Source organism: Leiobunum rupestre, chromosome 8 (genome assembly GCF_980474605.1).
Source record: "Leiobunum rupestre chromosome 8, qqLeiRupe1.1.hap1, whole genome shotgun sequence".
Classification (NCBI taxonomy): domain Eukaryota; kingdom Metazoa; phylum Arthropoda; class Arachnida; order Opiliones; family Sclerosomatidae; genus Leiobunum; species Leiobunum rupestre.
Genome location: NC_143391.1, coordinates 9,687,601 through 9,759,689, shown reverse-complemented (window position 1 = coordinate 9,759,689; position 72,089 = coordinate 9,687,601). Strand labels below are relative to the sequence as shown.

The window sequence follows — 72,089 nt, the reverse complement described above, 5'->3', positions numbered from 1 at the left end:
CACCCTCTCGCATACATCGTGTTTTACTCTCTCGCATACATCGTCTTTCACCCTCTCGCATACATCGTGTTTTACTCTCTCGCATACATCGTCTTTCACCCTCTCGCATACATCGTCTTTCACCCTCTCGCATACATCGTATTTCCCCCTCTCGCATACATCGTATTTCCCCCTCTCGCATACATCGTATTTACTCTCTCGCATACATCGTGTTTAATCTCTCTCATACATCGTGTTTTACTCTTTCGCATACATCTTGTTGTACTCTCTCTCATACATCGTCTTTCACCCTCTCGCATACATCGTGTTTCCGTCGCTCGAGTATCATTTTCTCTATCTCTCAACAATAGATTTAACAAGTCGGCCAAGGCCGTAATATTAGTTCCACATGGATGAATTAATTAATTATTCTCTAAGCCTTGGCGCGTGTTAAAAGGCTTAAGCATAACGTTAGACGTAAGCTTCTTTATCTGTATTGTAAGTTTGAGCTCCGTATCTCAAATCCAATAGGAACTACGAAGGAAATTCGCATACGGTCACTAACCCTTGGCGCGGGTTAAAAGAATTAAACATAGGGTCAAACCTCAGCCTCTTAACTGTATTAAAAGTTTGAGCCCCGTATCTCAAATCCAGTCCAAACTACGAAGAAAATTGGTGTAGGATCCATAAGCCTTGGCGCGCGTTAATATGGTTAAGCATAGTGCCAAACGTAACCACCTTTACCTATATTCAAAGTTTAAGCCCCATATTTCAAATCCAATAGGAACTACGAAGATTATTAATTTTTCTCTAAGCCTTGGCATAAGGGTTAAGCATAGCGTCAGACGTAAGCTTCGTTATCTGTATTCTAAGTTTGGGTTTAGTATCTCAAATCCAATAGGAACTAATCTATTAATAACGCTTTATCCGGGAGATTTTTGGGAACTTTCGTACTCTGAGTAAATCAACGCTCAAAATAGGAAAAGGGGGGCTGTTGCGCCCCCTGTTTACCTGACAGAGCTGAAACGTGCACACAGTGCAGAGGTATAGCAGTAATATAGATTAAAAATGAAACGGAATTTATAAGTCAATCGTATCCAAAATGATAAGACTGCGTAAAAATGCTTAATTTAAAATTAAGTCTGGTAAAATATCCGCAATACCATCCCAATAACTACATCCAGTTTCGAAGTTATATCTCAAATCGCACGCGAATAGCGTTAAAATTGGGCCACAACAATTTAAGCCTTGGTTAAATTAAAATTAAGTCTGATAAAATATCCGCAATACCCAACCTAATAACTACATCCAGTTTCAAAGTTATATCTCAAATTGCACTCGAATAGCGTTAAAATTAGGCCAAAACAAGCTTAGCCTTGGTTAAATTAAAATTAAGTCTGGTGAAATATCCTCAATACCAACCCAGATAACTATATCCAGTTTCAAAGTTATACCTCAAATCGCACGCGAATAGCGTTAAAGTTAGGCCACAACAAGCTAAGCCTTGGTTAAATTACAATTAAGTCTGGTAAAATATCCGTAATGCCCATCCTAATAACTAAATCCAGTTTCAAAGTTATACCTCAAACCGCACGCGAATAACGTAAAAAATAGGCCAAAACAAGCTAAGCCTTGGTTAAATTACAATTAAGTCTGGTAAAATATCCGTAATGCCCCTCCTAATAACTAAATCCAGTTTCAAAGTTATACCTCAAATCGCACGCGAATAGCGTTAAAGTTAGGCCACAACAAGCTAAGCCTTGGTTAAATTACAATTAAGTCTGGTAAAATATCCGTAATGCCCATCCTAATAACTAAATCCAGTTTCAAAGTTATACCTCAAATCGCACGCGAATAACGTAAAGAATAGGCCAAAACAAGCTAAGCCTTGGTTAAATTAAAATTAAGTCTGGTAAAGTATCCGCAATGCCCATCCTAATAACTAAATCCAGTTTCAAAGTTATACCTCAAATCGCACGCGAATAGCGTTAAAGTTAGGCCACAACAAGCTAAGCCTTGGTTAAATTACAATTAAGTCAGGTAAAATATCCGTAATGCCCATCCTAATAACTAAATCCAGTTTCAAAGTTATACCTCAAATCGCACGCGAATAACGTAAAGAATAGGCCAAAACAAGCTAAGCCTTGGTTAAATTAAAATTAAGTCTGGTAAAGTATCCGCAATGCCCATCCTAATAACTAAATCCAGTTTCAAAGTTATACCTCAAACCGCACGCGAATAACGTAAAAAATAGGCCAAAACAAGCTAAGCCTTGGTTAAATTACAATTAAGTCTGGTAAAATATCCGTAATTCCCATCCTTATAACTAAATCCAGTTTCAAAGTTATACCTCAAATCGCACGCGAATAGCGTTAAAGTTAGGCCACAACAAGCTAAGCCTTGGTTAAATTACAATTAAGTCTGGTAAAATATCCGTAATGCCCATCCTAATAACTTCATCAAGTTTCAAAGTTATACCTCAAATCACACGCGAATAGCGTTGGCCATACACGGCTCCGTTAAGGAAGTGCCACACTTATTTGTTACTTCTGGCCATACACGGCTTCGATAAGTAAGTGTCACACTTATTTGTTACTTCTGCCCACGCACGGCTCCGTTAAGCGAGTATCACACTTATTTATTTCTTCTGGCCATACGCGGCTTCTATACGTAAATCACGCACTCTAAGTGTCACACTTATTTATTTCTTCTGGCCATACGCGGCTTCTATACGTAAATCACGCACTCTAAGTGTCACACTTATTTATTTCTTCTGGCCATACGCGGCTTCGATACGTAAATCACGCACTCTGCGTAAGGCAAAAACGCACGTCATCGGTAATGTGGTTTATGCGGTGCCCAAGGGCCCCTAATTTTTCTAGGGCACCGAAACCTGGCAAGCCATTAGAGCTAAAGTAAATACGTAATTTAAAAAAGAAATTAAATTTTTAAGTCACTCAGTTGGGTAATAATCAGCGTGCGTAAATCAACGGCCACAATCGGAAAAAGGGGGGCTTTTGCGCCCCCTGGTTCCACGACAGAGCTGAAACGTGCGCACATTGTAGAGGTATAGCAGTAATATAGATTAAAACTTAAACGGAATTTAAAAGTCAATCGTATCCAAAATTATAAGACTGCGTATTTTTAAAATAAGACTGCGTATTTTTTTTAAATGTGCCTAAGGGGGGTCGGATAGAAGGGGCTGGCAAAGCGCCGCTAACTAAATTTAAACAGTGAAACTTGGTTGTGCAGATAGTGGCAACCATATTAAGCATTCTTAGAAAAAACGGCGGGGTTATGTCAACCCGTTCAAAAGATATGGAAGGTGTTTAAAAGTTGGACGCCGACGCCGACGCCGACGCCGACGACGACGACGACGACGACGACGACGACGACGACGACGACGACGACGACGACGACGACGACGACGACGACGCCGACCCTACATTCTAACGAAAACAATAGTCCCACTCTATATATACATATAGATGTGGAACTAAAAAATTGAAAGTATACTTTGTATCGAAAAACATTTTTATTTTCAACTTTTAAATAATAAATTTTCAAGTTTTAAGTGTTAGATTTTTAACTTTGAAGGTTAGACCTTTTAAACATGTAACAATTAAAAGTTGGAAAATTTAGTACTTTAAAGGAGTAAAGGACCACCGTCATTTAAACTCGATTTATTGGGTATGTTATAAGAAAAGATAGAGGAGTTCTTTCACTAAAAAATTATTTATAATTTGTAATAATTGGATAAGTATTCGACCCACAGCTAATGAAAATGTAAACCACTCTCGCGAACCCCGCCAAAAAAATTACTTCCCCTTTTTCTTTCACTTCGAAGTCTGACAAGTGAGCTAATTTCTACCTTCGATAATTTGTGTTCTAACGCCAATTTTGTAGGCTGACTATGTATAAAGTGCGAAGTCTATGTCAAACGCCCTTGACCAAATAATTAATTTATGAAAATCGAGTATTTTATTATGGGCTTGAAAACAAAGCGGTGGTTTCGAAATGCCTCGGCTCTTTCAGCCGCGATAGTTTGGCCTCAGCGTTGCCAGACTTTAAAAACGGAATTATTGTATTCTTGCTTAAAAATTATTGATTCTTGGGATAAATTATTGCAATTCTCACACGGCCAATTTTAGCGTTAGCCGCGCGAAATTCAAAAATAAAATAGTGTAAATATTGAAATTTGAACTATCTACGTTGTACTTATTATAAAGTATTGCAAAATTTATTGCACATATTTAAAAAATAACAAATTTAAATTTTTAAAATAGGAATGCGAGTCTTAGAATAAAATATCTCTACAGAATCAGATTCTTCAGACAATAATTAAACTGTAAATATTAATTTGTTTTAAGAAAGAGTTTCAATACCAATTCCAAAATGAAAACTTACCGTTATTAGAAGTCGCCATCCTTTTTAAAAATAATAATTGGTATAATGTTACCCATGTTACCCTAAACTGCTTTCAACGTGATTCTCAACCATTAACCTAAGATTACTAGACTTGTCCAAACATGGAGGAATTAACTACTATCCTGGAGAAGAAAAGCAGGCACGAACAGCGGCCCAATACACCTTTATGCCTAGTAGAGTGTCGCCACCTTTTAATGAATGAAACAACTATAACTTTATAAAAATTCCGTAATGACTGTCTTAAAATATGAGTCGCTAAAAGCCTACGAACCAGGCTGAACGCCTGCCGCCTCTAGCGGATTTTCGTGCCGCACTGCGAACAATCGGCCCGTGCTAGAGGTATCGTAGTTTCTTTCTCCATTGTCCAAAGAACTCCAAACCCAATGATAAGTGATAAGCAGATAACGATAGGATTTACCGCGGTACATAGAATATCCAAGGGAACTGAGACCAGGGTGGGAAATAAGGATTCTTTTGAAAGTGAACGTGTTACCATAGTCTATGGGCAAGGCCCGGGCTTACGGCGTCGGCCGAAGCCCAAGGTTCTCCGAACTGCCATAACCAAATAAAAAACTGACGAGACTGGAAAAAACCATCTTAAACTAAAATTATTGAAATTATGGTACACAACTTTAAAATTATTGTAAATAAGCGTACAATATTGTACAAGCCTAAAATTATGGTACGACCAAAATTTTGGGCTAAAAGTATTGTTTTGTACAATAATTATGGTACGTCTGGCAACGCTGTTTGGCCTTAGACCATTCCAGTGGTCGTTGTATCCGGGGGGGGGGGGGGGGAGTTCATCGGGAAATTTGACTCAACGAACAGAGTTGCCAGAATAATATTTTAGATCTCGCACAAACCAACTTTAAAACTAGCCCAAATTCCCGCACAAACCAAAATCTGATTAACCCCAAAAGAGCCCAAATTCCCGCCCAAGAAAAATTACCAATTTCTGCTATAGAACGGGAATTGGCGCGTTATTTGAAAATAATTTTGTAAAATTATTGAAAACATCACAGTTTGCAAAGCTTATATTTTCTAGGAACGTTGATTCCCGTTATGAAGGATGGGGTTGGAAGGGGGAAAACCGGTACCCCGTTACTTCGCCTCGAATTTTTGGCACCAGCCCAAAAAACCGCCTCCCGCCCAGAGGTTTATTTCCCCGCAACAGCCTCCGCAAAGCAGCCAATTTGGCCGGAAAACTGCCCATCTGGCAACTCTGTCAACGAATCGCGCTCGCGATTTAACGGGGCATTACACTCTTTTTCGCGCCTTTATTTTACCCCTCTTACTTGCCTCCCGCTCATCGGCCATTGCCTCGGCCCTCAGCGGGGCGTCTAGCATCAACTCTTTGGGTATCCGTAATGGAGGATGGGGCTGAAAGGGGGAAAACCAAACATTGACGCGCCATGGACTAATTAATTAGTAACAATAAAAAGGTACACAGTCCTTGAGGTTAGGGTAACATTGTAATTCTTTCATACAATTCCTCTTTGGTTTCAGAACTATATTTCTTTATAATTTTTTTCGACCGAATAGATGAGAGAGTACAGTTGTTGAGGCGGACAAATTAGACGACCTCAGGTTTTTAGTTTAACTAGGAACGCTTAGGGAAAAATACTTGGCAACTCCATCTTTAATGGTTAGCGAGGATTTGTCACATTGTTTAAATTTTCCTAGTTTTGAGGCAACGTAACCAGCATGGTAAAACAGTAAGACGTCCTTGGCGGAGGCATGATGGTAGTTATGGTCTAACATGTATGATGTCTGCCATTGTTTTATCTCTTCGTAGCTGGTTGTCATTAGAAGTTGATATATTTCTTGTTCGATAGCTGGTTTGGGATTTGCTTCTCTTTTGTTCTTAGATTCCGAGGACTTGTTACAGTTTTGTTTTCCACTCCCACCTAAATAAAAAAGCAATAAATTTACGAAATATTTTTTGATCCAATGTTGCTTATGTTTCCAAGGGCATGTTGGCGAGGGGGTAACCACTTCGTGTAGTAGGTGTACACTTCTATTTGTATTACGAATAAATACTACAAATTACTTTGTAATACAGCGTAGTATTGTAATATGGTGAATTATTGTGTAATACGAGGAATTACCTTGTAGTACCGTGTAATACTGTGTAATATCGCGTAATATCAAGTAATATTGCGCGTAGTAAGTGTAGTACGTTGTCTATTAAGATGTAGCATTATATAGTACAGTGCATTATTGCATAATATTTTAATCTCATGTATTACCAAATGATTTTGTGTAATATTGTAAATATAGGGGAAAATACTTTTCAAATTCGATTTAGGAAAGACAGAGAGAGGGAACATAGGAGGGAACGAGTGGAACTTTGAGGCAAGGGCGAAGGTAGAATTCAGGCGAAAGTGAAGAGGGAATGGTGCGGGATGGGGGGGGGGGGGGGGGGACGTCGACGTTTACTCTCATAGCCCGAGCGGGAAAATCACCGATGGTCGAGCCGATGGTATGACGTTGTTTATGCCTCGGTTTACGCGTACAAAACGTTCCGACAACAACTGAGACAACAACCCATCATCCCCCATTTTATGGAAAAATTAGAAATGGGAATGGATTAGTTCCCGACGGTAGTTCACTCCGAAGGTTCGCTCGCGTTAATTCCTCGGTTATCGCTTCTTCCGAGGCTTTTTCTTGTTGTTTTTCGTCAAAGAAACTGAGGGCGTAAGTCGAGCGAAGGTATCGTCGTATCGTCCGATCGCAGCAATGTGTGCTGTAAACTGAGTAAGTTATCATTAATGTTATTTCCTCGGGTTAATCCGAGGCTCGGGGTCCTTTCGAGGGTTCCGTCACTTCGAGGAATCGTGTACGAGATTCCGAATCAATGAATCTGGAATCAAGAGATTCCATGATTCGTATACAGGGCCGGACTGGCTAGTAGTTGGCCCCACCGGCTATGCAATCGTGTTAGCCCCATTTCCCATTAATGCAAAATTTTTCCTCTTTGGCCCCCAATTTGAGTTGGCTTCGATCGCCGGTTAGCCGCCCGGGCCTATTCGTATGTGATTCATCGATTCGAGTAGGATTCCTATATTTCGAAGATTCGTATATATTGTTAGATTCTCGAGATTCTCAAGATTCCAGATTAGATTCTTGAGATTCGGAATCACGGAATCAAGGCCCGTACGAGATTCCTCGAAGTGACGGGTCCTTTTCAGGCGTCATTTGATAGGTATTAGTTAATAGTTATCTCTATCTATCTATGCAAGTGCTGAGCCGCGGATTTTAATCAAAGGGGTATTTCTCTCCCCGATTGGGAATTTCGGCGTATAGGTTGCTATCATTGATATTTCAATATTCGATTAAATGCTATTTTAAATAACGCTAGATGTAAAATTAGGTCTTAAGAGGAGGAGGCTACAATTTTGGCTGTGCCAGCTTGTTTTACAACAACATTATTTATTTCTGGTCTTACCAAAAATGTAATTATTTATATTATGAAGAATGATTATGAACGCCTTACTTCCGTCGCGTGGGGGGGGGGGCTAAACAAACGTCACCAGCGTATTAGAGAGCTGCAACTGAGCGGAAATTATTCCGTTTCCGCGGCGCTGGAACGGAATCGGAGTTAATTTATAAGAAAGTAGAGGAACGGAACGGAATCGGAGCAAATTTCCGAAAAATCGTTGTAACGGAACGGGATCGGAGCAAATTTCCGAAAAATCTTTGTAACGGAACGGGATCGGAGCAAATTTCCGAAAAATCTTTGTAACGGAACGGGATCGGAGCAAATTTCCGAAAAATCTTTGTAACCAGTGGCGTCGCTAGGGTGTTTTAGGCGGCGCTTGAGCCACCTGAAAAATTTCTGAAGCGCCACCTAAAATTTCTGAAAAGCGCCTCCTAAAATTAAGACTTTTTCCAATTCACTTTGCGAAATGTTTCTTTAAACTTAAAAATGGTCATCAAAATTTCATTTTTCCTAGTCGGTATAAATGTCTCAAACCTTTTTCGGAGCCCCCCCCCCCTCCCCCATATCACTCAATGGGACGCCCTGACCAGTGCTTATGGCTTAAGCGTCACCAGTTTTGAAATCCTGGTGACGCCACTGTTTGTAACGGAACGGGATCGGAGCAAATTTCCGAAAAATCTTTGTAACGGAACGGGATCGGAGCAAATTTCCGAAAAATCATTTTAACGGAACGGGATCGGAGTAAAATTTTCCAAAACCTTTGTAATAGAACGGGATCGGAGCAAAATTCCGAAAAAAACGTCATATATTGAAGCATGGACACTGTTTTCATTTCTCTCTTGGCTGCTGATTGGGTCTCCCACTTTTCCAGACAGTCAGATCATAATCCCCCTTCTTCACCGGCTCGTGGGAAACAACTGCAACCAGAGAGAATACAGAAGCATTTTTCTCTACGGCTACGTTGCGTACATCAATGCGCAGAATTGCAAAAGGTACAAAGGCCGTTTAGCGAAAAGGGGGAATAAATTGGCGGGGTGACCCGGCTTGCGGTAAACTTTTAGTTTTACATTCAATTCAATATAAATAATAATTGTTTCTGTATTCAGGAAAATAAAATAATTTTTCCTCATTTTTCAAGACTATAGACTCTTAAACGCGCCTTCCCAATCGACCGCCATTACCTTACAGTCTACGGGGAGGGTGATGAGAAAACCGGTTTTGGGGGATGAAATTTCTGCGGTAGAGGGCTGGCTCGTTGGTTGTCTGTACGATAATGGCGGCGCCCAGTAAACGTTTCTAAAAAGAGTGTATACTGAGGGAAAGCAAAATATTAAACGGGAGCGGCAACTGAGCATTAAGTAATAAGCCCCATTTTCATGCTCGCTGGTAGTGGATAAAAATCGTCAAAATTCGCTTCCGCCACTCGCAAGCGTGAAAATAAAGCTAAAATATCTGTTTGAAACAGATCGACGCGGAAAGTGATAAAGTGTATAGCTGAAGCGGATTTTGTCGATTTTTACCCGCTGCCAGCGAGCATGAAAATGGGGCTTTATAGACGATTAATGAAACGGAGCGGAACACGAACGGAAATAATATCGGAGAAACAAACGGAGCGGAAACGGACGGAAAATATTGACGATAAATGAAACGGAGCGGAAACGGACCGAAATGATAGGCGACAAACAAAACGGAGCGGAAACGGACGGAAATAATGGGCTAGAAATAAACCGGAGCGGAAACGGACGGAAATATTGGGCTAGAAATAAACCGGAGCGGAAACGGACGGAAATATTGGGCTAGAAATAAACCGGAGCGGAAACGGACGGAAATAACGGACGATAAAGAAAGCGGACCGGAAACGGACGGAAATAATAGGCGAGAAACTAAATGGACCGGAAACAGACGGAAACAACGGACGAGAAACAAAGCGGACCGGAAACGGATATATGTACCATAACGGGAAACAAAACGGAGCGGAAACGGTGTGGTATTTTCGCTGCTCTGCAGCTCTCTACAGCGTTTTATTCCATCGCGTCCAACTTTGATCTCTCGCCCTACAGCGGCCAACCCATTCGTCGAAATTCCGTGAGCAAAACATTTCCCCCTATAACCTGTACTATAACCTGTAGGAGTTCAGCGCCACACTTGGCTTCAATGCAAAAACTATTCTAAAAATAATATTCCGCTAGAGGCGCTCAAACCATACACATATATTTTGCTCATAGGTTAACATAGAAACTTCAACGAATTGGTTGGCCGCTGTAGCGCGAACAGCGCGTGATCACATTTGGCCGTGTCGAGTGACGTAAATATTACCCAAGGTTGGTAAAATACTGCGTATAATGAATATTACCCACCAATGAAATACCAGGACTTTTGGATTTTAAGCGGCGGAGCGTACTGGGGGGACCAACGGGTGGATTGAGAGAAACGCTAAAAAACGTCTCGACATAGATATTATCCCTAGGTATAAATAAATACATTCTTGGTGTTCCTATGTAATACCATTAAAAACTTGTAGTACTCCGTAATACCGTTAAATTCCTTTCAGAAATTGTAGTATAGTGTAATACTGTGCAGTAGCTGTAATACTGTGTAGTAGTAATACGGCGTAGTACCGTGTAATTCCGCGAAGTACCGTGTAATACAATGTGTAATATATGGCAGTATAGTGTAATAATTGGTAATACAATCAATATTCAGTAATACGTGTAGTACAAGTAATATTTCTGTAGTACCAAGTAATCTATAGTCTGGTGTACACTAAAAAACCTAGTGGTTACCCCCTCGGTAGAGGTTATGTTGTCAAAGGCTTTTATAGGGCCAGAAAATTCTAGAACCATTGCAATGAATGTTAGGGCAGAACGAGAAAATTTATACTATTTGTGTGGCCTCAGCCTAGCCCTTTCTTTGGTTCACGGGGGACCAGGACCGCAATGTCTAAGTCCAGTAATTTTTCAGTGCCTTTATAAAAATCCTATATTGGTAGATGTATCCGCTGCGGACGTTGGTGAGGATGATTTCAAAAGGAGAATCGAAGCGGTAGAGAATAGTGAAACACTAGATTTACTTCTAGAAAATGAGGAGAAGGTATTCGATTTGCGAGTATTGTCGGGTACATACAGTCCAATACTTAAACTCTCGGACAAATACAAAATATCTTCCGAGTTATCCCACTATTTAGTAGTAGCTCGATGCTTTCAAAATATACAGCAGTTTAAAAAGGGTTTGGAGACTTTAGGGGTTTTAAACGCTATCGCTGCTTACCCAGAGAAATTCCGAGAAGTAATGACTTATACCAAATGTCATAAACTGACCCGAGAGGATATCCTTAAGATTTTTGCTGACATAAGATATTCCGAAAAAGGATCGAACCGTTTTCGAGTCGAAACTATTATTGTTAGTTATTGGTATAATTATTTGGTTGCAATAGAAAGAGGCGAAACTTTGGTATCGTTTGAGGAATTGCTTGTATTTGCCACAGCTGCAGATAAGGAACCGCCATGCCAATGGGCTTCGATCCCCTTCCGAAACTAAAGTTTCTACATGAAAATCCTACTAGTAAATATCCAGTTGCAAACACTTGCTGGCCAGCTTTAATCTTGCCAATAATTCACGAAAATTACGAAGATTTTTGTAAATATATGGACGAAGCAATTAAGGATAGTTTCGGTTTTGGGATAGGGTAGGTGTAATCGAATTTCGTCGTCCGAAATTTTTTTAAAATACTTATTTCTAGATATTTTATGAAAGTGTGTTATTTGAGAAGAAAATGTAACATTTAAAATTTTAGAATTGTAACATTTAAAATTTTAGAATTGTAACATTTAAAATTTTAGAATTGTAACATTTAAAATTTTAGAATTGTAACATTTAAAATTTTAGAATTGTAACATTTAAAATTTTAGAATTGTAACATTTAAAATTTTAGAATTGTAACATTTAAAATTTTAGAATTGTAACATTTAAAATTTTAGAATTGTAACATTTAAAATTTTAGAATTGTAACATTTAAAATTTTAGAATTGTAACATTTAAAATTTTAGAATTGTAACATTTAAAATTTTAGAATTGTAACATTTAAAATTTTAGAATTGTAACATTTAAAATTTTAGAATTGTAACATTTAAAATTTTAGAATTGTAACATTTAAAATTTTAGAATTGTAACATTTAAAATTTTAGAATTGTAACATTTAAAATTTTAGAATTGTAACATTTAAAATTTTAGAATTGTAACATTTAAAATTTTAGAATTGTAACATTTAAAATTTTAGAATTGTAACATTTAAAATTTTAGAATTGTAACATTTAAAATTTTAGAATTGTAACATTTAAAATTTAAGAAATGTAACCATTCAAAGTTAAGAATTGTAACCATTAAAAAAATTAAAAAGTAACGGTTAAAAATTTAACTAAGTTTTAAAATGTGACAATTTAAAGTAATTTTTTTAATTTTAAAGTGTTACATTTTTAACACGTTAAAGTTAAAACTTATTTTAAAGTTAAAAGTATAACTTTCAAAAATTCAAATCGAAATAGTTGAAACTGTACTATCTAGTCATAATAAAAATGTTTTTCGATACAAAGTATACTTTCAATTTTTTTAAATCTATTTGAGAATGTTACACGATGTATGAAAAGAAGGTATATATGGGGCGCCAAACCGGAAAAAACTAAATGAACTAACTATCTAGAACGAGATTTGTAATTTATCCAGAACGAGATTTTTCCGTTTATCCGGAATGAGATTTGTAATTTATCCAGAACGAGATTTTTCCGTTTATCCGGAATGAGATTTGTAATTTATCCAGAACGAGATTTTTCCGTTTATCCGGAATGAGATTTGTAATTTATCCAGAACGAGATTTTTCCGTTTATCCGGAATGAGATTTGTAATTTATCCAGAACGAGATTTTTCCGTTTATCCGGAATGAGATTTGTAATTTATCCAGAACGAGATTTTTCCGTTTATCCGGAATGAGATTTGTAATTTATCCAGAACGAGATTTTTCCGTTTATCCGGAATGAGATTTGTAATTTATCCAGAACGAGATTTTTCCGTTTATCCGGAATGAGATTTGTAATTTATCCAGAACGAGATTTTTCCGTTTATCCGGAATGAGATTTGTAATTTATCCAGAACGAGATTTTTCCGTTTATCCGGAATGAGATTTGTAATTTATCCAGAACGAGATTTTTCCGTTTATCAGGAATGATATTTGTAATTTATCCAGAACGAGATTTTTCCGTTTATCCGGAATGAGATTTGTAATTTATCCAGAACGAGATTTTTCGGTTTATCCGGAATGAGATTTGTAATTTATCCAGAACGAGATTTTTCGGTTTATCCGGAATGAGATTTGTAATTTATCCAGAACGAGATTTTTCGGTTTATCCGGAATGAGATTTGTAATTTATCCAGAACGAGATTTTTCGGTTTATCCGGAATGAGATTTGTAATTTATTCAGAACGAGATTTTTCATTTATCCAATAAATAACAAATCTCATTCTGGATAAATAACAAATCTAACACCTAAAACTTGATAATTTATTATTTAAAAGTTAAAAATGTAAAATCGAAATAGTTGAAACTGTAACCTTGTCATAATAAAAATGTTTTTCGATACAAAGTATACTTTCAATTTTTAAAATCTATTGTTGAGAGAGAGAGAAAATGAAACTCGAGCGACAGAAACACGATGCATGCGAGAGGGTGAAAGACGATGTATGAGAGAGAGTATAACACGATGTATGCGAGAGCGTATAACACGATGTATGCGAGAGCGTACAACACGATGTATGCGAGAGAGTAAAACACGATGTATGAGAGAGAGTACAACACGATGTATGCGAGAGGGTGAAAGACGATGTATGCGAGAGAGTAAAACACGATGTATGCGAGAGGGTGAAAGACGATGTAATAGCAATCTAAGAGGGAGAGAGGGCTATAATACGATGTATTCGAAACGTAAGAGAGAGAGAGAGCAAAGACGAATTTTGTCCGGTTTGGCGTGCCATACCGTCACACAAAACCCTTCCACTATTAAAGTATTGGCGACATCTTCAGACTCTCAACCTGGATTGGTACCATGATTGGGATCAGATTAGGGACAGTTAAGCCGATTCTAATCCTTTTCAAACAGTAAACTCCTCGTTTAACTTCGTCTGGCTTATACTAATCCCAAACGAGACATATAACTTTTCCAAATCTTTTCATTAGAACTGGCGAATATGACAAACGGTCACACGATTATACAGTGTGTTTTAATTTGATCGCCCCAGGCATTTTGCTCAAAAACTATATTACCTAGAAATTTGGAAACTCGTTGTTATTTGTAAATTTCAGCAAAATCGTGACATTTTTCACGGTTTTGGAATTTTAGGTTTTTAGTTGACGAAAACTGTCAATGAACAAGTTGTAGAGTGTACTCGAAAACCTTAAATGAAATCGGTTTGGTCGGAATAAGTGAATTTATCACTGAGATATAAGGTCATGAAAAATAACAAGTTGGTAGTAGGTGGCCTTAGCCTTTTTACAACTAATGTAAAATGGCGTCAGATTTCTATCACAGTGTAAGAGGCTTATTTATTCGGTCAGATAATGTAATGTAGAAAATTTCACGTAAATCGACAAATAATTTCGGCAGTTATCGCATCATAATGTATATTTATATCCACCATATTTCAAAATGGCGTCGGATTATTATTGGAAAACCCATAGGTCTAATTAACTCGGGCAGATAATGAAACGTAAAAAAATTCTGATTAATCGACGAATATTTACGGAACTTATCACACGATGAGTTTTATTGATATCCGCCATTTTCCAAAATGGTGTCGGATTTCTATAAAAATCTGTAGTACGAATTCATTCGGGCAGATAATGTAACGTAGAAAATCTTAGGTTAATCGGATACAAATTACCTAACTTATTGCACCATTATTTATATTTGTATCCGCCATTTTATAAAATGGCGTCGTTTTTCTATCGAAATCTAAAAATCTGTTTACATCGTTCAGATAATGTAAAGTAGAAATTTTACCTAAAATTTCGACCTATTTATTCAAATTAGCTCGAGTTCACCCAAAATGGTTTTTATTCCCCCTATTTGTCCAAAGTAATCCAAAAATGTTAAATTTATTAAATGTTTTATTTTTTTTAAATATTTTTTTTTGATTTTATGAAGTTTTTTGCACAGGGGGACCCTTAGAATTTGTCATTTTCGCATGTTATTTTACATAGACTTTTTCTTATTTTATGTTGTCAAAAACAATTTTGGTTGCCATGGCAAACTTTTCCCTTTAACGGGTTTCATGTTACATCTAGGTCAAAAACAATCCCCCAACTTTGAACCAAATCGGTGAGAACCACCTCGGGTCGTCTCCTCGTAAGTTTCATCAAGGATAATAGCTAAAGGATACGAAATAACCCGCGATTTTCGCTCCCTTTCCGTAACAGTTTTACTCCCACAAGTTGGGAGAAAAGGGGGTACTAAAAAAGGGGGAAATGTGTATGATCCTGGTAAGACCACTTTGTAGCGCCCTCTCTACTAAGGATATTTGAAAATATCCTTATTTTTGCCGCCAACGGCTTTGGACCACGCTTTTCTTTTATTAATAGTGAGATATTAAGTATAATATAATAATATAATATAATATAAATAATATAATATCAAATCAAATCGCCGTTAAAGTTAAAAGTTTTAAAGCTATCCCGCCACTTGACCTAAGCCTAGATCGAATCACCGTTTATTGTCGCCAGGAGTCGCAGATTTTTGCCTCTAAAATCTAAATGGCAACAGCAAGGACTGCTAACGTTTTACCAGGATGCGATCCCCACTTTTTCCACCCACCCCATCCACCCGTCGGGGGAGACTCCTTTCACGAGAGAGGTACGAGCTGGGGTACGAGCTCGCTTCGCCATTTCGTATCCTTTAGCTATTATCCTTGGTTTCATCCACTTTTGACCACTGATATTGGCCAAACTATAGGAGCTAGGGAAAAATGGCAATGGACAATTTTACTCCTTTGATCAAGCCCAACAATATGTTTCAATTTGAAAAAAATCTGTCGAAAGCCAAATCCCATAGAAGAAGTGCGATGTCCTTTAGGTTTCCTTTTAAGTATTTTAATTGCGGAGTCACCGTCTCAATTACTATTTATTCCAAACTCAATGGTGTGAAAGCTCTTATTTAAAAATGGCGGCACTTAATCAACGGTAGACGAATATCGCCATCTACTAACCAGCTAATGAAGTTGATATCACAATCCTCCTAGGGTAGATGGCGACGCCGAGAGTATTTTTCCTGTCCTTCGAACCGGCTAGTTTTTCACTTCCAAATCCAAGGCTTTACATTTTCACTGTTGACTAGTGAATCATGCATCGCATTACCGATGTGGTAAATTATTGCCATTGCTTTTAGGTATAACAAAAATATATTTAAAGATACCAATCTAAAGGTGTGACTTCTTTTCATACCATTACTTGCTTTTACAGTTTCAAATAGCACATGTTGCATCGCTGAAGTAATGGTGGAGAGTCAGTTGGTAGCAGGTATAGGAAATGAAGTCTTCTTGTCAGTGGGGTTTGTGACGGCCCTCATTGTTATTATAAGTTTTGTCTTTTATAAATCAGGGTAATAAAATAAAATTTCTGCCAACTCAATAAGTTTTTAATAATTTAATAATGTCATAGATTAATTTGGTCTCAAAACCGTGGCCTGCATGAACTCAGTCAAGAAGCCGTTAACTCGGTACGAGATCATTTAGGCCAGTTCAGTGATCGTTTTGAGTCTAGCCAAATTGCAAATGGGCAAAGGAGTTCAGCGATGGATGTTCAACATTTTGGTCCAGACAATCAATGTCCCATATGCCTAACTGAACCTCAAAACCCAGTTGAAACAAACTGTGGGCACCTGTTTTGTTCGCAGTGTATAATAGTGTATTGGCGCCATGGTACTTGGAGAGGGACCATTAGGTGTCCTGTCTGTAGACAACAAGTAATTTATAATTTGAATTATCAAGAACAAGAATCCATAGTAAATGATCTTTTGCCAGTGGTACTTAATCACAGAGCTCACAAGGTTGTGGCTAAATTATGTAAAATTCAAAATGTTTGTCACAAATCTAAATAATTGATGGTTAATCTCATATTCAGATATTTGAAGATAAATGAATGAGTTCCATAAGTTATAGATTTGCCATAACTTCAAACTATCATTGACAAATTAGATACTAAAACATTGTTATGGATTCTTGTCTCCATTACCGTTATGCCAATTTTTTTTTTAAATAGGTAACAGTTTTACTGAGGTGCTTTCGAGATAGAGACAACCCAGAATTAGAAAGGGAAATTAATGATTATAATCGTAGATTCTCGGGCGAACCTCGACCAGTTAAGTATTCTTATAGAGTGTTGTCGTCTGATACGATTTTGAAAACTTGTAACGTCACAGCTGTAGTGTTAATAGTGGCCGCCATGACAGTTACCGTTTTTTATCAATAGGCAAATTACAATGGTGACGTCGCAGGGTTTCAGACGACAACACTCTATAGTAATTTCTCAAAAGAAACAGTTATAACTGTTTTATAATTTTTTTTAGTGGATAGATTACCTGCGAGATCTTCCAATTCTTCTCCGTCACCTTGGTTCAGAGTTTTTCTCCATGGGGGGCCTTATGTATATGTTTCGTTTGAGAATAGTACTGTGCTTCTTGGCTGCTCTTATGTATCTTATTTCACCACTTGATATGATTCCTGAAGCAGTTTTTGGAATTTTGGGTCTTCTCGATGATTTGTTTGTGGTTCTGCTCTTAGCTATATATGTGACTGTAGTTTACAGAAGATTTTTAGCTGGAAGATGGCAAGAAGATTCTTAAGATTCAAATAATTTTGCGATATTTCTCATACGACTCTTTTTATGAAATTAAAAAGTTGCGAATATCTCTTGAATCTAATAATGTTATCTAATATTTGCTAAAATTATGACGTCCAAAAAATTGGTAAATTTTCAATGTAAAAAAGCCATTAAATCTGCGAAATTATCTTTGTAGAAATATTTTGTAGTTTGAATTATCCAACATTGTTAATATATATTTGAAATTTTCTCGTTTTTCAATATTTTAATTAAATATCAAATTGATTTTAAGTAAAGAAATAAAAATTCCAAATATTTTTCAAAATATACTACATTATTTACAAATTAAAAGTATTTACTTTTTTATACACAACAGTTTTTGCCATTTCTAATTTCCATCAATGTAATAAGAAGTCAACACAACTTTTACCAAAATAATAACTCCAAAAACCGTATTTTATTTTTCTGGGTTTTTTAAATATATTTATGGAATCGCATGTCAAAATTTGCGGCGTTCATATTTTGTTGAAACTACTGGCAACCCTGTTCACATACACGGAAGCAGCGTTGCCAGACCAAGGACAGTATCTACTGTCCTGGGCCAGACTTATAATAACGTGACGAATTCTAAGAGAACAACGTTTTTGGGGGAAAACGAATAGGCATAAGTTTATAATATTTACATAAGTTTGTCACATTTGGTAATATTTTACTGAGAGCTAGTAACGGAGTGACGTCATCTCAAGAAGAAAATACGGGCGCTGGCAAAGACTACGTGTCATGCGTTAGCAAGCGGACGCAAAAGGGCGACGAAGCCCGTAATGAAGTCTGACTTGTGAATAGCTGCTCTCAGTAAAACCTTTGCATGTGAAGAATAGGAAGTGCCACACTTATGTAATAATATTATACACTTTTGGAATAACTAATGCCTCTTTTTCTTTGGGCTGCTCCGAAACTGATCTCAACTCCCACTCGGATCAAACAAGTTTTACGCGTCATCGTGGAATTACGTGGAAAATTAAAAAAAACTGGAATAACGTGCCAATAAAATAACGTGGTAAAGGCAGAAACTGGAATAATTAACGTGGAATGGACCCAAACTGGAATAACGTGGAAACTAAAATAAAGTAGAGTACATTCCAGGGAGAGATAACTCAAGCTACAATATCTAGCTAATCACTGAAATCGTATGCGTAACGTTTTTAATTATACTGGCCATCAGTGGCCATGTTATTTCGGTTTTCGCACGTTCCACGTTTTTTCAGTTTTGATACTTTCCACGTTATTCCAGTTTTGATACTTTCCACGTTATTCCAGTTTTGGTACTTTCCACGTTATTCCAGTTTTTGGTACTTTCCACGTTATTCCAGTTTTGGTACTTTCCTCGTTATTCCAATTTTATCATTTTCCACGTTTTTCCAGTTTTATAATTTTCCACAATGTTCAGATTCCACTTTATCCCAGTTTTTACACATTTTCCACGTTATATCGATTCCACGGATAACAACCGATTTCTTTGAGCTTTATTGGGAATCAAATGTGGTACTTATAATCAGAATTTCTACTGTGCCACTGCCTTCTATAATATATTATTATTATTATATAATATATTATAGAAGGCAGTGACTGTGCTATTTTGTCTTACGAAAGGTTTTTGAAAAAAATTGAGGGAGTGGCATAGTATCAAATACTTAAAGTGTAAGGAATATTACCAAAGTGGATATAAAACATCCATTTTTATACAATCACCGTGTCTGTCTGTGGGTCTGTCTGAGGGTCTGTCTGTCAGGCCTGCGTTCGCATTTTCGGGGCAAAGGGTAATCATTGCGTACGCAGTTTCTCGAAATTTCTGCGTTCGCAGTTTCTTGAAGGGTTGGCAAAACCACCGTGTGACGGTGAGCGTTAACGGATTGATTTGCGGTTGGGTTTGGTTTGGTTGGTCTTATTTTCGTCAACGCTCACCGTCGCGACAGTTTTAGTTCAGTTTGATTGGATATTTCGTTATTGTAATGTTTATGTGTAGGTTGTGAATGTTGAATTCGTGTTATGACGGTTGTGGGTGTTGAGTTTGTTGTGTTTGTGTTATAACGGTTGTGGATGTTGAGTCTGTTGTGTTTGTACGGGCTTTTTCTCTCCAACTTCTTCTTATTGACTTTGGGACGGACCGAGTGCTGAGTGTTATGCAAACTTTCAACGTCCAATGGAAGGGTTCCCACCAATTGTGCACGGTATTCATCTTAGTATCAAGTTGCGATTTATTTACTCTAACCACTCAGCCACCAACGCTTGTCAAGTTGCGGTGTTTTTCTAAAAAACAGCTTTGGCGAATGTCCTTTACAAAGTTATAACGTTAGGTACTATAATTTATTCTACATAATTTTAAATATTTGTAAATTATATTAATCTTATATTTGAAAATTATATTAATCTTATATTTGAAAATTATATTAATCTTATATTTGAAAATTATATTAATCTTATATTTGAAAATTATATTAATCTTATATTTGAAAATTATATTAATCTTATATTTGAAAATTATATTAATCTTATATTTGAAAATTATATTAATCTTATATTTGAAAATTATATTAAAAAAGCTCGCCCATGTAAATAAAAATATATAAATTTTAGCCATGAAGTATCCAGTCTTTTTATTACGTAATTTCATTTTATTTTATATTAATCTTATATATGTAAATTATATTAATCTTATATTTGTAAATTATATTAATCTTATATTTGTAAATTATATTAATCTTATATTTGTAAATTATATTAATCTTATATTTGTAAATTATATTAATCTTATATTTGTAAATTATATTAATCTTATATTTGTAAATTATATTAATCTTATATTTGTAAATTATATTAATCTTATATTTGTAAATTATATTAATCTTATATTTGTAAATTATATTAATCTTATATTTGTAAATTATATTAATCTTATATTTGTAAATTATATTAATCTTATATTTGTAAATTATATTAATCTTATATTTGTAAATTATATTAATCTTATATTTGTAAAATTATATTAATCTTATATTTGTAAATTATATTAATCTTATATTTGTAAATTATATTAATCTTATATTTGTAAATTATATTAATCTTATATTTATAAATTATATTAATCTTATATTTAATTAAATATTTATAAATTATATTAATCTTATATTTAATTAAATATTTATAAATTATATTAATCTTATATTTAATTAAATATTTATAAATTATATTAATCTTATATTTAATTAAATATTTATAAATTATATTAATCTTATATTTAATTAAATATTTATAAATTATATTAATCTTATATTTAATTAAATATTTATAAATTATATTAATCTTATATTTAATTAAATATTTATAAATTATATTAATCTTATATTTAATTAAATATTTTAGTATTTTAATGTAAAATTTCAGGCAAAGTAAGGGTTTTATGTTATTTTTACTGATCGAGATAACGTTGTTTTTTGTCTATTCTTGGGTATTGTTGGTTTTTACACACAATCGTAGGGATTTGTGTACAGTGTAGCCGTTGCCGATGCCGATGCCGATGCCGCCGATGGCGCCGTGTCGCGCATACCTCTTCAACGGTTAGGGCATGGATTAAACACTAATGCTTAATCCATGGTTAGGGCTAAAAGAGTCAATGATATCTCGTTCGAATGTGCATACATCGCCATGGATAGCCTTTCATAAAGTTTTCAAATCGGAGTCCAAAAAGTTGGGCATTTGCCCAATTTACTATTTTCGGTGATTTCCTTTATGTGGTAGATATTTTCTTTAAAATTAAATCCGATAACGTTAAAAAAAATATAATTGGATAGGTTAGGATTCTGTGGACCTACAACTTCGGTTATATCAGTAAATATTAAATTTAAGTATAGTTTTCAGGGTAATTTATGGGACCCCAATTTTCGTGTTTTTATATTTTCGCCTAAAAATCTACATACAGTTCCTTAATTTAAGTCCGATTTTCATGAAAGTTATATTTTTGAATAGCTGTGGTTTACATATAACCTAGAATTGCAAAAACGTTCCTTAAATTTAATTCTAAGTAAGGTTTTTTTGGGCAGCGTATACGGACCCCCGCAATTTCCAACATTGTAAATCCGCGTGTTTATAGAGGTCTACGCGCCCGTTTCCCTCTGGCGTTTTTCAAGCCCGTTCAGAGTGGGCCGCGCTTTCAACGTATGACCAGAAGTAATAATTAAGTATGACACTGATCTACCTAGTCTTCGGAGTATGACCAGAAGTAATAAGTGTGACACTCAACGTAACAAATAAGTGTGATCAGAAGTAAAAAATAAGAGTGACACTGATCGAAGGAATCTTCGATGCTTTCAAAGTATGACTAGAAGTAACAAATAAGTGTAAATTTGTATATATGTGTGACCGTGGATATATTTTGGTTGTGATACCGGCGTTGCAGGTTGCTGTGAATAGCTCAAACAAACTTAACACATTAGAAGGATTGTGTGTATTCTGCCGTCGTACGTCTTGTTTAAGCTTATTTTTCGAAATCGTTCAGTTTTAGTGGAACCTTTAAAGTGGTTACATTGTGGCTTAAAGCTTATCCGGTTTCATTATAATAACGTCGAAAATTCGTATTTGTGAATGGTAAGGTGTTGCGCTTCTTGATTTTCTATTTTCTATTGCTTGGTTTTTAATTAATTTATTACTCGACTGCGTAATAATATTTTTCTATGAGCTATTTTGATCCTGAAGTCTGATTGATTGGGATATTATTATAAATTTTTTCTATTCGTTATTTTTGCTCTGAAGCCTGATAATTTGGGATATTATTAAATATTTTTCTATTCGTTATTTTTGCTCTGCTCTGGTCTGATTGATTGGGTTGTTATTATATATTTTTCTATTGGTCGTTTTGGCTCCAAAGTTTGGTCGATTGGGTTTTTGTATTTTAATTTTTTGATTGTGTTGAGCTTTTGGGCGGTATTGTTGGCTTTTAATTATCATTTTTTCGTGTGAAGTGGTTTAAAGAAGGTTTTTTTTTGTGTTATTTCGTAAGCGAGAAAAATACAAATACCCTCTGTAGATATTTCTTTCATTAAAATTTGCTTCGTATTACATTTAACTGATAAACTTGTTCTGTAAATAGGGTTAAATTCAATTGTGCGTTGTTCTAGTTCGTCTAACTCACTGTTGTAACTACTTAATTTATAATATTCTGAATAAATTAAACTCCGTTGTTTCGTCTCAATTATTTTAATTATAATTAAATTGTATACCGTGCGGGATTGAACCGGGATTATGTTTTTAGTAAATAACTCTGAATTGCGGAGATATATCTTTAAGGGTTATCTCGAGAGATTAATACCACTAGGGACAATTCTTCCGAGGAGAGGTATATTTTGGCTTGCCAACTTGTTGATAGTATCTTTTTTAATAATTATGATTTTGTTGTGTATTGTTTCCAGCAATTCTGCATAATGCATATAAACTTGTTCTAACTTCTAGGTGTGTAATTCATTAGATTAAATAACTAAAGTTGAATTACGTACTTCTAAATCGTATAAATTCAACACCAACATTCCGACAAAATACAAATTTACCGCCATTTTCAGACGTCGTAATGTTTTTGAAATCGATAATTTTCTGGCATTGGTTTAATAATTTGATTTTCAGGATCTGGCAGCGTTTCACGAAACGAAAGTCACGCGGAAAAAAAGTAACGCCTCCGGACTCTGGAGAACTCGGACACGAAGTCTTGCGAGATAGACGCTTATTAATGAAAAAGAGAAAATTTTGATAAAAAATATCATACAGAATGTACTGAAATCCAACTTCTGTTTTAAGGTGACTACAATCTTTTATTCCGTCATAATCTTTATGGTTAATAAGTTGGAATTATCTCTATCCCGTTTATCCTCTATGGATTCCGTCTAGTGTTTACCTCAGGCATATTTTTTTACCAATTGATTTTGATCCATATTATTATCATATTTATTGTTGAGGTATATAATTGGGGCGTATCATTTAATGAAGAGAGGTGGTTGAAATTTGTAACTTAGTCTCCATAAATAAAATATGCAAATTACATCACTGGCTTATATGTACAAAGACTTTGTGATCAGTTTTAAAAGTTGTTTTCAAACAGTGGTTCTTTGATGGATTAACTAACTAGCTAGTTAGTTAATCCATGCTTTGATGGTAAAGTTTTCCACTAGCTGCAAACGTGGATATAACTGCTAGCTGTATCTATGATAAACTTAATAGTGGATGCTGGAATTGCGAGGAACCTCTTGTTGTATAGCCTGCTTGAGATAGTGCATTCCCCCGAAACTGAATTTAATCTTGGGCTCATGACACCGAGAACATTTTTATACTTTGACATTTTTGTTTTTATTCTATTGAAACACGGTAATGAAATTGGTACAGAGTAGCCCATTGTAGCTCACATTATTGGTTCTTTTGTGTAAAATGTAAAAAGGTATTTAAGATTAAGTGTTAAATCTTGATATTTCGCGTAGTTTTGAAAAATCCATTAAAACTAGCACTCATAGAACTTTTAATAACAACTGAAAAGATTAATACATCTTTTACTTTGCAGTGTAATAATATAATGTACAATGGAATAATGGACGATTCTGGTACAGGTAGTACCCAGGCTTGGGAAAGGCCATGGACCACAGAAGAGATGAGGAAGCAAAGTTCTCATTGGAATTTAGCTGGAGATTCTGGAGTATGAGCTCCATTATTACATACTCTCCTTCAAGTTTCTAGAATATACAATTTTCTCCCTTTTCATAATCAATGCATAGTTACTACAGTTCCTTCAAGACTTTTCGCAGAGAATGATATCCAAAACACACGAGGTTGAACAAATGGTTAATTCACTTTGCCATGAAACTAAGGTTAGTACTTTATTTTAAAGACCACATTGGCGTTAGGAAAAATTTGGGTGAATATTGATTAGCTCTTCCCCTTTATGTAACTCTTGATAGCAGATCCACACAATAGTATTGAGGCATTTTCCACCCCTATTCCTGGAGATTCAGTACTGAACATCTCATAATTCAAACCTCAGTGTGGCCATTAAAGCACAAAAGCTTATTAAATTTTAATTTACTCACTGTTGTTTCAGGTTACTAATGCAAAAGTTAGCAATATTGTAAATGATTTTCACATGCTTTCAAATACTCAATTTGTTGAGAGTGTAAGTAAAGTTTGATGTACACCTTTTAGGTCTTTTGATTAAGATATTGAATTATTTGCAGCGAGTTTATGATGAAGATTTGCAGGAAGTTGTGAAAGATGAAAAACCTCCTGAAGTAAATAATTCTGGGATCATTTTAATGTCTTGGGTCTAAAATTGGTTTTATGTGCTCAGAAAACGAAACAAGAACGAGAAAATGAAGTAGTAGAAAAAATATCAAACGCGCTAAGTCTTGGTCTCACTGTTATGGATCAAGCTTTTGAAAGAGTTGAGTTTCAGGATTCTGACAGTGAAGATGAAGATAGTCCAGTACATCGGGAAGTTTTACTTCAACCAAAGGCAAGAAAGCTGCTTTGTTAAATAATAGAAGATAATCTGTTGTAGACGCTTTTATTTCATTTTTGTAGGATCCTTATTTTCAAAGATTATTACCTCACCTTATTGGTTCTCAAGCTTTTCTTCAGGATGATTATGTTGGAATTGCTGATATTAGTAGTGAAGGTAATTACTAAGTCTCCGAGGAAAATATTTGGCTAAAGAAATTTATATTGGATAACTTCTAATTTGTATTATAGATGAAGATGAAATCAAAAACGAGAGGGAAGATTCCGAGATGTCATCTGATGATGAAAGTGTGAGTAAAATTTTCTTTAAAAAATGAAATTTTTCAAATAGTATAATTTGTAAAATTAATGCTTAGGTACCTGAAATCCACTCCAACCAACTAAAATTGCCCATTAGAGACGAGTATGATTCGGAATCTGTTAGTGGAGGCTCTGACATGTTTAATGATAGAGACGACAAAGATGAACTATTTGATGAAAGCTCCCAAGGTTCTGATGACGAAGGGTTACCTGAAACAGGATATAGGCAAGATGAAGTAGATAAATCCACTCATCCTCCTTTGCTAGCTGAGGAATTAGATTCTCGGATCAAACAGTATTCGCAAAAATCGCCTAAAAAGAGTAGGAAAAATAGCGAAACACAATCTATCAAATCAAGGCAAAGTGTTCGAACTACCTCAAAATCCGTTATTAGAGGTATGTCAAATGCGTCTTAATTTGCAAGCTCTATTTTACACAGTATTTCCATTTAGCTCCTTCCGAAGAAGATTTATTTGTTTCCGCTATTCCTGATGATGAGGATAACGATCTTTTTGGTAAAAAAGGAGGACTGTTCTCTGGAACTGGAAAGTTATTTGATGAAAGTCAAGAAAATGTATGGTTTTTATTATCATGACGATTAAATTGATACTAATTTAATTTTTTTCGTATTAAGTCTGGCCTATTTCGGGAGGTTCCTAAGCCTATTACGGAACCAAAGGATACTAACGAGGATAAATTATTGAGTCAGTTTTCTTATAATGAAAATATGACTATGTGGAACTTAATTTTTCACCTCTGTTTTTTTCTTAAGCACCCAAAAGTAGAGGATATACCCAAAGTGGGAAGAAAATTCCAGTTGGTGGAGTTTCAGCCGTTGGGGGTAAGAAAACATTTTTTTGATTAAAATTTTTGTTTGAAATTTTATTCAAAATGTATCTTAAATAGGGAATGATTTGTATGGAGAAGTCAATGAAAATGGATTTAAAAAACCTTCTGTGGAGAGAAAACAGAGCATTCCAGAACCACCAGAGAAGGCTGTCAAAGTGGCTGTCCCTCAAAAACAAACCACAAAACAAACTGGTGGTTTGTTTGATTCTGATGATAATGACGACGATCTGTTTACTGCTCCAAGAAAACCATCTATTACTTCTCAAGTTTCTAAGGATGTAAAAGTAGTGACAAAGAATAAGCCACTGAAAGAGAGTGGTGGTCTTTTCTCCAGTGATGAAGAAGATAATGATCTATTCAACATTCCTAAAACCACCTCAATTAGTAACTTTCCTACAGAGAAGAAAGTAAAAACCTGAGCTCACAGTACTTTTCTATTGTAATTTATGATGATGTACTTTGAACAGAAACCCACAGGAGGTATTTCTGTCTTTGGGTCTTTGGCAAATGAAATTGGAAATGCTATAAAGTCAAAAAGACCTCAAGCAGATAGTGACTCTGATGTAAGTAAGCGAGGATACAAAAATTTTGAAATAATGTTCCAACAAATTTATACCTGTACAGACAGAAAAATCTGAAGATATATCCGAGAGCCGTGATAGTACTTCGCTCAAGTCTCACTCCAGTTACCAAGCGAAGAAGGCTGGTACGAAAGATAGTAGAAGCAATTCTGTCAGTAGTAATAGTCTCTTTACCGATGATCCAGAAATAGATGATTTATTCACTAAAAAAGATCCGTAAGAAAATCTTACTGTTGTTTAATGAAGTTGAAACAGATATATTGACTTTTCTTCTTGTAGGGTCAAAAAGCCCTCAAAGATATCTACTTCATTGTTTGGTGATGATGACGAGGATGATTTTGAGAGTGTGTTCTCCCCAAAAGCCACAAGCAATAGTGGCCAGTCTTCAACAACCCAAATAAAGACTGCCTCCAAAACCTTAAGTTTGTTTGAGGATATCGATGAAGAAGACCTCTTTTCAACAAGGTCTTCAGTGGGAGTGTCTTTGATCAAAGAAGAGGTTATTAAAGAAGCAGCTCCTATTCCTGAAAAGGACAAAGTTAAGAAGGTAAAATTAGATCTATATATATATAGTGACTAATTGAACTTAATTAACTAAACTTAATTCTTCAATAATGTTGTATTGTAGCCTGAAATAATTAAAGAACTGCCCAAGGACATTCCAGCACCTAAGATTTCTTTATTTGATGACAGCCAAGATGATGACCTTTTTTCTACCTCTTCAAAACTTTCTCAAAGTCCTGGGTCTTTTGATAAAGTCAGTTTTATAATCCATCTTCATTTCATGCTTTAATAGCACTAAAGCAGCCTTATTTTATTAATATTCATGTACCCTCTCCTAGAGCCCCCAAAAAAAGTTAACAGAACTTTCAAAGCCATCTGAACCTGTATGCCTTTTTTTATATATACCTGGCATATATTTTTTTAAATACTCATAATTTAATCGTCTTAGCCTAAAGTTAGAAGTACATCGTTGTTTGACGATGATGTTTTGTTTGGTGGTCCCAATGAAGAAAGTCCGGAAGTTGACTTATTTAAAAGTACATCCTCAGTTGATAAAAATAAAAAAACTGAGGTCAATGAAAATAAACCTGCAGTGCCTACATCTTCACCTTCCAAGAAACCAATTGGCGGCGTTGCACTTTTTGGGGGAGTTGATTTGTTTAGTGGCCAGTCAAGTATCAAATCAACCTTGGGATCTCAGGAAGAGACAAACGAAATTTCGGAACCCGATGAATCGGAATCTGTAATTAACAATCAAAGCAAAATTGTAAGTAAAAATATACATTGATGTATTTTCAAAAACACAATTATTGTTTTCTAGTTTAACAGGCCCCCAATGCTTAAAGATACCAAAGAAATATCAGTAAGCTTTGATGAGCCTGTTGACATTAGTAATACCCTACAAAGTGCTGCTAAGGTAAGTGAATAATTAACAATCATGTCTTTAGTAAACAAAAGTATTAAAAATGCATTTGGTACTTCAGGACAGAGTTAAAGTGCAAACTAAGAGAAGACCTCCAAGTCGCCGAGGTAGACTAGCTGCAGCTACGCAATATGGCATAGATCAATTACCAGAATCCAAAGAAGAGAAGAGTGAAAAAATCCTAGATGTGCCTGATTCATCAAATATTGCCAAGAAATTCAATGAAAAAGAAAATCACACTAGTCCCTCAAAATCTTTGTCAAACAGAGAAATATCTAACAATGCTGCAGCTACTAGTAAGCCCACTCCATTTTTAGCCGTTACTGCTGATTTTAGATCTCCTTCTACTGAGGAAGAAGATTTGTTTTCGGTTATGGATCCTCCAGATAAAGGCCTTTTAAGTAACACTAGAGAAAAAGTGAAAAAGAACGTGGCTTCATCAAAACCTTTCATGGAAGAGCCTATCGATTCTGATGCCGATTTATTTGGTAGTGGCTCAAACCCTCATCCTGTTTCTGTTGAACATGTTAAAGAAACTGTTAGGTCTAAAGGCCCCGAAGATTTATTTAAGAAATGCAGCAAACCCCAACAGCCACCAAAGAATCTAAGCATTTTTGATGATGATGAAGAAGACTATGATATATTTTCAATTGATAATGCCAAAAAAGGTAATTAATAAAAATTTTCAAATTAGTAATATTTGACTGAACACATTATGATATGTTTTATAGGTACAAGTGATGCTAACCTTGAAAAAACTACTTTATCAGCCAAAGTGAAGGACAGTGTCATAACTGACGCTGATGTAGATGACATTTTCAAATCAGTGCCTTCCAAGAAAGAAAAATTACCTAAGTTATCATCCATGTCCAAATCCATTTTTGAGGACGATGATGACGATAGTAAGTTTAAATTATTATTGCTATTGTTTTTGTTTTATAATTATAACTCTACACTATAGGTGACATATTTTCAACAAAAACAGTCTCAGCCTCTAGTTCAAAAACAAGTTCAGCGGGTAGCGTTAAACAGCCAATTAAATCAACTGGTAAACGGAAAGAAAGTTTAGTTAAAAAAACAGTAAAGCACTCAACTGATGCGTTTGAGGACCCATTATTAGCTGCCCAAAATGACAAAGATTAAAGTTTTAATTAGGTGTTTTTCTATTGAACTTATATAAAACAGGGGCTGTCATGTACAAAGACCTTTCTAGAGCTGTGATAAACTTTCCATTATATTTGAAAAAAAATGGTTAGGAAACTAATTTATCAATGGAAACGTTTAAGTGGTTATTATTCGTGTCCCGGTTGAGAAATAGTAAAGAGCAAGTAAAGAAAGTGAAATGAAACGTATATAAAATTGTATATTGTGCCATTACAAAATTGTTGCAGAAGTTTTATAATATAATAAGGTTGCGATAAATTGTTACGCACCAAAATTTAATAAAGAAATTTAGAAATGAATAGCATAAATAATTCAAGAAAGGAATTTTAATTTGAAATTATTTTACACATTAAGATGCTGGCAAAACAAAACAGTCATAAAAAATAGATAACCCACAAAACAATTTTAAGTTAAATTATTTTATCATTGCATTGATTTTAGGTGGAATCAGAGTATATTTTTCATTACTGCCACCCATAGCTAACAAGCAGTGCAATAATTGTTTAGGGTTCATTTTGTGGCTCAGAACTAAGTATCTACCACTGCCATGGCCTCCTTTGCTGACTGCTTTCAGACGATATTTTTCGGCTAGGCTATGAATGTACTTTCTCTCTTCCTTGCTGAAATCTGGACTAAATTTGAGCTCATTGGCGCAGTGAGACTTGGCAAAGTCTGTGATAATTTTCTGGATATTGGTTTTAAATTGTCCATTTAAACCACCTAAATCAGAAAATCCTAATCCTTCCCTCTCATAGACATCTTTAACACTGTAAATTAAAATAGCCACTTTAATGTACCAATTTAGGGTATTTAAACTTAAGCTTCTACCTAATTGGTGTTTCGATTCCAGACTCTTCTTTGCCAATTCCTCCGCCTTTCCAACCCATCATTTGTAACATACGAAAACCAACATTGTCAGAATCAATACTTGTACTTTCATGGTCATTCTGCGATTGTTGGTTTTGCTGTACATTTGATTCTTGCACTTGATGTTTATTAATTTGTTGAGCCTTACTAGAAACCTTTTCCTTTACCTACAATAAAAAAGTAGATTTGGAATTCTTATGCCATTATTATGTTAGTTAAGTGGTATTTACCTGAACAGTGTATACTCTGTCCTGGAGATTTTTCAATGCATTCTTACAAGCTTCTAATTTTGAAATCTGTTTTGTTTCGCCAACACCTATTCCTTCTATTCTTCCAGCTATTTTCACCGTACACCTAAAAAAAAACAATAAATAGGCTTATTAATTCCTTTAGCATAGTTTAAAATTTGTAACTAAGGTACAAAAGCATCGGAGTATTAGCTGAAACAATGAAACTATTTGTTAATGGTTTGCATTTCCTACAAACCTTTTCATAAGTTGACTATCAACATTTGAAGTTTCAAAGTCAAATTCTGCTGGTGTTTTATTTAAGCTACAAGAATTAATCAGCCGGCTGATTTCATTGCTACCTTGATTAACAAATTGGTCGTCTATTAGAAGCATGTTATTTGTTTGAGGTGCAGAGTGGTGATGCGCCATTCTTGGGTTATGGGAAGTATAACCCTTTTGATAGGAAATTGGAAATTGTCTCCGAGGATCGATTGCTACAGCACCACCTGCTTTCCAACGATTCTTTGAGTTGAATGTTGGTGTTGGAGTTGAAATATCATTTGATAAACGTAAAGCTGGATCTACCGAATCCCAGCAAGTGTGTAAACTAAAACTGGGATCATTGGATGCCACAAGTCTTAATTCAGGTTTTCCTTCCATTTCAGCTTTAATAACTTTAAAGTGCTTCTTTGACAGTAAATTTAAAGCCCTTTTGCAAGCCATTAACCGAGCTTCCTTTTTATTGGATCCATTAGCTTTCCCAATCACAACTTTTGCCAACTTTAAAGACGCTGCAAAAAGAGGTTTAACTACACTTTTCAGGGAAACCTCATACACATCATATTCACGACACAATCCCAATTTTGAGCAAGCCATCTCCATTATTTGCAATTCGTTACCACTTTGTTTCAATGCGACTTCTCGTAAAATATCGGAGAGTGATTGCAACTGCAATTCAAGTGAGTTATTGGGTGAATTTGGAGTTATTTTTGATTTGTGGATCTTTAGTATACTGGAGGAACCTAAAGATGATTGTGGAGAAACGATTTCCGCAATGGTTTTAGTCTCTAGTTTCTTTAAGAAACAAGGGCATCCCTGAATCTGGTCTGAAAAGTCCACACCATCTTGCGATGTTGACAGCTTCAGTATTGGTTTGTCCCAATTAATCAGAGGGAAGAATTTTAGATGTTTTTTACTAAGTTTCTGAATGGCATCATCATATGCTAAATTCCGAGCCACTTTTTTCTTTGAGGCAGTACCAAAGCCTACAAAAATGTTGTCAATGAACAAAGTGCAATTAAACAGACTTTTTTGATTACAGCTTTCTTGGCATACAATAGTATTTGAATTGTCATCTTCTGTGATTTTCATCTTTGTTTTACTACAAGCAATTGCAACATTTTGAATTTTGTTGGTGGATTGTTTATTCATTAGAGTATTCAACTCTCGCGCGAGTTCCTGAAACTTTGTGTGGATAGGTTCAGTATCGCTTTCAATAACCATTTTTGGATGACTTTCATTTAAATAAGGTAGGGTTCTCTGCGGTGGTATAATGGAGTCTTCATTGTTTGTACGAGTTTGCTTACAATCAACTATGAATGGTTTCTGGGAGACAGAAAGAGACAAACCCCTCTCCCCCTCACCACCATTCCCAAAGCTTGAATCATTTGACTTCAGAAATTGAATTGATCGGTATGAACTTACAGATGGGGAGAGAGGAGTCTCACCTTGATGGTGTCGGCCTTGACTTGCACCTTTTACAGTATAATAACTGGCAATTTGGGTCCCCGATGATTCAGCACTGAAGAGTGAGGCAGCTGTAGCGCGATTAGCAGATCCAATACTGGGATAATCTCTAGAGGAGTGATGAGGATTCTTGGTTGGTGGTCCATCTCTAAAGTCTCTCGAAGAACCTCTTTTGGTGCCTAACGAGTGGAGAAAAGTTGCATAGGCTTATATTAAGAATAAAAATAATTTTTTAGTAGTCAACCTGAATATCGTGAAGCCCCTTCTGATGTGTCCTTCACAAACTTGACAATAGTTCGTTCACTTCTCTTGTCTCTCAGTTTTTGCACTTGAGAAATTTCCCGCGACAATTCATTTATTTGGTCCATTACTGGTTTTGGATAGCTAAAAAACAAATTACAAATTGATCATTTGGAATTTCGGCGGGCATATGTTGAGTTGTTATACCTGCATCCAAGGAGCTCAACATTTGCAAAGACTTGAGCAAGGCATAGCAACCTATCTTCATTTGGAAATCTTTCTCTATGAGTTATAATAAATTCCTTACGAAATACCCAATGTTCGTCACTTTCCCACGGTTGACGGTACTTATCAACGTCCATTTTAACTAAATGCGGAAAATCCAATTCTATTTACGAATTGAAATTACAAGTCAACTTAAAACGGCACTTATCATGAAGATTTAAGATTTATTTACTGACAACCCTTTTCCTTGTGGAACAGGGCGGCTCACTCACAAACGAGACAAACGAGGAGCTTTTTTTTTTTGACATCCACACATCGGTGTCGACCCAAGGCCTTAGACACCAGCACACAATAACTGATTAATCAGGGCGAGATATGTGTAACGGCCACGCCAACGGGGGGATACGTGGGAACAGGGGTGGGGACACCCGTGGCGGAAGTATTCCGACCACCCGTTGGGGGATTGGTGGTCGCCCTCACACGGCCATTCACAAACTCTGCCTCCCGGACGCCTGGGATTACACGATTGAGCCACTACTCCCGGCCACAAACGAGGACCACAGTCGAAAAAATAATACAATACACAACACCAACCATGACACCAACATCGAATAAAATCCAGGAAATACGAAAAACCCAATCCGGAATTTTACAGCAGAAATAAAACACGCCAAAAACCCAATTCAAAATAAGCATATAAATAAAAAATACATATATATATATAATATGATAAGAGCGAAGGAAACCGATTAATTATTATTCAAATGACGCCAAGCCTCCTTGGCCTTCTTCCACAACCCAAGAATCCATTTGACCTGATGTACATCTGAACCAGCATTACCGAAGCCTACAAGCACCTCTGTAGGGAGGTGTTCGTGATCCATCCGCCATTCCGAAACTCCCGGATTTTTCTCCAAAGCTGGCTACGTCATAAGGATGCGACTTAGGTCTTCGACCTCATGGTTACAGAGTTTGCATGCCGGCAAGTCACCGAAAAGTTGGGCCTGTCGTTGACCAGTTAACAAAGCACCACAACGGGCATCAAAAAGTAGGCCACTCTGCCACGATCCGTCGTAGAAGGGCTCTGGAGCTGGAACACTTTTCAACTGATATAGTCAAAGGCTACGCTTCTCTCTTATTTCAGCCTTCCACAGTTTGCTTGCAGATTCCCAAACGTCCCTTGTTACAATACTGGCCCATTGATGTTCGTTCGTAGCCTCACTCCTTTTAGTGCCAATACCGTAAATTTTGTCAAGATGTTCTAGCCGCCGAAAAAAACCTGTTCTAACATTTTCTTGACGCAAGGCCCGAAACACGATACCAGGAAACATGTGGCTTGGCATCAACATCAGCCGACCCAAGTACTTCAATTTGCTGACCGCCTCCCGCTCACGCATAGTGCTCCAACCAAGCTCCCCCCTAATAGCAGCATTCGGAGTACAGGGACCCGCAGACAAAGCACTGCTACCGGCTTCTCTTTGAGCATAGTCCAGCGCTGCAATGGAAGCTTTCGAGAGTGCCATCACCTCATTTGCATACGTAAAGGGTGGGAACCGCCACCGACTTCCATAAAGTGCGCCCGACAGAGTAGTTGTTGTACGAATGTTTCACCAAATTCTTCACTGCCCATCGGAGACTCGTCGCCTTAGACACCAACTTCCGTTCATAGGCTTCCGAATAACCATTTCCATTTGAAGAAAAAATAATTCCTAGGTACGTGTACTCTGTAGCGACCTCAATTTTAGCTCCATGCAAGGTGAACGTATCGCTTCCACCCTCTGAACCAAAGATCAAAACCTTAGACTTATCACTCCCAAAGCGCAATCCACACTCTTCCACAAAAGAGGTGCAAGTATTCAACAATTCCTGAAGATCTCCCGCTGAATCCGCCAATAAGAGAAAATCGTCCGCGAACAGCAAGTAACTCAAACGACGTCCAGATTCCCCGTTCACAATAGAACCATGAGAGGACCACTCCAGGCGATCAGTCAATCCATTTATGTAGATAACAACAGTAGGGGGGAAAACGGGCAACCCTGACGAAGGACGACAGAAGTCTTCATAGGAGCGGTGGTAACTCCTTGCGCTTTATAGACACAACTACTTACTGCATACAAGCGCTCAATGCTGAATCAACTCCCATGTTCTTCAAGGCCATCCAAAGTTGGGGTAACCTAACACTCTCATAGGCCTTCTGTAGATCCAGGAAACCGCAATAAAGTGGATGCTTTTTTAGTTGGTAAAGTTCAATAAGTTGTGTTAACATGAACAAATTATCAGCAATTCGTCGACCATGTCGAAACCCATATTGCGCCTCGTTTAAAAAACCATTCAACTCCATATAAATAACACGTTCTTTCCACAAAATTGCGTACACCTTATACATAATAGAAGTAACGGCTATCAGCCTATAGGAATCCAAATCATCTTCGGGCTTTCCTTTTCCTCGTGAATCAAGCTGACTCGACACTCTTTCCAACTACCAGGAATATTGCCAGACTTTCGAATTTCATTATAGATGGACAACAGACATTGAAGAGTTGAAGAACCAAGAGCCAGAACTAGTTCCCCGTAGAGGTCATCCATCCCAGCTGCTTTACCCCGTTTTAATTTTTTAATAACGGCTAAAAACTCCGGTAGTAAGAAGGGTTCATTGAGGCGTTCGGAAGGAGTTACAGTTGTAACTTTCACCACGGAGTGCGCTTGGCTATCCGTCACAGTAGGAAGACTCAAAAGCGTTGCCTCCATGTCTGCTATATATTATTGAATTCGGGCTTGCATGACGGATTTTTCATACACAAGAATACCAGACTTAGATCGAAAACCCTTTAATCCAGAAGCAGATTGGGAGGATAAACGTCGCAGATTCGTCAATTTCCATCGACAACGTTAGCACTAAAGAGGACGTAGTCTATGGTAGACTTACTGTTCCTACTACTTCTAGGAGTGCGACCAACACAATTGTCTAACAAATTCCCTATGGTAAAACTTTGTTCTTCTGCAAATTCTCTCAAAAGTTTACCGTTATACCAATCCGAACCATCAAATTCAGTAAGATGTCCATTCATATCTCCACCGATGCAAAAAATAAGAACACCATTAGCCCGAAATTCCTCAATATCCTTAGATAAATAGTTGTAGATTTTACGATTGTAAACTCCACTACATTTACCCGTAGCACAATACACTAGAGCTATGACAAGATCCGGGAACCGTTCATGAGAAAACCAAATATGCTCCGAACAAGACTTAACAAAGTTTACACGATTCACTAGCTCGGCACAGAACTCCCAACCCTCCACCTTTCTTCTCACGACCCTTACGATTCAAACCGAACCATGTGAAACCCTTAAATGGAGGAGGAAAGTTCCCCTCCCGCAAATGAGTCTCAGAAAGGCACAAAAAATTAATTGTTTGTTACTAAAAATTGAATCGATTTCCATCCACTTTTGTATGGAAGCACCCTGCATATTAAGAAAAACAAATTTTAAAGAACTATTTACACTATTTGCCAAAAGAGATCGCACACGTCTATATTTTTTACGAATTCCCCTGCGTGTCCTTCGGGTAGCCAAACGGCATCCCACATTGGAGTCAAGTTTTTTCCATCACCATCCTTGAGGTTGCCAACAGCTCTTTTAGTTTGGAAACGGTTTTTTCGCCACCTCTGAAATTCGGAGAATGTTCTTTCCTCCCTAGAGCGATCGGGCGCTAGTCTAACGCAACTATACTCCAGTACTTGATGGTTTCTCAACCTATCGGCGACAAGAAGTATGGACTTTCTACTCTCAGCACTGTCCAAGCAGATCAACACCGGTTTGTCTTTTTTATCCTCTCTTCTACCAAAGCGTTGACACGATTTGACACTGAAATGAACAGTTTCATCAATCACCAAATTTTTCCGAAGCCAATTTTCCGCGCCACTAAGTGAGTCCAGATCATCAAATTCCACACCAAAGGCCACTAAATTAGTAGATAGATCATTCACAACATAACTTTCCTTAGAAACAAGAGCAGTGTCAGAGTCTTCAAATTTCATAGTCTGACCCTTTAGCGTCTCAACTTGTCCCGAGAGAGCCGAAATCGAATCACGCATTGCCTTGGATTCTTTTTCACGTTCCTGCATTGTAATTGCAACAGCTTCCACCTGTAATTTTAGACCACAGATATAGTCCTCCTGGTCAGTCTGTCGTTTTTCCATGGTTTCGAAACGTTCTCTGTTAACCAAATCACGGTTATCCAGTTCACACAAAAAGATAGATTGTACATCCGTCAACAGCTCTTCCATGATGGAAAACCTTGAGACAATCAAAGACTCCAGACTAGAGAACATAGCCCCCAGAGCAAGAGTATCTTTACCCAGGTAGCACCATCACGTACATATTACGTGTTGTATCGAGGTTTCTTAAACGTATACGAAACACGTTTGGTAAACGTTGATCATGTCACCAGTTAGCACGTGTTTCACCACGTAGTTTTTAAGTGTTAAATTACCCGTACATTTAGATAAAAAAGGCGCATATGAAGTTCAAATAGCATTAAGTTTGAAAACAATAACCGTGATTTTTATTTAAATTATATCAGCGATTTTGCGGGTATTAAGAGTTATTTTTTTGGTGTATTTAGCGGTTAGTTTCCGTGAATTCAGGTATTATTTCGCGTACATTAATTGCAATTTTTGTGTGTGTCGATCGGTTATTTTGCGAGCATCAATTGTATATTTTATGTACATAATTGGTTATTTTGTGTGCAATAATAAGTTCGTTTCTGTGCATTAGTTGCATTAATTGGTTATTTTGTGTACATTAATTAGTTATTTTGCGTACATTAATTAGTTGGTTTTTGGGCAATAGTTGGCTATTTCGGGTGCATTAATTGGCTATTTTGCGTGCATTTATTGATTATTTTGCGTGCATTTATTTGTTATTTTGCGTGCTTTAATTGTTCAATTTCTTTAATTATGTGATGAAAAGGTACACATTTCACGATGAGTTTTCGTCTAATACTAGATAGAATAAAATTCTTGGGATACAATACATTTATTGATTATGTGTTATATTGATAAATAATTTTTCAATAGTGTATATTTTAACTTTCATTCTCTTTAGGACTAGAATGCATAAGAGGGTATAAAATAGTTTAGTGAATATCAAAAACATATGATTATGAAACAACTACTACCTCTTCAATGCAGTATTTCTTCAATAGATCTCATTCTCTATAATTCTGCCCAAATATCTAACAAAATATATGTGAAGGATATACGCCACGAAATTGTATTTTAAAATTTAAGATATACTTATAGTTAATTTCATTAAATTAATGAATAGACCTCAGAAAAGAAGTTTTCAAAAATATATTTATAAATCGCTTTTGAAATCTTGAAATGGAGACCTTTTCAGCGTTTGAAAGTCAAACAATCCTTCGGAAAACAGTACGCCATAAATAAACAAGTTGGCCAGCCAAAATATACCTCTCCTCGGAAGTATGGTCCCTAGTGGTATTAATTTCTCGATACGACCCCCAAAGATATCTCCGCAATTCAGAGTTATTTATGAGAAACGTATTCTCGGTTCAAACCCTGCCCGGTATAAAATTTTAATTTTAATTTAAATAATTGAGACGAAACAATCGAGTTTAATTTATTCAGAATATTATAAATTAAGTAGTTACAACAGCGAGTTAGACTCACTAAAACAATGCACAATTGAATTTAACCCTTTTTACAGTACATGTTTATCAGTTGAATATAATACTAAGCAAATTTTAATGAAAGAAACATCCACAGATGGTATTTGTATTTTTCTCGCTTACGAAATACTTGCCGCATCTTTAACGCTCATTTTATTTCAACTTCCAGTTGACGTTGTGACACATACCGCATGAAAAAGACCAATGCCGTCCAATTTCCAATATCATATAATGACTCGCACACCCAAGAAATCATTGACTGCGTTAGAAATCGTAGATATCCAAATATCCACACCAAATATATTTACAAGAAGCAAAAACCTTACCATCAACAAAGCACAGAGAGCCACTTGACTAACCGCCAGCTCTTAAAGCAATTAACGTTAAATTATCTCCTTTGAATTAACACAACTATATATAGGTCGTTAAATAACAAAAAAAACTAACAAAGTGGACCACCCACAGGGTCTACCCTTTAACCCTCTAATCTCGGCTGACTGCGCTAAAACAAGATTTAACCTTTAAAAAAAACCAGATTAGGCCTTCATAAATTCATTAATAAAAAAAGACTTTATTACCTATTATTCTTACGAGGCCTGTCTTAATTTCAGTGAACCTAAGCAGCTATCGGTGGTTCTGTGGTAGAGCGCTCGACTGCCAAGCCGAATGGTCTGGGTTCGAAACCTGGGTGGCGCCTTTGTTTTTAATCAATAGAGAAACGCTAAATTAGAATTTCTTCGATGCAATTTCAATTCTATTTCAATTAAACCAAAATTTCGTACTCTATTAAATACGCTTCCGATAAAGCTGAAGGTCTAATTTTCAATAAAGCGTAACAAGTGTCGGTGGTTCTGTGGTAGGACGTCCGCCTGTCAATCAGGAGGTCTCGGGTTCAAATCCGGCCCGATGCGATCGCAAATTGATACTAAGACGAATACCGTGTACAACTGGTGGAAAACCTGCCATTGGACGTTGAGAGGTAGCATTACACTCAGCACTCGGTCCGTCCCAAAGTCATTAAGAAGAAGTTGGAGAGAAAACGCCCATATAAACACAACAGACTCAACATGCACAACCATCAGAACACAAACACAACAAATTCAACACTCACAACCTACGCATAAACATTACAAAAACTTAATACACCAAACCGTCACGACGGTGAGCGAAAAAACACAATCCAAACCAAACCGCAAATGCATCCGTTAACGCTCACCGTCACACGGTGGTTTTGCCAACCCTTTGAGAAACTGCGTACGCAGTGATTACACTTTGCCCCGAAAATGCGAACGCGTTCGCAGGCCTGACAGACCCACAGACAGACACGGTGGTTGTATAACCCCTCCTAGGGGACTTTGTCCCCTCGGAGAGGTAAAAACCGCTTTATACACGAAGAAAAGCTTAATGCATGCCAAATAATAGATTAATGTATTCGAAATAATTTCTTCGTGCACGCAAAATAAGTGCTTATTACTCGAAAAAAACCGTCTTATTGTATGCCCAATATCCGCTTAATACACGAAAACTAAGAGCATAATTTACGCCAAATAACCTATAAATATACGGAAAATATCGCTTTATACAAGGAAAATAACCAATAAGTTCACGCAAAATAACGAATTAATGCACGAAAGTAACTTATTAATGCACGGCAAATATCCCTAACTACGTGAAAAATAACCAATTACTGCACGAAAAATAGCAAATTAATGTACTCGAAATAATCTCTTAATGCATGAAATTTAACCGCTAAATACACGAAAAATAACTCCTTACTACACGACAATACCAGCTTAATACCGTATGATTTAATGTAAATTAAACTTAATAAGCGCATTGTATAATCGGTAAGTAAGCATAATTTAACACTTAAAAATACCTGGTGAAAGTTAAGAGGGTGTAAGAAAGGTGATAAAAATTTTGCATAGTCAAAGATACGCCCAAGGGAGGGTTTTTAAAAGGAACCATTCACTTGTCTACGCCACTGGTTATTTGTCCACTTTTTGAAACCTCAATTACCAATCTACTGATATATTTGGCATATATATCCGGTATAGCAGGAGCACGTGTAAATTAGGCATATATCTACGTGCACACAACGTAAAGCTTAATACTTTTCCAACCTAGTTATTTATCTACTATTTATACACGAAAAAACTACCTGTCTGCCAATCTAGTGATATAATCACCATATCTATACGTAGGAAACACGTGTAGTGAAACACATGACTGAATAAGTGTCTTATATAACTTAACACCTTGAAACGACGTATATATTTTACTCAACACGGAATATAAACGATGAATACTAAATATCAACCTAATATACACGTGCTCGTGCTACCTGGGTAGTTCCACCCAAAATCAGATCACCGCTAGTTCCAACCACAATCCCGGAGTGACTCGCAGATGGTAGCTCTTGCAACTGCTCCTTCACTAGACTTTGACTAAGCTGACTTTGACTTAGGGAACGGGTTGGCACCGTTCGAATAGTCACTAAGGGCCCTTGACTAGATATCGAGCAATCCTTCTTGAAACAGTTACTGCATTCCCACATATCCTTTAGCCGACGGGCATCCCCTATGCGCAGCTCCACACATTCCACATGAAACCCCTGCTTACAGAGCCTACAATCAATCCATGTATTCGGTTTCCCCGTGCCTTTATTTTTAGGAGCATCTTCCTCTTTGCATAGATAGCACAAGTCCTCATTAGTCACGTCCGCTTCACTCAAATCCATTTTCGCCCTTTATTTGCAAGGTTTAAAAACAACAACAACCTAAGACTAAGCCTAATACCCTACCACTGCTGCAAGGATGGTGCCTCTTGGCCCGTGCTTTTGGCACGGGCCGCTCTTCCTTCGCTACAGCGGTCGCTCCGCTAAGCCTAACTAACAGAACTACCGAAAACGTTTTTACGACCAAGAGCAACACCTTTTTGTTCAGAGTAAAAGAAAAATGGACGTATCAGGAAACTCTCTCAACAAAGAAATAACACTAAAACGAAGAAATTTAGGGAGCAAGCAACGTATCACTCAACTTCAAATCACGCGCCAATCAAATCATGACGAAGTAATAATGAGAATGGAAAATTAGCAGCGTAAAGTTGAACGTTAGCGGTATATCGAATGGGAATCCTGCCATGTACACCAACCTTTTACCCCACGTTATTCTGTCCCTCCCCTCTCCAAAATACCAAAATAAAATGGCGGGTGGCTGGCGCGAGTTTTCAAGCGTCTGTCAACAGCGGCAAATGTTCGTCGATTTCGTAACGGTCTTTGAGGGAACTTTACTCTGAACAATCTTAGGGCTTTTGCATTAAAGGCAATAAAAGTCGCTAGATGACATGGGCCTAGTCTGTTGCCTTGGGTATTAATATCCGCGTAGTCAGAATTAGTAAAATGCGCCATACTTATCTTAAATTTGGATACAAAATAATAAATTGTCGATACAGCGCTTTATTTGGCTATTTAAAAAGCACCCTACCTTTAATAGTAAAGAACAAAGTCAAAAGGGCCTCGCTGAATGCGTTCGAGGGGATCAAGTTAGATAACGCCTACATAACTAATGTTAGGTCTCATTAAGTACAGCTTAGGCAAAAACGTTCGGTGTGGTATTGTTAGTTTAATTTTTTCCGTCTAGGTTAAATCGTCAGGCTTTACGCATATCAAACTGTATCAATCTTCAACACTCGTATTTCGCTCTTGTGCGCTTTCCAAAATAAGAAGCACTATCCCAGTATCCACCGGGTAAAATACTTTGAATTGGCATTCACCTCGTATAAGTTGCTTATTTCCAAAATTTCTGACCATGTTTAATAGTGTCGATTATTCTTTGAAATAATGGAACTTGGCATTAATAAAATCATTTTAGGATTTAGCACACTTCTGCTAGTCAATAATGAACTTTTGTCATTTTCTATTGTGTTGATCACTTCACCGTAAAAAATGGATAATAAATGGGAACAATTGGGCTTAAGGCAGAATACTGAACTTCACATTACTGGCTATTTCATTGTTTTGAGGCCCGGTTTTTGTGCAATTTTCAAACTCTACGCGGAAGGAGTGGTTCCGAGTTTTCACCCAGTGCCACAAGCTGGGATTGAACCCGGAATGAATGAATAAATATTCATTGGCAAAATTCATTTTCCAATAGGAAGTAGCAAAGCTCATAGGCTATATTTAAATATTTTTTAATTTAATAATATTTATGTAATATATATATTATGACATACATTTCAATTAATATAAAAACAAAAGAAAGAAAAAAGGACAACTATATGAAAATTATTTACACGTCTAAACATATGACTTCGTGCTTATTACTACCGTTCTTTTAAGCCACCACTGATTCAGGAGGTGTTTCATATTTTTGATTTGATGTGCGTCTCTCTCTTTGTCGAGGGCGAGTAGAGTTTCCATCAGTAGGAGAGAGTGCTCGTTGTTCTTTCCTCTTCAAGCACTGGGCATTCTCGGATGATATGTGTTGTGTTCCAACAATATAACTGCGACAAGATTAAGACATGTAGTTTATTAAGGATGACAATATATTTACACGATGAGTTGCAGTGTAATTCCGCATACTATGATACTCAGTCAAAATAGGGAATGCAATAAATGCCCCGATGTATTTATAGTTCGCGTGTATAAACAATATACCGATAAGCATTATAATTGATAAGAAATATAAAATAGGTGAATTAGTTTTTTGTTTATATATACAAACATAACACCACTCCCCCCTTTTTTTATTTATGACATCGTGTTGAGCGTCGAGGTTCAATACGATCAGGTTGCATGACTTGTGTGGCGTGATCTTTGCTTTTGGATGACTTCTCTGTTGTCGTTTTTATTATTGAAGATCTCTGGACATAGTCGTCTATGTTGGGTTGTAAGCTTCCTACAACTGATGGTGGAGTAGGAAACCAGTCATCGTCGCAATGCGATGAGGTTTGCAGGTCTGACGTTGCACCTGTTGTCGTAGTGTCATCGGACTCTTTGTGTCGCTGCCTTAGTTGATTCTGATGTTTGCGCATCGTCTTGTTCTCGCTGGTGACTTCATACGTCGCCTTGCCGATTCTCTTGTTGACAATACCAGGGATCCATTTCGGGCGTCGAGAATAGTTTCTAATGAATACTTGATCTGCTACTTGGAGTTTTGTTTCACTTGTGGTTTCGGCATGATCAAGTTGAAATAGGGGTGTTAAAAAGGTGTTAAGAAAGTGTTACACCTCGTTCACACCGTTTTAACACTTAAAAAACGGAGTTACTTTTTAAAGGTGTAAAAATAGTGTGACTTAACACTATACAAATGTTTAAATAAGACCGTTCTAACACCATTTACACTCAATTTGATGAGTCGAACCCAGATTCAACACCTTAACCAAACAATTAAACCCGTTTTAAGCACTCTCCACAGTTTGTGAAACAATATAGCCAATAACATGTAAACGCACTTTTAATCAGTTATGACGCATCTATTAAACCGTTAAATCACACCTTTTAAAGTGTTAATACGCCCTTTATTAAGAGTTAAATCACACCTTTAAAAGTGTTAATACGCCCTTTATTAAGAGTTAAATCACACTTTTATAAGTGTTAATAAGCCCTTTTGTTAGAGTTAAATAGCACTTTTAAAAGTGCTAATACGCCCTTTTTAAGAGTTAAAGCACACCTTTAAAAGTGTTAATACGCCCTTTTGTTCGAATTAATAGCACCTTTAAAAGTGTTAATACGCCCTTTATTAAGAGTTAAATCACACCTTTATAAGTGTTAATAAACCCTTTTGTTAGAGTGAAATAGCACCTTTAAAAGTGTTAATACGCCCTTTTGTTAGAATTAATAGCACCTTTAAAAGTGTTAATACGCCCTTTATTAAGAGTTAAATCACACCTTTATAAGTGTTAATAAACCCATTTGTTAGAGTGAAATAGCACCTTTAAAAGTGTTAATACGCCCTTTTGTTAGAATTAATAGCACCTTTAAAAGTGTTAATACGCCCTTTATTAAGAGTTAAATCACACCTTTATAAGTGTTAATAAACCCTTTTGTTAGAGTGAAATAGCACTTTTAAAAGTGCTAATACACCCTTTATTAAGAGTTAAATCACACCTTTAAAAGTGTTAATAAGCCCTTTTGTTAGAGTTAAATAGCACTTTTAAAAGTGTTAATACACCCTTTTGTTAGAATTATTAGCACCTTTAAAAGTGTTAATACGCCGTTTTGTTAGAATTAATAGCACCTTTAAAAGTGTTAATACGCCCTTTTGTTAGAATTAATAGCACCTTTAAAAGTGTTAATACGCCCTTTATTAAGAGTTAAATCACACCTTTATAAGTGTTAATAAACCCTTTTGTTAGAGTGAAATAGCACTTTTAAAAGTGCTAATACACCCTTTTTAAGAGTTAAATCACATCTTTAAAAGTGTTCATACGCCCTTTTGTTAGAGTGAAATAGCACCTTATAAGTGTTAATACGCCCTTTATTAAGAGTGAAATCACACCTTTATAAGTGTTAATAAGCCCTTTTGTTAGAGTGAAATCACAGTTTTAAAAGTGTTAATACGCCCTTTATTAAGAGTTAAATCACACCTTTAAAAGTGTTAATAAGCCCTTTTGTTAGAGTTAAATAGCACTTTTAAAAGTGTTAATACACCCTTTTGTTAGAATTATTAGCACCTTTAAAAGTGTTAATACGCCGTTTTGTTAGAATTAATAGCACATTTAAAAGTGTTAATACGCCCTTTAGTTAGAGTTAAATAGCACTTTTAAAAGTGTTAATACGCACTTTTTTAAGAGTTAAATCACACCTTTAAAAGTGTTAATACGCCCTTTTGTTAGAATTAATAGCACCTTTAAAAGTGTCAATACGCCCTTTTGTTAGAATTAATAGCACATTTAAAAGTGTTAATACGCCCTTTTGTTAGAGTTAAATAGCACTTTTAAAAGTGTTAATACGCCCTTTATTAAGAGTTAAATCACACCTTTATAAGTGTTAATAAGCCCTTTTGTTAGAGTTAAATAGCACTTTTAAAAGTGTTAATACGCCATTTTTAAGAGTGAAATCGCTCCTTTGAAAGTGTTAATACGCCCTTTTGTTAGAATTAATAGCACCTTTAAAAGTGTCAATACGCCCTTTTGTTAGAATTAATAGCACATTTAAAAGTGTTAATACGCCCTTTTGTTAGAGTTAAATAGCACTTTTAAAAGTGTTAATACGCACTTTATTAAGAGTTAAATCACACTTTTATAAGTGTTAATACGCCCTTTTGTTAGAGTGAAATCACACCTTTAAAAGTGTCAATACGCCCTTTTTAATAGTTAAATAACACCATTAAATCTACAACGCCCGGGCCAATGAAATGATCCATAACCCCAAATTTCCAGATCGCGCAAAGCGTATCAACATCCGTGAATTCCATACAACAGAGCTGGTCCGAGACGATCAGCCATTACGCCTTAAGTAATATCTTCATCGAGGGTAATTAGGTAAGAAAAAGGCGATGGAGGTATTTTTTGTTCTTAAGCTATCAATAATCAGACAGTTTTTTATACATATTTTATCTCTCCGTCATTCTGTTTTTTAGCAGATAAGAATACTTTTTGTCGCGCTTGGTTTTCGGTATAAAACACCCGGGCATTACTGCCCTTAGTCGCAGGTAAAATTACGTCTTAGATGTAGCCGGTTAGCGGTTGCGTTGCTTTAGTTATACTTCACGGTTTTTGTAAATTGTCTCTTTCATTTTAGCGTTGAGCCCGGTTTGCCTTGATGTAAACTTCAACACTTTTATCAATGGTTTTTTAACTAATAAAAGGTTTTTTTGAACACTTCAAAAATGACATAGTAACACCATTAAAATTGTTATTGAGCTCTTATAGGTGCAATGTACCTTTCAAAGGTGCATTTACACCTTTAAAAGTATGATTTTACTCTTTAAAAGAACCGATTTACACCTCTAGAGGTGTGATTTAAAGTGCGCATTTACACCTTTAACAGTGTTATTCTACTCTTTAAAAGAACGTATTTACACCTCTAGAGGTGTGATTCAACTCTCATCACGCGCATTAACACATTTTAAAGTGAGATTTTATTCTTTAAAATGGCTTATTTACACCTCTTAAGGTTATATTTAACTCTTACCGGGTGCACTCTCACTTTTTAAAGTGTAATTTTAATGTTGAAAGGTGTTGTATAACTCTTTGAAAGGGCTTTGAACTCCTTCAAGGGTGTGATTTTACTCATGAAATGGGCGTATTAACACCTTTAAAGGAGTGATTCAACGCTTCCAAGGTGCAAAATGACTCCTTAAAAGTGTGTTATTTCACGGTTATTGGAAATAGTTTGTGTCACAAACAAAGAATTTTAAAAAAGTGTTTAAATAGTGTGGAAAAGGAGTTTTAAATCTCATTTTTAAAATGTATTTTAAAGAAACAAATCGTGAAGGTGTTAATACGGGGTTTGATAGCACCGAAAAGTGGGTCATAAAACACCCCTAACAGTGTCAAATTTCGACTCATGAAAAAGTGTACAAAGAGTGTTAAAACGGTTTGAAACAACACCCCAATTTCTTAGAGTGTATGGCGCATTAAAATACAAGACAGTCTTTGTTCCAGCGTTCCATGGGTGAAGGTTTGAAGACCATCGTTCAGCACGTCGATCACGGCGCTGTTGTTTCATCCATATGACTTCTTGAGTGCTACCTTGACGGTACGCACCGTTGTTTCGGCTTGGCCGTTGGAATGGGGATGGTATGGCGCAATCTTGGGCTGCGTTCAACAACTATCAACGGAGAAAAACAGCTGAGTTATCGTTGAGTTCTTTTAATCAACGCTACGTCACAAAAATCTAAAAGTTGTTGTACGATTTATAGTTCGCTGACTTAACGAACAAAATATCGTCTGCTACCCCTCCTTTAATTTTGTCGAATGACGTCACGACACCGATGAGCAACGGAAAAACCTGCTCCTCCGACCGCTGACTTCGTTGAGCAACATGACGTAGAAACCGGAAGTTAAAAAAAGCGTACAGTAAGCTCAACGCTCAGCGCTGACCTCAGCGCTGAGTCCGCTGAGTCCCGCTGAACATAGCCTATATGTGCTTTATTCCGTTGTTAGATGTGAATTCCTTGAATTGGTCACTCGTGAAACATGTTACGTTATCCGTGACCAATGTGCGAATGATGCCAAGCGAGTCATCTTGGTACGTAGGGAACGAGTAACTGTTTCTGTAGACGTTGTGGCTACGACATTTACTTCAATCCATTTCGTGTATGAATCGACAGTTATCAAAAGAAATTTGTTTCCAATGGGACCAGTGAAGTCGCAGTGAACTCTCTGCCACGGTAATTTAGCTATGGGCCATGATGAATACGTCTTCGTGGGTTCGGGTGCGATTGACTGACATGTTTCGCATTGTTGGCTGTAGTCAACGATATCTATGTCGATTCCTGGCCACCAGAACATGGATCTTTATTCGCACTATGCCTTGATGGGTTTCGTGAAGATGCTCCAGCATTTTCAAACGGATACCCTCCGGAATTACTATTCGTTTAGCACCCCTTGCATGGTCGAGAGCTCGTTGCGTCTGCTGTGATATGGTTTGGTTTCTGGAGCTTCTCGTTCAGAACGTTTCCATCCGTTGACTACGCTTGATAAAATTCTACTCAAGAATTTGTCTCTTTCAGTCGCTCTTCGTATGTCGGTCACGGTCGTAAGACTATTGTACATTCTATCGATCAAGAGCACATATTCCGTTGGCTCGTCGCGGTGAACTCGAAGTGGAAGGTGACTTAGAGCGTCCGCATTAGAGTGACAACTTCCCTTTTTGCATTCAATCTCGTAGTCGTATGCTGAGAGTGTTATTGCCCATCTCTGCAATCTCGCTGCCGCCATTTGTGGAATTGGTTTATTCTCAGACAGTAAACTGACCAACGGCTGATGATCGGTGATCAACTTAAAGCGACTTCCCAATAAGTAATCTCGGAACTTGGTGACTCCGTAGACCAATGAAAGTGTTTCTTTTTCGAGCTGTGAATAATTCTTTTCGACCGATGAGAGAGTGCGGGAGGCGAAGGAGATTGGTCGTTCCTCATCGTTGATAAAGTGTGACATGACAGCGTCGATGGAAAAATAACTGGCTTCCTTGAGGGAATAAATTTCCAGACTCTGGTGCTTCGCCACTTCGGACTACCAATCTATTAGCGAATTTTCAAAAACACTTTTCTCCACCTTCCCCCACCACTCTTTTTCCGTTTTGGCTTGACCTCTATTCGTCTTCTGTCCAAACATCTGGTACAAGTAAGTCTTATTCCGGAAGCATTTTCTTTGGGTGACTGTAAACGTCCGTAGTCGAAAACCCTTTTCGCGATTCTATAGTGGTCCATGTAAAGCGGGCGACCTAAGTAATGCAGTTTACTTTTAGCCTCTCGTTCTTGAAAAGAAGACCATGAAAGCTCTCCTTAGGTGAAAGTGTTAACCACTCCGCCACCCCACCTATCTTTACTCCATCTTTTGACAGATTTTTCATTTAGGCTACACATATTGAGCACCATATTTGTAACATACGAGAAGGCTTAGTTGGCGTATAGGTCCATCAAGACGTGTTTCGTTGTTAATATCATGGATTAATTATGCCTATTAATTATTTGAACATTAATCGTAATCGTTTAGTTTTAATTTTTTTTCTGAGAACTATTCATAAGGCAGACTCTATAGCAGATTCTCGCGTCTCGGGGTACCTTTTGACAGCTTATGGACAATATTATAGACTTAATTATAATCATATAGATTTAGTCTTTTTATTACCATGGTTAAAATAACTTTAAAGAAATAAAATTTTAACAACGACTGATTCCTCATTATATATTGCTTTTACCATAAGTAACATAATGACAATAAGTATTATAATTAACGAGATTTACAACCAAACTGATTTTCATAGTTATTGCGCAATCAAGATGTTTTCTCAGCACAGAGCCCTCTAGTGTCTAAAATATGCGAGACTTCCACTAAGTTTCCGATAGATAGGCGGAATATTAGGCTAAAACGATAAAAATTAAAAAAGTTTTTATCGGCGCCACGAGCTCATGTTTTTTTACAAACAATCCTTAGGGATTTGTGTGTATTACGATCACCTACTGTGTAGCCGCCGCCGCCACCGCTGCCGCCGCCGCCGCTGCCGTACACACGATTGCTCGCGGTACGTTAGTGGTACAAAGGCGATTGATATCTCAATAGGTAGGCACTATTATAGCAGAGAGTGTAAAGATTATGAGAGGCGTCTCTTCCTATTCCCGTAACGTTAAAATTCCGTACAAGATTTTGAGAGCGCGCGCCCATAGGAGAGGTTACGATACTATCCGACACACGATGTCGCTACTGGAAAATTTTTAAATTTTGTAAACATCCGGAAAGTTTTTCATCAGTCATGGCTGTTAAACATAGTTGAATTATGCTAATTTAAAATTAATAAAATTCAATTTCATGAAAAATAAAGAAACGTAAGTACAAGAAAGCGGACTATTTATAATATTTTGATACTTAAAGAATTATTTGTTTGATTAACCAAGGAAATTCATTGGAAATTTTATGAAATGGCCGAGGCTTAACGAGAACAGAGCGTTATAAATTAAAAAATACGAGGAAACATTGAAGTTGGTAAAATGAGGTTAATGTTGTATTTTTAACAGTTTCCTATCTAATCTTTTCTGGGTTTTCATGTATTCATGGTTGAGATCTTGTTTCTTAAGGGAACTATGTATGCAGAATTCTATGAAAAAAGATATCATGTTTTGGTATGCAGTTGCACATGGAGAATCTTCATTAGCTCTAAAATATTTCTTGTCAATTCTTTGAATGATGAGTCTCTCCAAACGTCCTTTAATATTTGTCATGTGCGATAAAAGCTTAAAACTGGTGTCAAATACTTAATTCATTTGTCTCCGTTACAAATTTAAAGAAACTATCAGTTGGTACGATGAGGCTGCTGAGCAGCTGATAGAAGAATTCTTTGCTGTTTTGAAAGCTTTAAAGTAAAAGAGCAGATTTGTTGGGTCAACAATTGGATTGTCTTTTTTGAGTTGACTTATGCAAGAAGAGCATTGAAGGTTTGAGTAGCAGCGGTGAATTAGATATCCTGAAATGTAACTAAGAACATTTTGTTTTAGCAGGTTTGGACTTCCAATAGAATTACAAAATTCTAAGTCTTCATCGGAACATTTCCCCTGGCTTTGCGAGACTACAAGATTTTCAAAATTAGAATCCGGTGGTTTCAAGAGATTATTCACAGAGGCCGCCCTGTATGCAGCTCGAAATTGTTGTGGATTGGGATGATCACGGACTCACGGTTGCCTCCTTTCTGTCTTATAGATCCAAGAAAATTATCTACAAAATCTTGGCTAATCCTGTCCTTTAATAAAAACTTAAAACCAAATTATCCTTTAGATCTTCCCAGAGGAGTAGCAAGGCTTGAATTGAAATTACCATTTTCTGTAATTTCCAATGGTCATTAAGACTGAAAATTGTTGGCACAGCGGATGGTGTGAGCCTATTTTAAGTTCTAATATTCATGAAACTGGCATCAATGAAATGATTCGCGCAAATTATATGGTTAACGTGTAAATATCCCGTAGTTTTATTTGTAAGCCCATCATTATTTACATAATTCAGCCACAAAATAGAACTAAACTTTATATTAAGTTAATTTGCCAATAAGCCTATATAATGAAAATGCGAATTTACCAGTCTTTTTCCTTTGGAAACTTATAAAAAGATAAACAAGGATTTCTTGTTTTCGATATTTTACAATTTAAAACAAAAGAATATAACCTTATAAAACTAGCATTAAAAATCTGGAAAGTTTTTGCGTCTCTTTTAAACCTAACATCGAAACGCACGCGCTGTGAGAACGGCGCCACTGGTGGCGCCATCGCTCTTACGGTAGTAATCATAATCTTTACACTCTCTGATTATAGCCTCGACGGGATTTTCGTAATTTTTGGGATCGGAGCCCGAGAAGTGGGGCATTTGCCCACTTTAGTGTTTTTGGTGGATTTTGAATTAAATGTACCCCACCACCCGCGTAGGCACTACCTTATTTCCAAAACCAGGTAACTCGAAAAACGTGGTTTTTATAAAAATTAATTTAAATGAACGTGTTCGCGTTTCGCCATCTTATTTCCAAAAACAGGTAACTCGAAACGCTTGGTTTTTATACAAATTAATTTAAATGAACGTGTTCGCGTTTCGCCATCTTATTTCCAAAAACAGGTAACTCGAAACGCTTGGTTTTTATACAAATTAATTTAAATGAACGTGTTCGCGTTTCGCCACCTTATTTCCAAAACCAGGTAACTCGAAACGCTTGGTTTTTATACAAATTAATTTAAATGAACGTGTTCGCGTTTCGCCACCTTATTTCCAAAACCAGGTAACTCGAAACGCTTGGTTTTTATACAAATTAATTTAAATGAACGTGTTCGCGTTTCGCCACCTTATTTCCAAAACCAGGTAACTCGAAACGCTTGGTTTTTATACAAATTAATTTAAATGGACGTGTTCGCGTTTCGCCACCTTATTTCCAAAACCAGGTAACTCGAAACGCTTGGTTTTTATACAAATTAATTTAAATGAACGTGTTCGCGTTTCGCCACCTTATTTCCAAAACCAGGTAACTCGAAACGCTTGGTTTTTATACAAATTAATTTAAATGAACGTGTTCGCGTTTCGCCACCTTATTTCCAAAACCAGGTAACTCGAAACGCTTGGTTTTTATACAAATTAATTTAAATGAACGTGTTCGCGTTTCGCCACCTTATTTCCAAAACCAGGTAACTCGAAACGCTTGGTTTTTATAAAAATTAATTTAAATGAACGTGTTCGCGTTTCACCACCTTATTTCCAAAACCAGGTAACTCGAAACGCTTGGTTTTTATACAAATTAATTTAAATGAACGTGTTCGCGTTTCGCCATCTTATTTCCAAAACCAGGTAACTCGAAACGCTTGGTTTTTATACAAATTAATTTAAATGAACGTGTTCGCGTTTCGCCACCTTATTTCCAAAACCAGGTAACTCGAAACGCTTGGTTTTTATACAAATTAATTTAAATGAACGTGATAACATTCCTCTTGGGTTTATTAAGTTAATACATCAGTGGGATTGTGTGTACTTAAATGTCCGTGACATCTTGTTTTTATCACGCGGGCTTCAAAACAAAGCCCAAGGGCGCGTAAAAATTCTAAGAATTATCACTCCTGAAAATTTTGACGGTCCTTCTCACAGGAGGTGACGTCATCTCTTCTCACGAGTTCTCTTGAGAAGAATTCCTCTGAGCATTCTCACTTGGTCAAAAAGGGGAGATTTTAAAAATAAAAATGGCAGCTAATATTCTAATCAGTTTACTTGATGCTGAAGAAAAGAAACAGTCAGGGCCGCAGTAAGACAATTTAGCGCCCGGGGCAAGAACCAAAATTTGCGCCCCCGGCTATAGGCAAATTTTTCTTTGGGGGGGGGGGGGGGTCGTGTCACCTTCCTACGATCTACATTTTTAACTATTCTTAAAACCCCTTCCAATCACTTTCTGGATACGCTAGCCAGTCTTCCCCAATTTAAAATATTATGAAAACGGATTACATTTAATTTTTATTTGTCCAAATATTTACATGACGTTATCCATTTTTTTATGGAATATAATATCCCGTTAAATACGTTTACAAAAACTTAAAACTTTACCTTTCTGGCCTTAAACTGAGCAAATTGATCAATTAATTCTTCGTAATTTTAAGTTTTTGCTATTTCTATTTCAATTGAAATTAGAGCCAAATGGTAAGCCGTTCCTGACTCATCGAAGATCGTAAATAATTTTTAATGAGCTTTAATTTACTGAAAGATCTCTCGCGAGAAGCGGAGGTTACGGGAATCGTTAAAAAAATTCGATATGCTATCTCCATGTTAGGATAGCTACCTACTAAACCGAAATCGTTAATTAATTGAACAATATCGAAATGTGACAATTTATTAAAAGTTGTACTTATTGATGGAAGCATATACTTTGCGCTTGCTACTTCTGAAACAAGTTCAGTGGCATTCAAATCACTGTGATATATTTGAGCTAAATTTGTGCTAAGTTTTTCTAAGTCTGCATCTGTCAAGCTGGTGATAGAGTGACCAGAAAGAAATTGGAAATCATCAGAAAGCTTGGATAGTTTCTGAAACCTCCAATCCAAATGACTATATATAAGGTCGAGTACTTCTATACAGTTGTTTTGAAATTTTTCTTTTTCTGACATTTTACTGCCTTCATCTTCTGCTAATTCAGACGCCATTCGTTTCACTTTTCTCTTTCGCTTTTCTTTGAATTCGCTGACTATATTTATAGTTTCACTAATAGCGTTAGCCTTCTCGTAAAATTCTTCAAGATAATTTCTAAAATTTTGAATATGATCTCCTAGTCCTTTCAATAAATGGCTTCCGGTGGCGACTTCCATGTTTTTTCGTTGTAAAGCAATGTTTACTCTGTCTATTTTATCTAATATTGAATTCCAAATTGTTAGACAGCAAACAAATTCATAATCAATCTGTATTATAAAACTACGAGCAGCTGTAACGCTTTCGGGATTCTTGTTTTCTTCAAGTATCTTATTTAATGCCTTAATTACGTTCGGCAATCCAATAAATAGAGCATTAACTGCCTGTTTTTTTGCTGACCACCTAGTATTACTATTTGCTTTTAGGGATATTTTCAGGTATTTCATTAAGATATCCCACCGATTAGTGGACCCAGAAAAAAATACATATAAATTTTGTCCGATACCAAAAAATGTGATCATGCGTGGTGAGACACTAGCAGCGTGCACACCAGCAAGGTTAAGTGAATGGGCGGAACAAGGCACAAATGTAGCAAACTCGTTTTTTTCTAATATTCGCGCCTGCACACCTTTATACCTACCAGCCATATTAGCACCATTATCGTAACATTGCGCCCTACAGTTGTTAATATCTAATCCATCCTTTTCAATTTTTGATAATACTTCATGCGCTAGACCCAATCCAGTTTTGTCTTTTGATTCTATAAAATCAAGAAATCTTTCCTCGATTGTACATTTTCCGTCCTCCGATATATTTACGTATCTGATTATTTCTGTCATTTGTTCCTTGTGTGATTGATCAGGGGTACAATCAAATGAAATTGAGTAATATTTTGCTGTCTTTATTTCCTGAATAATTTAGTTTCTAACTTTAGAACCAATCAAGTTAATAACTTCGTTTTGAATTTGCCAAGAAAAATAAGAATTTTTTTTGTTCTCGGCCATTTTTATTGTGTTTATGTGTTTTGCGATTTCACTATCATAGTTTCCTATTAGTTCTACCGTATTAAGAAAAATACCGGCATTTAAACTTCCTATAGCATTAGAAGAACTACGAAAAGCTAAATTATTACTTGCGCAAAACAATGTCACGTTAATTATTACTCTTAGAACATGCCTCCATTTATTTTTCTCCTTTTCAATTTCTCTTTCCAACGCAGAGTCAATTACTTGTCCATGTTTCAATTGTTTATGAAAATGTTTCCGATTAAAAAAGGCTGTTCTGTGTTCCACGTTGTTCTCGTGACTAGGAATTTTTGGATTTAGTTTCTGCCAATTTGAAAATCCTCTAGATAGATCGGTTATGTTTGATGAATTTTTCTTGGTACTAAATAATAAGCACGGGAAGCAAAACACAGCTTTCTTGGAACGGCTATACAATAGCCACTCTCTATTGACCTTTTCACCATTCGGCAAAATTTTGTAAAACCAACTGCTACTGAAATGTCTTCCGTCTTCGTTTGCAGAATCCTGAAAATTCGCATTCATATCTTGTTTAGGTCCGTGTTCAACTACTAATTTAATGAATTGTTGCGAAAATGATCTTCGCCAAGTAACAGGGTCACAAAAATTAATTGGTTCTATAGATCTTCTAATCCTTTGAGTATCTCCAAGGACCCCAACTGCGCACGACGTTTCCTCGGAATCCTCGCTATCCTGAATTAAATGGCTATTTTCCATATTCCGTGGTACCTGACTGTCGTTTAACTCGTGTTTCTCAACCTCCTGTTGTAATAGACCGATAGACATGATTATAATTAAACATTTTAAAACTTTGGTATTTTCGTTTAAAATAGCTTTTAAACTATTTTTTAATATTTAAAAAATAAATGTATTGAAATGCATTAAATTCGAACCTCTAATTTAATAAAATAAAATAAAAATCTTAATTACGTCTCTTCGAGACTTCGATATTTTCATTTTCTTTACTGTGGTCCAGCTTTAAGATCATACTATTACTAGGTTTTCGTTTAGCCTGCTTTACTTCCAAGTCGATAAGTCTTAATCAATATTTACCTTTAATTCTAATAACGCCGGATACATAACGTAAAAACTAATCATTTTTGAGTTTAAACAATACTATTTATAAATTGTTTCCTGACTAGAGTCACTGTCTAGATTATAGTTAGTTATAATCATAGAAATCTCATAGGTAACTAGAATGCTGCCGTGTAACTGGCAAATGGCCCAAACGCCTTGGCAGACGAAGCCAGATCTCAGCCAATCAGAGCTCAAAGAGCGGTTCTGCCAAGAATTTAATGTCACCGGAGAGAATGACGTCACCTATCTCCCGCTATAGTAACGGAACCAAGGAGGATTATTATCCTCCTTGGCGGAACCACTCTACGGCCTCTCATTGGCTGAAGGTTCAAGGCGAACTGGCGTCAAGCTCGGCCGTAGGCGGCAGCATTCTAGTTACCTATGAGATTTCTATGGTTATAATAGTACTCAGACTTTATTTTTTTTAATTATATTTAATTTAGTCTAATTAGTAGTAAGTACTAATTTTAAAGATAAACTAATAAGCAATTTGAATCGGTCTATTGGATATCCCTTACCTCTAACACTTGAATAGTTTCGCCTATCAACTGCTCATTATTTTCAGGAAACTGCGGCAACTTCTGCTCATCGTCAGGTAGATGATCATCCTCCATGGAACCAGATGTAGATTTACTAGTTGTTGGTACATTATCTTTCTCTTTTTGTAACCGTTTTTGCCAAGTTTGGGCCAGCTTCTTAGTTTCTTCTTCTCTTTTTAATCTCTGTTTCCTAAATTCCGCACCAGACTTTTTGTTAGACATAATTTCCTTTGACCTTTATTTGACAATCCATGATTAAAGATCCTATGATCGCCACCCCTCCGCTTGATGCGCCCGGGGCCGTCGCCCCTTTCGCCCCCCCTTACTGCGGCCCTGGAAACAGTATGATATTTTTGTGGACGAAAATGAATTTCAGAGAAAACCGAATGTTAAGTTAATTTATAATGAAATATTTATTTTTAAATTATAAATAAAATGTTTCCTTCCTTCATATATTGTCGTGAAATCGTGTAAAAATAATATTTATTGTCAAAGGCTTAGATTACAACATTCGTGGCATTCTCGTACGCCGCCATCTTTAGAAGAATCTTTTTACATTTGACGCTTTTTAGGGAGTTCTCACGGAGAGAAAAATTCTCACGAAGAACTCTTCTCAAGAGAAGAATTCCTTCTTAGAATTTTGCGGCGCCCCAGGCCCCTCGCGACTCCAGAACGTGCTCTCCGATATTAGGCTAAAATTTTTATCAAAAAGTAGTCATCCAAAACGGTAAGTCGCGAGTCCAAGTCACAGCTTGAAGAGAGTATCAGTGCCAAAAAAAGGTTCGGTTAGAAAATTAGCATTAAAGCAATAAGAAGTGTCATACTTATTGTTAATATGTTACTTATGCTTTTACTTAAAAACATTTAAAAATATTTTAAAATAGCACGAGCTTTCGGACTGGGGCGGTTAGTCCTGGTTTGTAGTTATTTTCAAAATAATTTAATTATTTTTGATGTCAAAGCATAGTGACATTTCAATCGCTTTTAAAATGAAAACTAATATTTTTTTGGAAAAATTAGGGTTGAAAAAAATTAGTTTTTATCTGTGGATAGAACTGACAAAACATCTGATTCAAGCCTGCAAAAATTGCCGTTTTTTTTCAGCTCTAACAAAAATTTTACAAAACTGAGCTAAAAATGATTACTTATTGAATCGGAATATAAAGCTATAAAGTTGAATATTAAAAACACTGGCTTAATCTCTACGTTTAGTGATATAAACGCATTTTGAGTGGAAATTTATCTACATTTGCTGAATTTGCATTTGGCTAACCAATAACTTCCATCTACTGATTTTTCTTCGGTGGAGAACAGAGTTAGAACTGCTAATAGGAAAATGTTGCAAATGACTTACTAATTACTGTTATTTTACTTCTGATACGCGGAGGTTTATCCGTCAACATTTTCAGAGAATTTCCGATCGGGTGAATTTGCATTTGGTTGACCAATCAAAAAAACGAATACCACAAAGACCACTAAATTTCCGAGTTATGAATTTCAATTTGTTAAGTTCGCTAATTTTTCTTTGGTGAAAAAAAGATGAAGTATCAGATGGAAAAGGATACACATGTCACCCTTATGTTTGTTACGTTACTTATGATACTTATATGATATATGGTACGAAACGATCTTCATCGGTGTTACTTTTTTGTCCGTAATATCCCGTTTTTTTCTGCCCTTCGGAAGAAGATGTAGTTGAATAGAAGTAATTTTCGCTCGGCTGGTGAAACGTCAGAAAAACGCGAGCCAATATAAAAAGACGCCTTTCCGATCCTCAAAAGATGTAATTACCTAGGGGAGAGGGTTGCTCGGATTCTTTCTATCGCGGAAATAAAGTCTAGTTCTTGATATTTTTTGGCGGGCGCGCTTGATGACAGGGGATATTGAGTCGATTCCCTCTCCGTAACTTCTCCTCCCGGCCTCTCTCCGCCGTTATATCTTTGGCCTGGTCGCCCGCGTTGTGTGGTACCGTAAATTACACAATGCAATTATTGTTAAACTGAACGATGTCGGTTAAGTAAATCTAGTGGCGAGTGCGTAGTTGGAAATTTCCGTACATTTAATTGGTGATTTCCAGAATTACTATACTTCCAAAACTGAGCGAGTGTTTATAATAATAAATTTTGCATTCTGATTAAATAATTCGTCCTAGCTAGGCTTTTCAATGAGTGAATGAGTGAATGAATGACTGACAAGGAGACATCCCGATTTTGTTCAAACTCGGGGGATTGGTAGACCTTCATGTATCATGAAAAATCCTAAAGGGAATTTATTCAATGGGAAACGGTTTTTCCATGTCAACGAAAAATGTTTTTGACAACATAAAATGGAAATTTTCCCATTGAAAATAACATGGTATTTTGACTGTCCCTGTGAAAAATTTTAAAAAATTGAAAAACTTTTGATCAATTTGAGGTCAAAATCCCATGTTATTTTCAATGGGAAAATTTAATATATTGTGTTGTCAAAAATATTTTTCGTTGCCATGGCAACATGGTTGCCCATTGAATAAATTCCCTTTAGGATTTTTCATGATAATGAATGTCTACCAACAGTGCCGGATTTATGTATGTGCTAAGTGTGCTGCAACGCAGGGCCTCGCGATTTGAAGGGGCCTCGCCTGGGCAAGGCTTCCACTCTCCTCCAAAAGGCTTTACATTAAATAATAGAGCCACCAACAAAATGTTTATAGTAATTTGCACAATTTTCCCGGAACTGCATGATTTTCCTCTCCCCTCCTTGGTGAAGCTAGTTCATAGACATAAAATCTAAGGGAAGAACTGCTTTCCCGGTTTTTCCGAGGGTTTTTCCCTCGGAGTGACGAGTTGCGCTGTCAAAATTCAGTTCTTGATAAGTGACACTTTTCACGGTTTTCAGTATAAAAACTGTACAAGTAAATTTGTTACATACGATTATTGAATATATGATTTTTATTCCACTGAGACAATCACGAATAATAAAGAGATCAATCTACAATCTTCACAAAAGGGCAAATCACAATTTAAACAAACCTTTGACAAGTTTTTTTATGTAGAGGTTTAAAGACAGCACTATCTTTATATCATGCTTTAAATGAATGCAATTCAAATGAATTTGTATTTGTATAAATATAAATATAAAAGTATTTCATTTTATGATTGTCAGTTTAAATAATTGGTTTACTTTTACAACATCAGTTTGCCATTGAAAAATATGTAGGCCTAGTTAAACAGTGTGCCCCACCTACAATTTAAGGCTGTGATGGTGCTGTTAAAAACTATGCACGCCACACGGCCACGATTAAAATAAATTTAATAACTTAAATCATCAAAAAAACAATTGAAAAAACAAAAAATTATAAAATTTAATAAGTTTATTTAAACATTTTAGTCGTCATTAGTCTCTCTGCATCAAACATTTCTATAAAAAGGTAGTTGTTCCAATTCTACCACGCTTTGTGAAGATGGACGAATAAGTTCATACATTTAGAAAGTGGACGATACTAAATTTTAATAACATATATGATATTGTATAGATGATCCGGCTTATTCCCGGGGGTTCCCGGTTTAGCACAATGTAGCTGAAATGTAACTGTTCAAATAATAAATAACTGATTCCCCCGAAACTGCTTATTTGACACCATTTAAGCTATAAAGCGAGGGGTCGGACATTTACCAAAATCCCGTACACTTTGTCTTAAATCGCAAAATCTTTCAGCTCTCTCTATGGTAAATTAACATTGAAATCCCAAAATCACTTCAAAAAGTTATGATAAAATCGCCAAAATCTCTACGAAATCCCGAAATCCCGTACAAAATAATGGAAAGTGTCCGACCCCTCGCTATAAAGTCTCCATTTATTTTTTAAAATTATAATTTTTTTAAACAAATAATTATAATTTAAATAATCTTCTCCCATAAATTGGTGTAGCGAAAGTAGCCACAGTAGTACAGTACACGCGTTTTGTCTCTACCTTTCTATATAATTGAGTTTTTTAAATATTATTACCATAAACTTATGCTAGTACTCAGATCCTACAAACATAATTACACGGACAGTTATACGAATTTGAAAAAATTACATAAAATCACGCAACGAAATTTTTAAAGTAACACGCGACTATTTTCAGGGAATTTTAAATAATGCCAGTTTTAGTATTGTTTAACTTGGAAATAAGGCATTTTACCTCAAAATGCCAGTTTTAGTATTGTTTAACTTGGAAATAAGGCATTTTACCTCAAAATTACGTATAATATTGAAACACCATCTAAAAGCCGCGACTTGCTTTAACACCGTTGATGCAGTGGCGGATACATTTGGGGGGCTCACCCCCCTTGACGCGTATCTATCTACACGCAATTTATTCGTCAGTCGAGTAGTTGTACTTGCATAGGTTTGAATAAAGTTTTCTTAAGCTTTGCATGTGATTTGATGATGTGTTATTACACCCATAGCTCAAGATATCTTTTAGCGCCCCCCCCCCCCTTGATTTTTTCTGTATCCGCCACTTATGGGGGGCATCCATAAGTATTTAAGCACAGGGCCTCCAGTAGTCTAAATCCGGCACTGTCTACCAATCCCCCGAGTTTGAACAAAATCGGTGGGTTACACTTCGGGATGTCTCCTTGTCAGTGACGAATGTACTTTTTTACTTTCTCCGTTTGCTAAGAGAGTGTCAATTTTGTATTCTGATTCAATAATTCATTATTGCTAGGCTTCTGAAGGAATTACTTAATGAGATAATGAATTAGGTCTTTTACTTTTCCTGTTTATTTATATAGGAGAAAACGCAAATATATATGGAACAGCTTCGAGGTTGGTCGTGTTACTAAAACTACTTAATTTGGTCTACCTCACAAATATCCAAAAATACCGATTTTAACAAGTATTTAACACTCAAGTCCTCTTCAAACTTACGGTTATACTGACACTTGGCCATTTATTATCTTATAAGTTATTAGTTTTATAAGAAATTTTTTAACCAAAGAAATGCAAATTAACTTTAAATGTTGATTTTCTTACGTTACTTTAATTAAGATTTTACTATTTTAACAATTACTTTTGTTTGGTATAATATAATACAGATAAGTCCATAATTAAAAGAGATAATATAGCTAAATCCTAAACAAAATGAAGAAATTTAAAAACTTACTAATAACTCGTACCGATAGGTCTTCGAGCAACGCGAAACTCGGATCAAATAGATCTTCGAGTAATAAACTAAATTAAAAACAAGAATGTATTTATTTATTCTCAGGGAGAATGAATATGTTGAGATTATTTTTAGCGTTTCTCTAATTCCACCCGTTGTGCCCCCCGGTATGCTCCTCCACTTTAATAAAATCAAATAATACTGCAATCTCATTGGTTCTTAAAAATTACGTTTTTCGACGCGATTAACGCTGCTGCGAGGACGCAAAAAATAAGACCGCCTCCTTTTTCTCCCCCCCCCCCCCTTAGCGTGAGGGGGTTAGGGCCTCAACGTGTCCGTCGATCGTCTCGACATATTCATTCTCCCTGAGAATAAATAAATACATTCTTGTTAAAAATAAATAAAATAGCCAGAAATTCCAACGGTAGACCGGTTTCGTTCTATTTGGAACTCATCAGTACCGTGCGGGAAATCTGGCTGGCGACTATCAAATCGAAAAGAGAAACTAAGCCTAAACATTAAAAATTTCAAAACGCGTTGCATATAGCAACGGAAAGCCGAAAAGGTGGTTTCTTCTTCTAACATAATATAATACATTTCTATAAAATGTTGCCCCTTTTAAAATCGCATTAGTAATTCTTTGCCTTTGGAAATTTTCATATGGATTTAAGTTGATAAATAACGCAAAAACTATCGGAATTTAGAAAATTAAAATTAAAATATTTTGATTAAAAAATAATATTTATTCAAAACTAAAGGCGTAACGCGGATCAACAAATTATTCGTTCACGTTCCTCATCTGGGGTTACAAATATTTGCTTCACTAAACCGTTTATTTGGTAGGGGCATGGCTTTTCACACGAACGTTTACCTTAAGGTACTGACTTAACAAATAAGCATACCAAGAATTTAGAATTTCGGTTCCTCCAATATTTGCGAGTTGGGTATGCTACGAAAATTAAATGTCTACCAGATATTTGCCCGAAGTTGGGAAACTAATTACGAGTTTCTGATGTAAATATTTCGGATTGTAGAGGTAGGTACGCGAGTTCTTTATTTAACCCCCCCCCCCCCTATTTGATGCGAATTCGGTAAGTGGTTGGGTGGTCTGAAACTGTAGCTCCCGGTGGGTATATCTACTTTTCAGATGGGCTCTTTCCCCCACTCCCCTCCCAACAACATTCTTTCAAATCGAAATAGCGCGAAATAACGGTGTGGAGTTCGCCAAAGAAAATTACAATCGATCCACGGCGGGCCTTATACGTTAAAGGATTTGTTCCCCGTTTTCTTTAAAGTACCCTCCATTATAGACTGTCGTCGTAGGTGGCGCTGCTCCGCTCATCGATATAAAATTTTCGCCCAATAAAAAAGATCGTATTAGCGGGTGCGGGTTCACCCGGCCAACGCCGCTACAAATAAAAAATGTGCCGGAGGGAAAGAAAAATATGTTTATTCGGAATTCGAAGTTTCGTCGCCGCTTTCCAATCATATCAGAAACGAGATACTTTGGAAAGAAAAACTATACTACGTCTTGTTTTTCTCCATTCCCCCTTACCATCGGTGACACGCTAAGGAGTGATGGAAAGGGGAAATTGAGTAATCCGATCTCTCTTTCATTTTCTGTTGTTCGACTGTTCTTTATGTCGGCACCAGATTGACAAATACAGCTTTATTTCACTCCTCACTTTTCTTAGGTTACTTAATTCTCGCAGTCAATGTAACCCAGTTTATTGTTTTTAACCTATTTTTATTTTACTGGAAGTTGTACCCTACATGCGTGCCAGTAAACCGCTTTCAACCGGGGACTAACTAAAAGCAAAAGTGACATAATTACCAAAAGTGTGACAATCCCTGTACTTTCGTATGATAAAGGTTTAATGAATGCTTGACTCGAGATCGACCACATAAAAGACAATTTATTGTCGCCTTTCTGGATTTTTTTTAGTCTATGGTATTATATCGTAGGTAGATGGCGATAGCATCTCCACACAACGACGAAAAATCAAAAATTAACTCACTTTGACCAGTGCTACTTAGTTCCTCCGTTCCTCACTACGAGGCGTTATTTGTGGGTTTTAACTTCCTTCCCTCCCCAAGGAATTCTTTCCCTTCTCCCCTCCCAACTTGTATTTCGCTCGTAACATTCACTAAGAAATAGATCCGATTGTCACACTTTTGGTAATGATGTCACTTTTGCTAAAAGATAAACCATATTTCGACCGTTTATTCCCATTCGACCGAAATCCCATTCGACCGAATCCCATTCGACCGAAAGAATTTTAAAATGTAGCCCAATTGGCGGGGTGATTTGGTATTTTATTTATAAGGTATGTACTATCGAAGATCCATGTTTAGGTTAGGTTAGGTTAGGTTAGGTTAGGTTAGGTTAGAGTTGGTTAAGTTTACTATTTCAGTTTTGGTTCAGTTACTTTTCTTGACTAGGTGAAGATAAAAATATAATTCATGCTCATTCCAAAAGCCAATTTATATAGCAGCGTTCGGTCGAATGGGACACATAAAAGCATTCGGTCGAATGGGACACATAAAAACCGCCTTCGGTCGAATGGGATTTCGGTCGAATGGGACACCTCAAAAACCGCCTTCGGTCGAATGGGATTTCGGTCGAATGGGACTAAAGCATTTCGACCACTCAACAAAAATGGTACCTAATGGTAGAGTTAACGATTTTTTTAATTACGTAGAACAAATTCTTTTAATTTTGCTGTATTGTTTAAAAATAGTTATTATTATGGTGTATTGGTTAATCGCCGTTAGTATTAATTTCATAATCCAGCATCACAATCCGTAAGAGTTACAATTTTATCTTTTAAATCATAGATGGCGGTACTACCTCAGTCCGTAATGGTTAATAACAACTCTATATTTTATTTCAGTATTTCATCAGCGGGTGAAAGCTCACAACAAAGGAAAGCGTATTGGATTTTATTATATAAGTATCTAAAGGGTAAATTCATTAATCGGCAAATAAGATCATTTTCTGGGCATCTCTATTTTTCGAAATTAAATTTCGTGGGATTAAGTTTGACGGTTCCAAATTATATAACTGAACTTTTCCAGAAAGAAAAATAGAATTTGAAAGCGAAAAATATTATTATAAACGCATTGTTACGAAAATAGAATCAATAATCTTGAGAGGTACTACGCATTTTTCTTCTAACGGGCTTGGGTGGGGTTCGAGGAAGTTTGAAAAATTATTTTCGGCATTAAATTTGAAAGCTTTTAGGAGAGGCTTGAAATATTTATGCTTCGCTGCGGCACTTACGAACGTCGAGCCGACTTTCTTCGTCAGCTATTATTGACACTAACGGAATACGTTACCCAACCACCCGCGTAGCTTCCGAGCTGGTCCCTTTTCTGGCTGTCAGATAGCGGCTGCGCTCTCTTACGCGGTTTAATCTGGTTTGCTTCCCTCACCCCCACCCGAAGAGAGAAAAACATCAGATTGTTTAAATCTTTTTCGCAGCTAAATCCATTAATTCCGCGACAAAAAATTAATTAAAAAGCGGGGTTTTCTTCCATGGAAAGATTTGAGCGGGAGATTTTATCGGTGGAAGTTAAGCCTTTTCCTTCCTGTCTCTATCTTCTTCTTCGGGCAAAAGTACTTTTAAGGATTTAGCGCTATTCGTTATTATTTAAAAGCATTCAAAGCCGTTGCGCGAACACTTTAAAAAATCAGATGCGAATCGTCCACGCGGAAGACGCGATTCTCTCTCGGGTTTTCCCTCTGTCATACCTTTAGACGCAAAAACTAGAGTTCCCGGAAATAATTTTTTCTTTCAGTTTGATGCTATTTTTATCACGGTTGGGTAAATTTCGGGAATTCAATTAAAAATTTAACAATTAAATGTTATTAATTAACGGGCCTCGAGGTCGTCAACCTTTCCCCATTTTTTTAAATTATAATATTTTCTTTTGTTTGATATTTACCGTTTGGTAATGTCAGCTTAGCCGCTGTACGAACTGAGATTGTAAAAGCATTATACGGTTGTCTCCGTATATAAATATTTGAGGACTTTGTTCAGATTCAGATAAAACTATAATATTAAAATAGTTTTTTCTAGGGCGCAGAATTTCTATTTCCAAGAAGATTTGAGCTCAAACTCGATTGTTTTGGTATTTATAGAATGTCAGCAAACGGAACTATCATCGAGCCGTACGTGCTTGTAAATTTTATACAAAACAATGAATAATTTGGTAAGAGATTTGGGAAAAAGCTATTGCTCCCTTATACCAACTTGATTTTTTCGTGTCCTCATATATTTGTGAAAAATAGGTCTTTTTAGAACAAACTAACTGTATTTCGACGTGTTCGAGTATGCTCTACGACTTTTTCATTGAAAATATTTAATTCATAAATTGAAACGTTCACTGCTTACTAAATATACTCTGAAACTATCGAAATTATAGGTTAAACAGTTTTTGGGAATCAGAACAACCACATAAATTTCTGAGGTCGTACTTTTGTCAAAAGCCAAAATACCTAACTGAACTCGGACAAGGCACATAAATGTAGGTATAAACTAAATATAACCTCAGTCTCATCTCTAGGAAAATCATGGTTTTGGCTCAGCTTTTAAATTAGAAACATATTTTGGGTTTAAGCTAGGGCTCAAATTTTGTTATATATTTTAGTAGACTCAGTTCAGGTTCATAATTTAAGGGAAAATATGATGGGCAGAACGTGAACGATGTCGTTATCAAGCACGCCTGGTGGGTCACTTGACCCTGAACACGTGGAAGGCGCTGATAATATTACTGTGAAGGTTTAGTAAATTTTAAGACCATTTCAGTTTTAATATTAAGTGTATTTAAAGGATCAACTTGACGAGTTAAATACAGAGTTTTATCACTTCCAAATGTAATAAAAAAAGTCGGCCAAGCCTTAATATTAGACGAAAAATTTGGCGGCTCCACTGTTTTGGGCTATATGGCTGTAGAGTACTTATTCTTACCCAAAATCGCCCCCCAAAAAATTGCACTAAAATACGGGGCTGATCACTATCCACAATCGGTGTACAAGCTTGTAACTTTGACTGTACTAAACTGATTACGTAATCGATTACAAATTTAGCACTATCAAACGCTGTACTCGCTGTAATCGGTGTACATAATTTAAAGAAGTGGTTAGCACAATTTTATCTAAAGAAAGACAACAGTAATTAAAAACAACAACTACTATTACATTTCGATCACTTTAATAGTCACACTCGGAATGTATTTCGATGTGGACCTAAAAATTTAAAATATTTTTCGGAAACAATAGTTAATTATTAGGCTTAAGAAATGCGCCGTTTAATGTGAACAATTTATGCGTTTTCTTGCACTTTTTTAGTAATGCTAAACTCTGGATTATTAGATCAGTGCCGTATTCGTAAGAAAATAATTTAATTTTATATAAGATTTGGTCCAAGGGGCAACGTTGAATCATGTAAACAACTACCTTCTAAACATACCACTTACCAAGAATGTATTCATTTGTACAGTGGCGTAGCTAGACCATTTGCCACGGGGGGGGGGGGGGGCGTCCCTGCGAGGGGTCGGACACTTGTGCAAAATCCCGTACACGTCTCAAGAAATCGTAAAACAAAATCCGAAATCATTAAAAAAAACACAAAATCTTCCCGCAAAATTTATAAATCTTAAAAGATTTCGAATTCATAACGAAATCGCGAAATCTCTGACAAAGTCGCGAAATCCCTGACAAAATCATGAAATCTCTGACAAAGACGTGAAATCTCTGACAAAATCATGAAATCTCAGACCGAATTGTAAATCCCTGAAGAAATCGAGAAATTTTGGAAACAATAAAAGTTTAGTTTCGTGTAAAATGTTATTTTTGTTACTAAAACTATTAATTTCCGTACATCTGATTCCCACACTCTAGGCGAACCATAGACATATGAAATAAAATAGACCCCCAATTTTACGCTCGTGTGCCAGCAAGACCTGCAGTCGTGAGGTAAAAACTGCGGAAAGCGCCTTCTATCGGTGACCATATTTAATAAGAAATTATATAATCCCACGTGATTTCACGAAGGTCACGGCTGTCGAGAAAATGATTCTTTAGTAATCTGATTAAGGTGCTATTTAATTTTAATTATGCCAATAAATGTATTAATTCGTAGAAAATGAAAGGTAGACAAATTGAAATTATTATATTATTTTAAAATAAATAATGAAAATTAAATTAAAATAAATATGAAAATATAAATTTAAAATGTAAATAATATTTGACCGAGGCTTAAAAAGTAGATTACTTGGTTTTTTTGCGAAATGAATTCGGAACTTAGGTTTTGTAACATGAACAAGAATTACAAAGGTAAGTGAGCAGTTATTTCCCTTGAAATAAAATTAATTTGGATAATAGGTGATTATGAAAAATATCGGTGGTCACGTGATTTGGTTAAGTACTACCAAGTTGAAAGTATCAAAATTGGCCCTTTTTGTAAATTCGTCTGGCTAGTTGGGCTAGGGTTAGCGAGATTTCTATAATGTCATTGTTCAATCGAAAGGATTTTTCGTTTTTCGTTTTGAGAGAAGTTTGCAAAGTCGTTAATTTAAGGTAATTGATTTATTAAATGAAATATTTTGAAATTCTATCCAAATTGATTTTAATTCATTTTCAGGTTTAATTCCTTTCAACCATAGGCGTTAGTACCATTTCTTGTTTAAAGACGTTTAAACCGTTCGTACAATATAATACTAGATTTAAATCCTAATTATAAGTGTGGTCATTTATTTTACAGCCTTTAAAATGTCAACTAAAATTGGGCTTGTTTCTTTATCAATACTTGGTCTAGAACTATAAGAAATAAAAAAAATATATAATAAATTTGTTAACTTTATGTATTTTTAATAATTTTAGAAAAATGCTAACCTTCTGTTTTTTTTGTTATTATTTCGAATTAATAAACTGGACACGGTGACCAGTGACCCCCAAATTTTGAATAAATAAACTGGTCTGAGCAATTAATTAACTGGTCTTTGACCACCTGACCACCGTTATTTCCAAGGCTGTTTGAGAGTGTTTCGGGTTTAGAGAAGGGACACCTATACACTCTTGTACGAGCGTGTCGTCCCCCCCTTTACAATCTCCCATGTGGCAGCCGTACTACCTATGCCTCCACTCTTGAAATTTCTTTCCCCTGAGGGGTCCTTTCCCCAGGTAGTCAAGCTATGGATGCCCCGACGAATATTCTCCGTAAAAGAATCTATAGTTTAACCACCCTGTAAAAGGTTTGGTTTAAGCCTTACATGTACCTGTTTTATTAAATATCCCTTTTTAAATTTGAAATTTTCGACGCTTATTTCCCCTAATTTTAATTTTTTAATTATACCTCAAAACTCCTATATATACGAATACAAAATTAAATTAATTTTTATAGTAATAAATATTAAATTAATTTTTATAGTAATAAATATTAAATTAATTTTTATAGTAATAAATATTAAATTAATTTTTATAGTAATAAATATTAAATTAATTTTTATAGTAATAAATATTAAATTAATTTTTATAGTAATAAATATTAAATTAATTTTTATAGTAATAAATATTAAATTAATTTTTATAGTAATAAATATTAAATTAATTTTAATAGTAACAAATATTAAATTAATTTTTCTTTACATTAATTTTTATCAAGCTAGTTACTGTTGAAGCTATTAAAGGGCCCCACCAGCGTTTGAATTTCGTCAGTTTCCCACGCGAATTGCGGACTTAGGGAGAGCTACTAAACGTCGTATGCTACCTGCTTTCGGGTGGATTTTTCAAACGCCGATGTCAATTTAGAGTTCAGATTCAGAACCCTCTCGCACAATCATGTTTTGACGCGTATATAGATAAAAAATAACCATAAGTCTCACATTTTTACTTTTACCTTTTGACGATATCGTGAAATCTCTGACGAAGTCACGAAGTCTCTGACGAAATCGCGAAATTTCTGACAAAAATACGAAATCTCTGACAAAATCGCGAAATCTCTGACAAAATCGCGAAATTTCTGACGAAATCGTGAAATCTGACAAAATCGCGAAATCTCTGACAAAATCGCGAAATTTCTAACGAAATCGTGAAATCTGACAAAATCGCGTGCGTGCGTGCGTGCGTGCGTGCGTGCGTGCGTGCGTGCGTGCGTGTGTGTGTGTGTGTGTGTGTGTGTGTGTGTGTGTGTGTGTGTGTGTGTGTGTGTGTGTGTGTGTGTGTGTGTGTGTGTGTGTGTGTGTGTGTGTGTGTGTGTGTGTGTGTGTGTGTGTGTGTGTGTGTGTGTGTTTGTGTTTGTGTTTTTCGGCTTCCCGGATACAAATGAAATAAAAAAAGATGGCCGAACGTCGTCGAGAAAATACGAGCATTCAGGCAAAACGGGTTTAGTTTCTAGTCAAAATTAAAGATAATTCATAAATAATACAAAATCTAGTTGCAAATTGAGTTTGTGCAATAAAATAATTAGTGATTTGACCTATATGTAATTGTAATTCGGTTATTTATGGCTATTTTTTTGTCAATTTATCGCTAAGACTTGGATGCTTTTACATTTATACATATTTTTCTTTTTGGCTAGTGCACTCAGCTAAGAGGCCGGTGTAATAGTTAAAGACGCGCTCTGTCAATCTACCGGGCGTGAGTGCAAATCTCACTTCCGCATATATTTTAGATAACTTTTTTTCTGTTAATTATATTTTCAGTTTCAACATTTTATCTGCTTTTTATATCAAATAATCTATATTACTGAAATTCCTCGAATTAATTATCTTGTCATTTTAATTCATTTTGGGCTCCCAACGCTATCTCGTTACAAAAAAAATTACCCAGAATTTTGGAATAGCTGTATTTTTCAATTATAATTATTTATAATAGTATTTAATTTCAGTAGTATTTCCAAAAATATTAAAAATATTAAATTACACTCTTTAAACTAAAATAACTACTAACAATAAACAATCTGAGAAAACACACGGGTACACGATTCATATTACAAAAATATATTTTTGTTTCCTTGTTTTTCTACTACGTAGGATTTTTTCGTGGGTGTTAAATCAACCTGCTTTTAATCCTAGATGTAAAGAAATGAATTACAGACAATTAGCCATTGATACGCTTCGCATTTTCTGACGTCACGGGTGCTGAAAATAATCTTAGAAGTCTGGAAATTCGCCGAAAAACTCGATTTCCACCATTTCGACTTCTTTTTATAATAATTCAAGACCGCTTAACCGATTTTGATGAAATTTTTGTACTTACTATAAAATGTTTGCTCTTTCTAATGAATCATTAATTATCCATAGCAAAAATTTCGTGCAACCAACACTTTAAGTAGAAATAACTACTTAGTTATAATATTAATGTATTCATTTTAACCATGAATATCGAACTGCATTAGATAGTCTAGCCTCAGCCGCTAGAATGGGAGGGGCTTAGTTATTAGGATGTTGGTCACGCGACACCACTCAAAAATTGTATCGAATGGCAACGTTTTGAAACTTGACTAGCTTTCAGTGCCAAGGCTTAACGTGAAATTTACTTTCTTAAATTTTAATACATCTCTTTTTGATTGAACAAAAATAGGTATAAGAATATTAATTATAAATTCCTTTATTTATGATTATCAAGTAATTTTGTTAAAGTACAGGTATTTTTATAAAAGAATCACGAGGCATTTTATCAGGGGCGTAGGAACGTTCTAGAAGTTGGAGGGGGCAAAGAGAAACCAAAAGGGGTCTGGAGACTGGTTTTGAATTTTTAATCTAGTGTAGCTAATTTTTACTACTATGTAAATTGGCGGGAAAAGACTGAAATTTAAACACAGTTGTGGTTCTATAAGCTTTTATGCTTTTAAAATGAGAATTTGAGAATTGTGAAGATTTCAACTGACCAAAAAGTTGGAGGGGGCAATAACATTAGTTACCCCTTCCAGCCAATTTCTTGGGAGGGGCATTGCCCCCTTGCCCCCCCTGGTTCCTACGCCCCTGCATTTTATTCCCGGTTAAATCGCGCCATCAAGGAAACGTTTTGTGGATCGAGTCAACGACAAACACCTGTCTCCTGATTCGCTAGTAAAACACAGTAAGGCACCGCCCATCTTAGCCCCAGATGGCAGAAAGGGTAATGATATCAAAGGGTAGTGGAGTGATTAGCAGCAAGAGGAGCCGGGTTCAATCCCAGCTTATGGCCCTGGGTGAAAACTCGGAACAACTCCTTCCGCATTGAGTTTGCAAGTTCTCTTTCCACTAGTTTAAGGGATTTTTCCCAGAGATGTTCGGTTTCCCCTTCCATAGAAACTTGTAGAGGTTAACGGTAATAGTAAGTGTGGGGAGCTGTTGGCTCGCTTGGCACGAAGGGCTTGCCACCACCCTCCTACGCGTTGTAACGCGGCCACCTGAATTAATGGCTTTAAAAGTCGCTTGATAGTTGATTATTGTTA

General features: G+C 36.1%; 3 protein-coding genes and 2 long non-coding RNA genes across 9 annotated transcripts; 4 read left to right on the top strand and 1 right to left on the bottom strand.

Moving 5' to 3' along the window:
* The first annotated feature begins 16,134 nt into the window (after positions 1–16,134).
* LOC149932344 (E3 ubiquitin-protein ligase RNF170-like) lies at positions 16,135–17,936 on the top strand. The gene is made up of 5 exons (XM_090155421.1): positions 16,135–16,278; positions 16,353–16,491; positions 16,551–16,854; positions 17,151–17,249; positions 17,458–17,936. The coding sequence occupies exons 2-5, from the start codon at positions 16,385–16,387 to the stop codon at positions 17,731–17,733; spliced, it is 786 nt and encodes a 261-aa protein (XP_090011547.1). The 5' UTR covers positions 16,135–16,278; positions 16,353–16,384; the 3' UTR covers positions 17,734–17,936.
* A 5,443-nt stretch (positions 17,937–23,379) lies between these two features.
* Positions 23,380–29,861, top strand: LOC149932343 (uncharacterized). Of its 3 annotated transcripts, none has more exons than XM_090157467.1 (23): positions 23,380–23,552; positions 24,307–24,438; positions 24,518–24,610; positions 24,841–24,912; positions 24,974–25,027; positions 25,087–25,251; positions 25,320–25,413; positions 25,488–25,546; positions 25,613–25,952; positions 26,009–26,130; positions 26,191–26,260; positions 26,329–26,397; positions 26,463–26,812; positions 26,873–26,968; positions 27,030–27,202; positions 27,266–27,533; positions 27,615–27,743; positions 27,829–27,873; positions 27,939–28,256; positions 28,311–28,406; positions 28,474–29,080; positions 29,144–29,314; positions 29,374–29,861. In XM_090157467.1, the coding sequence occupies exons 2-23, from the start codon at positions 24,319–24,321 to the stop codon at positions 29,553–29,555; spliced, it is 3,693 nt and encodes a 1,230-aa protein (XP_090013593.1). In that variant the 5' UTR covers positions 23,380–23,552; positions 24,307–24,318; the 3' UTR covers positions 29,556–29,861. The 3 variants fall into 3 exon arrangements, with proteins under 3 accessions (XP_090013593.1, XP_090013594.1, XP_090013595.1); XM_090157468.1 differs by lacking the exon at positions 23,380–23,552 and adding an exon at positions 23,978–24,186; XM_090157469.1 differs by lacking the exon at positions 23,380–23,552 and adding an exon at positions 24,161–24,178.
* Positions 29,862–29,902: 41 nt separating this feature from the next.
* LOC149932342 (uncharacterized) lies at positions 29,903–33,132 on the bottom strand. The gene is made up of 6 exons (XM_090157470.1): positions 32,867–33,132; positions 32,664–32,803; positions 30,930–32,598; positions 30,674–30,797; positions 30,405–30,610; positions 29,903–30,343 (listed from the first exon to the last, which is right to left on the bottom strand). Exons 1-6 carry the CDS (start codon positions 33,019–33,021, stop codon positions 29,992–29,994), a joined length of 2,646 nt encoding a protein of 881 aa, XP_090013596.1. The 5' UTR covers positions 33,022–33,132; the 3' UTR covers positions 29,903–29,991.
* A 12,643-nt stretch (positions 33,133–45,775) lies between these two features.
* Positions 45,776–47,670, top strand: LOC149932341 (uncharacterized). The gene is made up of 3 exons (XR_016473053.1): positions 45,776–46,060; positions 47,186–47,381; positions 47,443–47,670. It is a non-coding gene; the product is annotated as an uncharacterized LOC149932341 (long non-coding RNA).
* Positions 47,671–47,692: 22 nt separating this feature from the next.
* On the top strand, positions 47,693–51,280 carry LOC149932340 (uncharacterized). Of its 3 annotated transcripts, none has more exons than XR_016473052.1 (4): positions 47,693–47,771; positions 47,854–50,237; positions 50,320–50,676; positions 50,740–51,280. It is a non-coding gene; the product is annotated as an uncharacterized LOC149932340 (long non-coding RNA). The 3 variants fall into 3 exon arrangements; XR_016473051.1 differs by having other exon boundaries at positions 47,693–50,070; positions 50,140–50,237; XR_016473050.1 differs by having other exon boundaries at positions 47,693–50,237.
* Positions 51,281–72,089: the final 20,809 nt, after the last annotated feature.

Bases quoted from the DNA above. Each gene is read 5' to 3' on its own strand.
- LOC149932342 (XM_090157470.1), bottom strand. From the start codon at position 33,021: ATGGACGTTGATAAGTACCGTCAACCGTGGGAAAGTGACGAACATTGG. The intron at 32,599-32,663 runs GTTGACTACTAA...TCCACTCGTTAG, and splicing joins AGGGGCTTCACGATATTCAG to GCACCAAAAGAGGTTCTTCG. The intron at 30,611-30,673 runs GTAAATACCACT...TTTTTATTGTAG, and splicing joins ACAGAGTATACACTGTTCAG to GTAAAGGAAAAGGTTTCTAG.
- LOC149932344 (XM_090155421.1), top strand. From the start codon at position 16,385: ATGGTGGAGAGTCAGTTGGTAGCAGGTATAGGAAATGAAGTCTTCTTG. The intron at 16,492-16,550 runs GTAATAAAATAA...ATAATGTCATAG, and splicing joins TTTGTCTTTTATAAATCAGG to ATTAATTTGGTCTCAAAACC. The intron at 17,250-17,457 runs GTTAAGTATTCT...AATTTTTTTTAG, and splicing joins TCTCGGGCGAACCTCGACCA to TGGATAGATTACCTGCGAGA.
- LOC149932343 (XM_090157467.1), top strand. From the start codon at position 24,319: ATGTACAATGGAATAATGGACGATTCTGGTACAGGTAGTACCCAGGCT. The intron at 24,913-24,973 runs GTAAGTAAAGTT...AATTATTTGCAG, and splicing joins ATACTCAATTTGTTGAGAGT to CGAGTTTATGATGAAGATTT. The intron at 27,534-27,614 runs GTAAAATTAGAT...GTTGTATTGTAG, and splicing joins AAAAGGACAAAGTTAAGAAG to CCTGAAATAATTAAAGAACT.